The sequence below is a fragment of the Styela clava genome, chromosome 3 (assembly GCF_964204865.1).
Source record: "Styela clava chromosome 3, kaStyClav1.hap1.2, whole genome shotgun sequence".
NCBI classification, from domain to species: domain Eukaryota; kingdom Metazoa; phylum Chordata; class Ascidiacea; order Stolidobranchia; family Styelidae; genus Styela; species Styela clava.
In genome coordinates this window covers 22,409,613-22,481,701 of record NC_135252.1, presented here as the reverse complement: position 1 = coordinate 22,481,701, position 72,089 = coordinate 22,409,613, and the positions used below count along the sequence as shown (strand labels likewise).

The following is a 72,089-nucleotide window of genomic DNA, read 5'->3' as shown; positions in this document are numbered from 1 at the left end:
GTGACACGAGTCAATTTAGTGACATTAGTAAAGTAACAAGTCGAAAATATTTTCTGGGCGGAAACGTATTCCCTTGCCTACAACAACAGTAAACGACAGTATCTGGCGTGCTATCAAGTAATATCTGTCAAGAAAGAATATAATTTGGAGCGAATTTACAAATCAAACACGAGAAAAGATAGATAAATATCACGGTACTTCTCGCGAAGCAAATTTAAACAACTAATGGTTTTAAATATTATATTCCTTGAAATAACGCCATCCATGAAACATAACAATCAGCTGATGAACACGATAAACTCTCGTTTTGTAATATATCTAAACGAAGTAAACTTGCAATAATTTGGACGTCTCTTTAGGGTTTTCTCTGACTGCCGCGCGCGATACCCCGTCAAAAGTTTTTGCGGCTCTTCAGTCTCACAACCTTAGAGCACCCTGACTTAAAATAGTTTTCGTAATCCTGATATAGCAAGTAGTGAGTTGTTAGTCCCGCAGAAACCAAATCAATAGCGTGAGATAGCATTCCACACTAATTAGTAATACTAACATGAATGACAAATTGACGATTCAAATTACATCTGTTTTACTGAACTTTACGCCCTGCACTCTCTCAATAAAATATTCTAAATTTCGATTTATTTCAACATCCGTATTTTCTGTTAAATTATGTTTATATCTTCAATCTCCTCAATAGCCCATGTCTGCAGTAACGTATCTCAAAAATTAGTATTAAGCTATATATAGCCATACATCTCTACATTTTATGAGCAAGGTAAACCCTATCTCTAAAATGGCTTTTTGATTTATAATGAACATTTACAATACGCTGTATTGAATGATATCTAATTTCCTATTTATATTTGTTTAGTCATTAGTCTATATGCAAGAATCTCAGTGCAGATGATGTGTGAATTAATCATGTGTTTTGACAGATGGTGTATTTAATTAAATGGTGCAATAGTGTCCGTCATTTTAAAGAATTTCATAAACAAATATCGCTATCAACTCTTTCAAAGTATATTATGTGAACCGTTAACCCAAATGTCACCCCCAAGTTGCTTTGGCGATTTTATTTTATTTTTGTTACCAACATACCAATCTAATGGGGTACGTGTTAGTCTCTCATTCCAACAAATAGTATTTACTTATAATCCCGAACGTCATTAAAATTCTGCAGCTGCTTAAACTGGACGTTTTAGATCATTTCTCATACAGTTCGATAAAGTTGTATTGAACAAAAAAATGTGATAATTAAACGTAATTGTTGTGTACTTTTCCGCCCACGAATAAGCAGAAATATTTGCACCTCTTATTTCAAGTGTTCTGTAAATAGGTTGAGTGGATTTCTCGAGATTAAAAATAAAAATCAAACTGTGATGAGATGATTTGCAAATACGAAATCATAATAATTTAAAGTTAGTTAATATATATTATGTTTTACGTCATCACTCATGTAATAAACTATCGGGAAATTAATTTTAAATGTTTTTAGTTCTTACCGATACTTTGACAAATACATAAACTTGTGAATTATCAAAAAATACTGTTTAATCTTGTCTAGTATTTATTGGCGAAGCTGGCAAATTTTTTTTATTAAATAATAGATAATAATATTAATAATATGGCTAATTAGATTGGTACAATTTATTTTTTCCACTGGAAAATTTAAATAAACAAATAAATGTTTGTCTTGTTAGTTTTTGATACGCACATTACCCATGGAAATTTGGTTTTGCAAATGTATAAAAAGGTTTTTGCTAGTAAAAAATTGCTAGTTATATATGTGTTAGCTGATGACAGGACTAAAATATCTGAAAATCCCAATGCTGGAGAGTCATGTTTATTACATTTAACAATTTTGTTTCGGAAAGCTTTTCAAATTGAGTAATTGAAGCCTGAACAAAATTTTTCCGAATAATAAACCTGCGCTTTGTTCATGTTTTGTTTGGTCCTTTTTCGCTGGATTACGAAGCGTTCCATCTGGCCCACACGTGTCTGCTGCAATTACGATTATACTTTTTATTGATAAAAAATTCCGTTGAAAATATCGATAAAAATAACGTCATAATGAACCTGATTGTTACATTCTGCTTCTTATTATGATAGAAACGTTTGCCCAGCTGTTGAACTAGTGAATAAACTGTTTTTTATTCATATTGAGTTTTGGCCTCCGGCCTAGCAACCAAGTCTATAATGTGTAACTGGCCCATTCAGAAAAGTAATCGTCCAGATCCACTTTAACGTTCATTCTTATTAAATAAAACATTGAAAACGCCGGTGACGGTGGAAGCCATAACCGGACATCAGTTAGCCAGTCCAGCAGTCCTTTTGCCCTTGATTATCCTTGCATAGGATTCCGTCTTGCGAACCTACGCAGGGTAATCAGAGGTGTGGTGGCGTGATCATTCCTAATGCTTAGCATTGCTTTCAGAGGCAGTCAACCGCGATCACGCATGATCATCAGATGAACCAGTTCGAGAGTATTTGGTTGCATTGGGTACAAATTTGATTCATTGAGGATATATGGCAGAATAGTCTAATTCAGACACGGCGTTGGATTATATGCTACTCGTGGAAATACTACAATAAGAGAAAATGGACTATTCAGCAGCCGTATCCAACCAAGGTACAGTGCAAGAAAATCGCCCACGCTCGGTGATCGCAGAGGTAAGCGACGATCTTGATTTTAATAGTTTCCTAGAAACTCTAAGGATTTCGGCGTCTACCAGAAACTATGTCGAGCACCTCACGGCCCTTTATGAGCAACGACCCAAAGAGTGGGTATTGTCGTTTAAACAACTCGACCCCGATAATGAGAACATTTCAAAGCGCGATGAATTTTTAAAGGATAACATTGAAATACTATCGACACCCCAGGTAAACATACGCTTCCTTCCACCTACAAAGCCCGCAACCAGAATTAGCATCAAAGGCGTGACCGACGAAGTGCGAAAGCAATTAGTCTGGGATTCCCTAATCAAAACAAATTACGGAAAGCTGCGTAATTTAAGTAAACAGTACTACCGTGGAACATCTCTGTATAATGGATATATAGCGGCATGGATTACCGATTTCAACCAGACCCGATTTCCGCCCTTTCTTAATATAAATGGTACGCGTTACAAGACATATCTTCCATCCGAGCTCTATACACCAACTTGCGTAAAGTGTCTCGAAAGGGGTCATACCCAACGAACCTGTACTGCTGTACAAAAATGCCGTTTGTGCCTCAAAGATGGTCACATTAAAAGCAACTGTCCCCAAAATAACAGAGGTAAACAAGAAGCCCTCTCCACTTGGCTGAGAAACAATGTAGTCTCTAAACCGACACAAATCCAAAATGTAACCCCAAAGAAAAATCTCGATACACAAAACGAAACAGTGATAACGCAATCGACACCTACTCCAACTAAAACCACCACGCCCAATAACACCTCGTCCCAAGATATTTCCCCAGAAACGATAGATGTTGAAAGTAAAGAAACAAAAGATTGGTCCCTTAGTCCTGAAACCTACGTTCCACCAAAATATCAGGTCACACCACCCCCAGTAGCTACCAGAAAACTGAAAATTACATCAACAATTGGAAACACTCCATTTCGGCCTCAAAACCTTGGATCTTACACCAAAACGTACATCCCGGAATACGGTCCTCAATCCACCTCATACTCGTCGGTTTTTTTCCGACTTCCCTCTCATCTCCTCCGCGCCGGCATGCTTAGGTACAGAAAACAATGTGCTACCAAACTCAACTACACCTACCATAGCAAGGTCGCCTAACCGAAACAAAAGGGAAAGAGCCGAAACGAAGTCCTCTTCGTCTTCGTCAATCCCTCCGCCAACACCCAAAAAAGGAAAGTAGGCCTAAGGTAGAACTAATAAACAGACTATATACGTTATGAAACTTATCTCTCTAAACATTAACGGGCTCATGTGTCACATAGATGAAATAAAATACACTCTTCTTACCCACAAACCAGAAGTGGCCATTCTCCAAGAGGTCCATAAGGTTAGCCGGGCGAAGGTAGAAAAGTGGGCAAACATGATAGGTTATAAAATATTTTTCAACACCATAGAGCACCCTTCGAACCAAGAAAACTACTATTCCGGAACGGCCGTCATGGTCATTACCACGATTGCGGAACAAGTTACTCAGTATAAAGAAATTATTCGACATCGCGTGTGTAGTTTGGAACTCGAGCATTTTAACAAATCAATCAAGATCATAAACGTATACGGACCCCCTTACACAGGAAAGAAAGTTCAAACAGACTTTTACAAAACTTTGACGCCAATATTAGAATCCGAAGCAAAAAAATTTGATCTTTTCATCCTCGCTGGCGACTTCAATGCCGTCACGGACAAATTAGACGTATTAAACACCAAAAATTTCAGGCTGACAAAAGGAGAAATGATTCTAAAAAACTACATCCAGGAAGCATATCTCGTAGACCCATATTTTGACCACTGCAAAAATCAGCCCCTATACACTATAAAACGTCAAAACCAAGCCCGCCGAATTGATAGGATGTACATTTCCGATAACGCCGAAACTCAAATCAAATCCTTTTCATACCACCGCAATTTAATATCCGACCATATCCTATACCCAATTATTGAAATAAACAAGTACCAAAAAATTAAATGGGGAAAAGGAATTTGGCGAAACAATACGGCCCACTACAAAAACCAGGAATTCACAGAAATGATAAAACACAGTTATAGCAATCTCTGCGAAGAGAGAGAAAGTTTCAGTGACCTATTGGAATGGTGGGATAATGCTAAAACAAAAATCAAAAAAGACGCTATTGCGTACGGAATACGGCAGAGGAAGATCGCTTTAGCGAAACAAAAAAGACTGGAAGAAGAACTAAAAAACTATGCACGCGGTGTCTCCACCTTGTCCCCAGAGGAACTAAATAAAGTGAAAAAAGACCTACAAGACATAACATTCCAACAAAAAGAATTCCAAAAGACCGTCTCAGGGGTCCCAGACGCCGAGTACCACGAGAAGCCTACCAAATACTTCTTTGAAACTATAATAGCACGAGAAAAGCAATGCTCGATACAAAAACTCGAGATAAGCCCTAACGATATAACGGATGACCCACAACGGATTAACAATAAGATCTACGAATTCTACAAGGACCTGTGGGGCACAACATCAACCATAGAGCTAAGTGCACAAGAGGCATACATCCAGCTCATGGCCAATCCCACTCTAAATAGCTCGGATGTGGAAGATTTAGGTAGGGAAATCACAGAATGCGAACTTCTCCAAACCATCAAATCCTTTGGTAATCATAAATCCCCGGGAGTCGATGGCCTGGGTAAGGATTCTATATAACATTTTGGGCAATCATCAAAAACCAATTTCTCCAGATACTAAATAACGTCCTTTTCTTTGGGAAAACGCCTAGTAGTTGGAAGCTCGCTAGGGTCATCCGCATACACAAAAAGGGCAGTACAGCAAACATCAAAAACTGGAGACCGATTTCGAACTTGAACCTTGATTACAAAATACTTGCCAAAATTATCTCTAACCGCCTACGTCACAAATTTGCATCAATAATTCACCCGGCTCAAAAATCCTCCATCCCAAATAGACAGATCTCAGATATTCACAGAAACATAGAAAGCCTAATTAGATACTCCAAAAAAAAACAAATTCCAACATATATCCTGACAGTTGATCAAATGAAAGCGTTTGACATGGTCAATCATATCTTCATTCATAAGCTGCTAGCAAAATCGGGGTTGGAACAAGAACATGTAATCTAATAAAATCCCTGTACTCGGACATTAGAAGTACCATAGAAGTAAACGGAGCTTTCACATCTGAGATCCATATCGTGAGAGGAATCCGCCAAGGATGCCCCCTAAGCATGTTATTATACACTTTAAATATCGAACCAATCGCGAGAGCCGTAACAAAAAATATATACATCAGAGGCATCAAACTCGGGAAAAAGGAAGAAAAAATAGAACAATTCGCCGACGACACTAGCTTAGTAACAACAACACTCTATTCCTTAGAACTCGTCTTTAAAGAATTCGGGATCTTCCAGCAAGCAACCGGCCAAGCCTTGAACATGGAAATATCACAAATTTTATGTATAAATGAAGAGGCAGAACTGCGTTTAAAGGACAATTGGTTAAATAAATACCGACACGACACCGTCAAAATCTTGGGGGTTTATTACGGGAAAGAGGTAAAATACAAAGTGCAAGATGAAAAGATTCGTAAAATTACCCAAATTTTAAACAACACAAAGTCGCGTCATTTAACATGGCGTGGAAAACTTTTGATAATACAATCTCTCGCTCTACCGTTAACACTACTGGAAGCTAAAACAAGAATAATACCAACCCGATACCTTAACAATATTCAGTCCATATTTTTTAAATATCTATGGTATCCTGAATACCTAGAGAGTATCGCTCGGAAAACGTTGCTCCTTCCCGTGAGAAAGGGCGGAATAAGTATGATAGATATTAAACTAAAATCTCATGCATGTCTTTTCCAAAAACTGACCACAATACTTAGCATAAATGCCCCAACCGAATTCTGGCACTTCGAGGCGCTATATACTCTCGGCGCGAGAATAAGAATCTTCGACAAGTCGCTATACAACAACTCGGCACCCCATGCACTCCAAATTGACCAGCACTGGCAGCATATCCTGAATATTGGTTATATTATGGACCTTGGCCAATTCGAAAGGGAAGGAGCAACCTTGCGCTTCCTTTACGATAGGTTGAAAGAGAAGTCTTATGAATTCGACCGAACAGAAATATGTGGATGGCCAAAAATACACTTAGCAGATGACCGACTAAAGCAACACTTTTCAAATGCCGAACGACAAACGTCATATAGGATTAAGAGAGATGGGTACCTCTTTGGCCACAGGAAGTGGAGGTTTGGTATATTACGAAACAACGAAAACTCTCACTTGCTGAAATTGAACTGCAAATTCTGTAGAGAAAACCCGGATACCACTCCCCACATCTTTCTGAGGTGCCCCCAATATCTAAAGCTTCATAACTCAGTTAGCCAAACACTGGAAATTATAACAGGCCACAAATTACCATTAAGTCGGCAACAAATATTCGACAACACTTTTGAAGATAAATACCAACTTGTTGTACTCAAATTTTTCTCTGTACTAAATCTGAAGTCATCCAACTAAAAATTGAATTAGACAGGCAAAATAGATATGGAACCGTCTGCGATATAGAAAGTGTATATCAAAGAGTAATATTAAAATTTACTCATTATATGGACAACGTAATACTTACGCTTGGATCAGCCCAAATATTTGAACTCAGGTCAGACTGGAAAACTCTACTACTTCAGAACAGAGTAGCGACTTAGCCCCCCCCCATAATAACTGCATCCCCGCCCCCCACAAACGGGAGCGTAAAACTGCTAATACCATCACAATCCCTACGGAAATGATGAAAAGGTAGCTTCACGGTGGATGTCATGCTGTGTGCGCGCTACACGTCTTCACACAGTATGTACGGAAGCCAGGGCAGCGGAAGTTGAGCTATCCATGGCATTAACGTAAGCCCTGGGCTAACGTCATGCTATCTGGCAAATAGCATGTACAGAAGCTCGGGGTCGAAGTTTTTACCGTGCAATGCATAGCATATACGGAAGCTCCCAGATATGTATGACGGTCGTGTACCCCGCGACATGACTACGAAGCGTTAGTACCGATGTGACTCGGATATGACGTGTCTTTGAGACACTGATCCGAGCCCAGAAAACTCAGATCCGTAAACACAAAAAAAAAAAACGCCACTGAAAACTTGAGAAAACTTCAATAAAAAACGCGACAATTTTGTTTTCATTGCAATTCAATAATATATTTTCAAATCTAAAAATGATCACTCTAATAAAATATTAAGTATTTACAATATTATTTTTGATTAATTTTTGCTTTTAATGGATATATATGTATACTCGTTTTACATAAGTTAGTCCAACAATTACAATGTATACATGAATTTAATAAAATGAAAAATAATGCAAGAAACGTATTACGAAAAATCAATCGCTGGAATATAGCCAGTTTTGTTATCATCAGCTAGTATTGTCAATATTCTGAAAAATGAAAATGAAAGTAAGCAACGTTAATTTTTTATTATTTAATAATTAAATCTACAATTTCTTGCTATTCAAATATAACATAATATCAAATTTTTAACGGTGAAAATGAAAAATTAGAAAAAATTATAAATGAAGTAAAATAATATTGTAAAATATAAACAAATGAATATGACACCGATATTTTTAATTTTTTAACAGCCTTCTCAATATTATTATTTAAAATAAGATACCAATTGACCATAAGTTTTGTTTTCATATTTGACAGGAAATGAAATATTTTAAAATTTCATGCGCATACGTACTGAATGAGATGATGCAAAACAGTATTCACCAAATTTGTTTTTATTAATTTCTATACAACAATCACGTAATTCGGTGAATGAATTAATTATAATTTTGAAGCACGAAGGCGCTCATGTACCAAGAAAAGCATTTTTCTCGAAATTAATTGATATTTACCCTTCAGGTGACTTCAAATATTCCGAATATTCTCGTACTTTGTTGAAATATGTCTCTAGTTCTGAAGTTTTTTTACGAATAACTCCAATATCAGCGTTCTAAAATAAATTATATTTTGTAACGCGAGATGCACTATTATTTGAAGTGGGTACAAAACTTGAATTGAATTTGTTTACAATACCCGGCAAATCGTAGCAGAAGCGAATGTTAAATTAAATTAAAATTTCCTTTGTTTAAAAGGTTAAACAACTGGCGTATTTGCACATCATAGCGTGTAACAAAAAAATATATAAGATGCCAAATGAGAAATTTAATTTGGAAATTTTCAATATTTATATTCAATTGAAATTTAATTTTAACACTAAAATAAACCCTTTTTTTTCAATTACCTCGTTTGATTTAGCAAAATCAAACACTTCTTTTGATTTTGCCAACAAGCCTCTTCTTTCTCGAGGAGATATAGTTGCTGAATCTGACTCGACAAGTTGATTGACTTTGTAGACTAATTCTTCTAACTTGTTTATAGCACTGTCTTTTTCCTTGGCTGTGTTGTCGCCCACTTTCATTTTTTCCGCTGCAGCAATCTTTGAAACATTTTTCCATTCAGAGTAAGTGAACATTGAGGTATATACCAAAATACATTTTTTACATAGTTTTAGTTTACATCCTTTTGAATATTCATCTTTTGAATGAAACAGATAATATGACAAACTTAGAAACGATATGTAATGTAGGTAAACTAGGTCATGCACTATTCTTCGATAAAAATTTAACTATATCCCAAAAGAAGATTTTTGGGAATTCTTCAAAAATTACATACATACATACATTGAAATATAAAACACAAAAACTAACAAAAATTTGATGATAAATAATATTTTTGCTTTCATTTTACCGAATTTGGTTGAAAATATTATTTTTTGTAGTTACGAATCCTATTTTACTGCCCAAATTACATGTATATTGTATAGACAAATAGCATGTAGTCGATACCGAGGGAATATTTTTCTTCAATTCAAGATTATAAATATAGGTACCATATCATTTATTTCTTTTTCAGCCAGTCTCCTATCATCGTTTGTGATAGTTATATCCTTTGTATTCCCCGAGGCCAAGTCTAAGGCAATGACTTGTAATACACCGGAACTATCAATTGCAAAAACGGACAATATAGGTGCTTCCCCGGCTGGTTTTGGTGAAATTCCGGTCAACAAAAATGAACCAAGTTGGTGATTGTCTTTAACTTTTGGATTTTCACCTTCGAAAACCTTAAAACATTAAAATATGATATTCTCTGGAAGTTACTTGGGTTAAAAAAAAAACGCAAGCACATTTCATAACACGAACAATATTTACAAAATCGTAATACCTAAGCTAAGCTAAGGAAAGTGTCAACTAAGCTAAGCTCATTCTAAGCGTATCAAGTTTACGCCAAATGAATTCCTTCTGTTATGTGAAATTTTCAAAATACATGTTCTTATCTAAAATCTACCAATACGTTCAGTGGCGTATCTGCGTAAAATGGCGCCCATGGCAAACTCAAAAAATGCGCCCCCTTGATAGTTGTTTGACAATTTAAAATGATTATTATTGAATTGAGATACTTGTACGTTATTATTTGAGTGAAAATACGAGGTTTGTTATTCCCAATTTAAAATTATTAAATTAAGTTTATTAAAACTTTTCATGACTAATACTTTTCGCCGTTTTTGCGCCCCTGTTCAAACGGCGCCCATGGCACGAGCCATGGCTGCCACACCCTAGATACGCCACTGAATACGTTATGTTTATTATCTTATGTTTAAAGAAAACAAAAAAATTTCTCGACTTTCTTGAAAATATTTCGAGATTCCAATAAAATTTAAAAAAAAACGAAACAAATCTGTCAATAAAAAAAGGAATCAAATGATGATTAACTAACCCCGAATAGTACCGCAGTTTGATTATCGCTAGCTGTAGAGAACACATTCATTTGCTTGGTTGGTATTTTCGTGTTTTTTGGGATGATAACACTCATATCTGTTCCCCTAACGTCTGTTCCAATAGAAAATGGTATCACATCTTGAAGCCGGAACCGTTCTTGCTAATTAAAAAATATAAAGCAAAATTACCACCATTCACCCATGCAATCACAATTTGTGGTTTTCCGATCGTTAGGCCTTATATAAAATCCAATTTGGCAGGCGTTGTTTCAGAGTCGAAAGTACATTCTCAACTCATGAATTACTATAAACAAACTGACAGATACAACCCTGTTCTTTTGTTCTTTTACAGGAATACACGTTGATTTTCATGCGTACATTCGTTTAATCAATCAATTTGCCTATGAACGCGTAAATGTCTCATAATGTTATTTGATTTATTTAAGCTATGATTGAGTGCCGAATTCTCATTCTTTCCGTCTGTATGCTGATGTAGGTCCCCAGATTTAAGGTCTAAGCAGTGGTTTACAAACGCTATGTGCTTGCGGACACATATGCTTCCCTGAAGTATCCGCGGACCTCCCAAATTTTCAAACTAATAACATAATGAAAGAACATAGCATGTGCTACTCAGACGACATTTAAATTACCTGCCAGTACCCATTTTTCAAATCAAGTTTGCTCCTTGCTTTCGTCTTGATTTGAACAAGTGTAGAAATCTCATGTCCACATAAGTAAGTAGAGACGAAGCGGATAATGATTTTGAATACAACGACGTTATGCACACAACTTCTCGTTTTTGTGCGGTATATTCATGAATATGATATCAAAACTAAATTTTTTGTTTTGCACTACTTTCAAAACTACTGCAAAAAGTGCAGATGTAATGAAAAAAATAAACAATTTTTAATGTGGAATTTAAATTGGGATAATTCGTTTTCGTATTTTTGCTGTTTAGCCATTTTGCTGCTAATGGGATATATGAAAAACTTACAGTATCGGTAGTCTGGCGAGATTGCTGAAATGCGGTCACGGAACTACGGCACAAAGACGTCACCACATAGAAATTCAAACTAATAAACGAATTCCATAAACCACACATTATATTTCAAAAGAAGTAAAAGTGATAGCCTTCTAGCGACAATACCAATATTTTACCACTGGGTATTTTGAAGCAATTGATTCTGTAGTCAAGCAGAAAAGCGATTATTTCACAACAACTAGAAGTAAATGCAAAATGACAACGTTAGCCTACAACGCAAAAAGTAAGGGCTCTTGCCCACTGACATTACATCGGGCCCCCCTAAGGGGTCCGCGAACCATAGTTTGAGAACCACAGGTTCAAATGGCTGGTATGATCTGCTTCAAATTTATTATATGGTTATCCTGTCACCCTACTAATGCGCGATTCATCAAAAGTCCGGACTGATGTTTCGTTTTCATGGCATGATCAAAAATACGCACCGATCGTTGTGAAAAATCCCAATTTTTTCACATTTTGTCGTTATTTTCTGGGCAAATAAATCAAAAATTAATATTTCCGAAACGATACTAATTTTTCCATCGAGCAATATTTTTTCTCGATATTCCATAAACTGACGAGGTTTTATAAATTTTAGGGAATACGTTTCAATTATTAGTTATTAGCTACAGTGTCCCACCCATACAAAAATGCGACGAGACGCGCAGCGCTCAAAATGAACTGGCAGTCCTGGTAAATCGGTACGCTGTCGTTATTCGTTTATGTAATTCTGTAAGAATGAGCATCAGTATGCCGGAGTGCGGGCAACCATCGCCGCCGGTTAAAAGAAATCCCTGAAGAGTGTAATTTGATACAAACTCTGGGATCGTTATAGTTTTTACAACTTACCGTATTGTCTTTACCGGTCCTAATGTTTTCAGCAAGGACCGCTGCACCATAGGCAACAGCTTCATCTGGGTTAATAGTTCTGCTAATTTCTTTGCCGCCAAAGAAATCTTTTAAAAGACTTCTTATTTTGGGAATACGTGTTGATCCCCCAGCAAGTACAATGTCATCGATCTGAATATATTGTAGATTTCACATTGTCGTTCGGGATTCATTATTATATCTTTAGAATATTTTCTATTAACCATAAAAATGAAGTTTCAAAGAATCATAAAAAAATATATTATTGTTTATTTTTAATATTCCAATATCTCAGGCTTAAATTTATTTATAAATAATTTTTGCTTTGTATATATTTGAATTAATTTCTTCGTCTCAAAATGCGTAAAATGTCAGTTAGTTCGTAATTATCATAGTCAGGCTATCCGGAAAAAAGTTCTACACGAATCACTATTACATGCAACATTTAATATTTACCACGTCTTTCTTCATTTTCGCATCAGCAAGTACTTTTTCTACGACGGAAATTGTTTTATCAAAAAAATCGGAGTTTAGTTCCTCAAATTTTGCTCGGGTAATATTGCTTTTAAAATCCAATCCGTTGTATAGACCATCTACCTGTACTCTGAAACGACAATATTTGTCAACACAATTACGACTGTTGTGGATGTTTTCACAATAAGATGATCAAGGTCAATATATATTAAATCCTTATTCGTTTTTTCTTCGAACTATAGATTTTTTTAATTTGTTGAACTGCAATTCATCGTTCACAATCACCAGTTCAACTAGTTCTAGATCATCAGTTATTATAAAGTGTGATTGGCAGAATGTTGAAATTTATTTGAAATTGGAAAAAAATAAATCGAATGAGTTTATATATTATGATACACTTGATCCCAAATTCTATTGTTTTCCGTAATGTTAATATTTTTTTCTATGATCTTTATATATATGATACCACAACTGTTTGCTGTAATTTCATTTCATTTTGTTTGTTTGTTATCAATATTCATATTTCATATTTTTTATTGCGTTTAGAGCAAAAATTAAATTACTTAGCGTTGGTGGACACTGAAAGCTTCATCTTTGCTGGTTCACATGCAACCTTCAACCTGCTGACAGCACGACTATTTTTTGTAATATCAACTTTGTGCTTGGTGTTGAACTCTTCGATGAAATGTTCTAGCAATCTGTTATCAAAATCTCCACCTATTGCAAATACAATTTGTATATGACAACAACTTTTTAAAGTAGTGACAAATAAAATAATATATATTTAAAAAAATGGGCATATCACTTTTATAACAACTGAGATTTTGTTTATTGAAAGTGGCCATTGGGATATGCTGTAAGATAAGATCAGACAGAAAAAAATACTGTTTAAATAAAGATTTCTGAAAGATGCATGTTGTTCAAGTTAATAAGGCACTGCCTAATTAATTAATTTAATAATATGGTAAATATAAGCATTAAGATAGTTAACTAACTATCTAAAAAAAATGGGAAACTTTGTATTCATGAAGTTATATACCTCCGAGATGAGTGTCACCGCCAGTTGCTTTCACGTCAAATATTTGATTCTCAATGGTTACGACGGTTACGTCAAAAGTCCCTCCACCAAGGTCAAAAATGAGCACGTTGCGTTTCTTTTCCAACTGTTTTATTACAAATTTAGTCTGGATTACTCGGCTAACTTTAAATTTTTGATTTAGTATATTTTTTAAAAGATCTAGCTAGATCATCAAAACACATACTTGGAAATTTAATAAACTTTATGATTAACACTTCAGTTGAGCTTCTTATTTTTAACAAATATAAATTATCCTAAGTGACTGAATATTTTAATCTGAAATAAGTTTCAGCCAATTTAGTGATAATATAAAGTAGTAATTTGTTAAAGCAGTGGTTCAAAACCGGGGCCGGTGGCCCCCCAAGAGGGCCCGAATCAGTTAAAGGGGGGGCACGACCCAAGGCTAATAATTGATCATTAGACGACATCGTTTGCATAATTTCCTTCTAAAATTCTCCATTCTGGTACTCACCGCAGTTTCATCACCTAACTAGGTTATTTGCGATCACTTAATGTATTTATTTTCTTGTGCGTGTTTGATCATAATGGAATTTGGAATCCACCAATCAAAATAGTTCGCTGGTAGGTCGCCGAGATAACCTTCGCTATCGCATTATAGACGCAAAATCCCATATGTAAATTCCCAATGCCCAACATACGAAAATGGAACGACAGTTACGTTGACTTTACCAAAGTAACTCGAGTTGACAGAGAATTTGTTCAATGCCTGCATTACTCACATGTAATGAGCAGTGAATCATTACATCCATCTAAACTGCAAAAGTGAAATGGCAAAAATTATACACAGATAAAAAAACGTTGACATCCGTTTCTGCTTGTTCAATCTCTTTGTGAGAATCTGTTTTTTTCTGATCTTGTTAGCATCAAAACCGTCTCAAAGTTGACAGTGACATTCGCCTGGATATATCAAAGACGGTGCCTAATATCAGGAACCTCGTCAGACAATCCCAAACGCAAGATTCCCATTGGTTGTATACTAAAAAGTTTGGCCTTTCATTTCTGTGGTTTGTTTTTGCATTCCATAGAAAGTCGTAAAAACAATACAATCCAACACGTTTAGTTTTTGGAATGACGTACAGGGGGCCATAATAGCGAAAAGTCGCCGGAAGGGGGCCACGAACCATAAAAGGTTGAGAACTACTGTTTTAAAGTTACTAAATTTTGACAACGTGAATAAATATTTACTCAACCAACAGTGGTAAGTATTTGACTTAATTACTATATGAAAAACAACACAAAATATAACGAAACAGCAATGAAAATACTGAAAAAAAATGAACCGTAACGAATTCTATAATGTTTATATCCAATATTTTCTTTTTCTTGTCTTTAGTAAAATGTCATCAACTATTTTTGTTGAATGATTCAGAAATTATTGTTTGTAAATATTACACTTCCACTCCGATTTGTGTCTTATGTAAAGTCGTACTGGGTGGAACTTTTCCTCAAATTTGTGTACCTTACTCAATAAAGTGCTTACCTTTACTTCTAGGCCATAAGCAATTGCTGCCGCAGTTGGCTCATTGATCATTCTCAGAACGTTCAAGCCAGCAATTCTTCCTGCATCTTTTGTGGCTGTTCTCTGAGCGTCGTTAAAGTAGGCAGGAACCGTGATCACGACTTCAGTGATTTGTGTTCCCATGTATGCTTCAGCCGCTTCCTTTAGCTCAGTCAATATCATAGCACTTATTTGTTCTGGGCGGAATAGTTTAGTTTCTTCCTTGAACGTTACCTGGATGTTTGACAATTGTGATAAAGTTTCAATGTGCCCGAAACTAATTTAACCAACGGCATCTTTAATCGCTACACTTAAAAGTACGTATTACCTATTTCTATCTACGCATATAATAAAGCATTGCAATATTTTAAAGACAAATTATGTAAGTATATCGGCCAGGGTCAAATACCTAACCTGTATTTTTGGTTGTCCTCCTACATTAACTACTTTAAAACTCCAACGTTTCATATCATTTTGAACCGAGGGATCGTTGAATTTTCTTCCAATTAAACGTTTTATATCTGTTGAAATTAAAAACAAATTATTACTAAATTTCATATTACCACTGGTCGCATATAAACATTTAGTGGCGTACAGTAACATTATAGCGTGTCCGTTGAAATAGAATTTTTAATTGCTTGAATAGCCGCCGACTACCATAGATGATATATCAGGGATGGGCACGGTTTTTGAACCAGGGGCCAAATATTTTGCCTACCTAAACTGGCGGGCAATGTAAGTGTGACGTAAAAGGTTACATTTGATGAACAATATTTACAGTTACAAAAGGGACAGTGGAAAACAATAAGCCTCGTGTCAAAACTAAATTTGACCGCAATCATACAAGTTTCTTGAGGTATTTTTAGCTAAAACATCAAAATTTGATTTCATTTGGGCTGTGGCAGCATCAGGCGGGCCAGATTAAAGTACCCAACGTGTCGGATTTGGTCCGCGGGCCGTACTTTGCCCATGTCTGTGATATATGTTTAACTAGGAAATAAAGTTTAATTTCAATTAAAATTACGCCAAAATTGTTTTTTCTTTCAAATTCAGTTTTATATTTATTCATTTTTTAGTTTGAAAAAAAATCAATTTTCTAAATTTGTACAACATCATGTTTGTAGACAAAGTTTTTCAGCTTGAAAAAACTTACGATAGAAAACATCCAAGACGCAAGATTCTAAATAGCATATTATAGTAATCGACCTAGTGAATCAATATTAATCAGGTTAAAGTGAAAGAAAGACTTACTATTTTCTTACTAAATTTCTCGTTTATAAGTTACACATTGAAGCAAAACAATTGAAAATTTTATAGGAATGTTATGTTTAAGAAATCATTACGAAATAGTGTGTTTTCGTGATTCATAGAGGCTTCCTCCTTTGCTGCTGCTCCAATCAATCGTTCGGTATCTGTGAATGAAACCCATGACGGAGTCACCCGACTGCCTTGGTCATTCGCTATAATTTCAATCTGTTGAAAAATCGGTATTTATTAATAAATTAGTTACACGTATAAGAATAAGAATAATATAAAGAATAAATAAACATCTGTCAGAAATACCCGTTAATTTGTAGGGTTTTATTCCACCAGCTGTTTCTCTTAGACTTTTAGTGATTTATTAACTGGTGTAATATTAATATAGCTATATGCTACTAATGTGTAAGCAGTTGTGCTCACAGTTGAGTTTAAGTAAGGCTTACTGGCTTGCCATCAGTAAGGTTATAAAATGACCATTGCTTTAAATTTCTATACAACAGAATTTTCCAAACTTCTGTTCGCGATCCCCTGGAGGTCTGCAACGATACGAAAAGGGTCTGATCGATATTTAATGCTTGATTTCAATCAAAAATACATTGCATTTTTTAGTTAAGCATTTCGAGCGAATACCCATTTCTGCAAGAAAAGGCAATTCTGAATTTTTTTTTGGTTTTTGGGACGACCTCCATGTGTGAGGCTGCGTTTTATATTTCATCAATATGATTACCAAATACAGGTTGGCTCGCCGTAGAGTCGGAACTACCACAAAAATCAAAACTAAGATTCACAAATAAAGGTTCGAGGGCAAAACGTTTGGGAAAACAAGCCCTAGGAAGCATAGCCAATCAATTTTCAAGTTGAATAATTTACATGAAGATTTTACGACTATCTACCAACTGGCTGTTTCTCCAAATTTTACAAAATTCTTTTCAACATTATTTATCGACTTTACAGAAGAGATATACTTCACGCGTCAGTTCTTATATATCCATTTAACAATACTAATCAAACCGCATGACCTGTCCCACAATTGGCAATTTTGAAAAATGAAAAATGAGTGATTTTTGAAAACAAAGAATTAATCTTTACAACCTACTGGCCTTCATATCTATATGTCTACTTAAATTTCAAATATAAAAACAATCAAGAATTTAACACATATTCAGAAATATACCCGTTCATTCCTGTAGACAGCCACACAAGAATTGGTCGTTCCAAGATCTATTCCGATTGCAGACATTTTTCAAAAAAATTCATAGGTTTTTTAAAGCCGAAGGCTGTAATGCATATAAATTTGAATGATGCTAACATTATTCATATAAAAAATATACCTTTCTACAAGCCAACTTTTTTTTACTTCAAATATATTTGTTACGCATAAAAATTGCTAAATGCTACGACTTATAAACCTATCACGAAAAGGTTCTTTTCACCTTTTCACCCGACAAGTTTAAACACCTGAAACAATGGTATAAAACCTTTTACACCGAGACAACTACATTAAACTAATATCTGATACTGTGCTGTAACATGAGTAAACATCACATTACTTTACATAAGTACTTTTAAAAACATCCAGTTACTTTACACGCATTGCCGAAATATAGTGACTATTCGCCGTCGAGTAATAAACGACATTTCATAAATGCCATATATTATTCGATCTTTTATAACGTTTCTTAGATGTTGTCTAATTGGAACTCACTTTATATTGGATAACGCTATTAGACATTAAGCATATACGTCTTTCTTATATACATAATCTATTACACATATGCTATACAAAAAGCTAATGTTTAATATTTGGATGATATACTTTCACTTGTTGTTAAATTAACATGTATTCCTGAGAAGCGCAATTGAGAAATAATAAAATGTGTTTGCAAAGGTTTTGACGTTACCAGAGACAACCATACGGGATTTTGAGCACGTTCATTTCTCAAACAACGGGTACTCACAGAGTAAATCGAGCAAAGAGTCTAGCACCCCTTGCATTTTAAACATGCATGACATAAAATTAAAATAGAACCATAAAGCATATCAATAGAAAATATTAGTCTTCAAACAAAAGTTACTGTAGAATGCATGTATGAAAATGTCATATTACAGCCAGTAATCAGTGAGAGTTATGAATTATAACAAAAATCATTTATGTGTGTCATATTGAGTCTATACGGAAACAATAATCAAAAAACAGTGTCATCACGCTTGTAAAAATAAAAATATACAGTTTTTGTGTAATATAAAGGACAGCACCAGATATAAAACTGCGTTGTATGTTTGTCTATTCTACTCTTACAATAGGGTGACGCATCCTTTTCACATTTAAAAGATTTTTACGAAAGATTTTTTTGCCTTTCAACTGATGTTTTTGATACTTGTTTAATTTTTGACTTACACTTGAATTTTTTACTAAATCTTTTTTAATTTATTCAAGATAATCTCTTGAAATTCACAAGACAATTCCTTTTTTTTTGTCAATGAATATTTTAGTTTTTGGGTAGTGTGGTAATGCTATGAACAATTCAATCTTATCCGATTATTTTACACTCAAATCAATTTTTTTAAATAAAATAAAATACAGTAGATTAGGGGGCAACCCATAATAATACTGGATGGCCAGATACAAATAACTGGTTGAAACCGTGGGTCGCACATTTATTTAACACGCCTTTTCTAGTAGTTCCAAAATTTTAATTATATTAATTATTAATCTCATTACAAGCGTTAATCGCTTCGCACAGGTAAGCTGTTAGTGCAATTTATCGTCATGGCCCATGGCGCCTGCAGTAGACAATAAAACTTTGGGTAAACGGCACGCCAATTCTTCTTAAAACCTTTCTAAATTAATATCTTTTTCTCTGGAAAATTGTTAGGTATAAGCATTTTCTATAAGTAAACTGCATGCGACCAAACACATCAGCAACAAAATAATATGCCGAGCTACACAATAGCTTACTTTGAACAAATATTCTATGCTTGCTTCTTTCTGCCTACGCGAACGTCATAAACTTCCGTATCAGACTGAATCACCTCTTGTTCAAAAATACACCCATAACATACACGATCGGATATGGCGAGATATTATTTGGATTTTAATTACTATTATTCACGCGCATTCTCTGCTGGCCAAGGATGTATACACCATCGTACGTATTGTACATACGCGTTTCGAACGTAAATTGATAAATTGGCTTAAAAGAATGCAGAAGTTGAGTGACTTTTAGCTTACGTAAATGTGTTTGTGTCACGGATGACAACGTCTGTCTCTGTAACGTTTTTATAAAGATATTTTATATCACAAAGGGAACAAAGCTCACTTTTAATAGATCAAAAAGTTCGCAGAACGGCGTTCAATTCACAGCCCATGGGTGAAATTAAATAATCTGACTAATTTAGAATCTTCGAGCCGAATACAATATGTGAGCTTAGGTAGTTATAAATTACACAGCACAATCTATTTACCGAGTAAATAAAGATAGATTTTTAAACAGAACGAGTTCATTTTATGTGAAAATTACAATAAAATCTCACTGACCAAGGAGCACGTTTCGCTTTAGTAGAGGTCATTGTTTACATAAATTCCACGGCCGTAATATGTATTGAACGTAGAACCACATACTATAACATTGCCAGAATAATATGACGAAGGATGGTAGTAATAAATTCTATGGTCCTAGAATAATAGGAATTAGATTCGTTAAACGAAATGTGCAACTTGTGTTAATTTTAAGTAGTGATCATAAGATATTAGAAGACAATCAGGTTTCTACTAACAAGGTGCATACTAGACCAAGCCATCAATAAATCACCAAAGTATATTATTGACAACGAGTGGTAATGTAATGTAAGACTGACTCAAACAAAGATACTACTTGATTGTGAATTGTTATGCACAACTGTCTTCAAGTATATCTTATTTACGAATCTGCTGGAATTTTGAAGTTTGCGTCTATTTTAAGTGTATAACAAAAGTCAGTTTGAATGTGCTTCGATTTGTCTACTTCGTGGGTTAGTCAAGCTGCACAACAATGTAATATGACTTGTATAAAAATAGACCCTTCTGTAATAATAGCATCGATAATATTAGTTTTTAAAGAAGCTATGATTGTGCTTATACCTAGCGGGATACATATTTCAGTTTTCAATGAAATAAGATAAATTTTACTGTTAACTTTTGATTGCAAGCTTTCTATTCTATTCGGAAGGCTTCTAGCGTTTGTTTAATTGTCTAGCTTCTGTCCTTGTGAGAATGAAAGGACAATGTGGTAATGATAATGACAATATTGTGCAGAGTCGTAACATCTCTCTTTATCTAGCTATCCAAATTTGTTCAAGGCATGATTGGCATTTTGTGATTCCGTAACTTATTGCTCACTTGAATTAGAGTTTGGAAAGGATGGGCTACAGATAATGAGACGTTTATTCTCATGTCCATACAATGACCACAGCTTAAAAAGTTTTTGATAATTTTTTTGTGAGATTGGTTGCATATGCCTGTTGCACTTTAAATAGCCAAGCATGTACTGAATATATTGGAGACGTTAAGCTCGACCCATGCTAAATAATTTGGTTAACGCTACAACAATATACTGGTTATATTTGATACATGAAACCTATTGAATATTGACTTGACAACAAATAGCTTTACTCAGTCTAAGCCCAAAAGTTATTACTGAATAGTAAGTCATTATACTGGTTTTATGTATACGCGTTCTTCGTTCCGCTAACATCGCCGAAATCGAACCTCAAAACTATGGGAATTAGACATTGACTTCAAAAAAAAAAATAAAGAGCTGAGTAATGTCCTTGACAAACCTTTCCATATAAAATACTTTAGGTATAACGCCACTTCCATCAAATCTAAACAGTAAATTTCAAAGTGAAAAGTTAGTCTTTTTATTGTTTTTCTTATTACTTACCTTCTCCAAACAGAAACGCTCAAACCCTTCAGTCGAATCGAGTTTAGCTTGAATCTTATGCGCAATATGGGATCAAAAGCATGTGTGCAAAATTGAGTATATTTATTGAATATAACCCGGAAATATTACGTAAATTGCAAAGGTTACCAAACCGACTTGTAATTGTGATTTTTCTTGACCGGAAAGCTTTATAACGAAAGCAACATTTAATTGGTTTTCAATTTTTTTGATTTTTGTTGTAGTTTCTCTTTATCTGTATATTATACATTACCATTCAATAAAAGATATGCCGACAATAGGAATAGACTTGGGGACAACAAATTCATGTGTGGCAGCTTTCAGAAATGGAAGGGTAAGTATACCCTAGTTAGAAGCAAAATAGCCATAAATGTTTCAATAACAATAGAATCAAATACGTTTATAAAAATAGGTTGAGACCTGAAACCACGCTGACTATTCCTAGGAAACTTTAATTAATGTTTATAACGTGTTCATAAACGTATATTAATTTTCATGTAGAGACTTTAGATTCCAATCGTTGCTGTGAAATTTTCAAATAGGCATATAGAACAAAACTGAATTATAAAATCTCAGTACATACACATTACTTAGCTTGTCGCATTGAAGCTATTTTTATTTCGTAGGTTGAAATTATTGCCAATGATAGAGGAAATCGCGTAACCCCGTCCTACGTATCGTTTACGATGGATGAAAGACTTGTTGGCGAAGCAGCTAAAGAAGACGTAACCTCAAATTATACGAATACACTTTGCCGTGAGTTTTACCCAAATATCTTGCCTTGAAATAATACACTCACATTAAATAATTGTTGTGAATAATGTAACTATATGCTGTAATAAGAGAAACCATCAACAAATTATAAAAAAAATAGAAGTTTGAACTGACAACACACCGTGTCTGTTCTCGCAATTTCATTATTATAAATTACAATAAAATTTGCATTACAACATGATATTTTATTCCAGAAATCAAGCGTTTGATTGGACGAACCTACGATGATCCTTCGGTTCAAGCTGATACAAAATTATGGGGATTTTCCGTTATTGATGATGACAACAAGCCTAAAATACCGGTATGTCGCATGTTTTCATAAGAGTTTTTATTAGTAATTTTTATATATTTTTGAATTCAATATAACAAGCACAAATTATGCTGTGAATTGGGTTTCTGCAGAACTAACTTCTTATACTCCCTCTAAGTTCCCCTACCGGCAGATCTGACCAAGGTCAAACTTTCTCGAACATACATAGTTCAACCACATATTTAATTGAATTGTCTATATCTGAGAAAGACTGAAGTTGGTCCAACGAAACATTACAGAAATACATATTTGTTCATGGGCAGAAAGACTCGTGAGTCACTTGGAAAAGCTCAAATTGTATGTCGAATTATTGTTTCAGGTAATCCATAGTTACAAAAGTAATATATTCTGCCCTGAACAAATCAGTGCCATGGTTCTGGAAGAAATGAAAAACACAGCTGAGGCATTCTTGGGTGAAACCGTAACTGATGCAGTAATTACAGTCCCTGCATATTTCAATGATGCCCAACGAAAAGCAACTCGTGATGCTGGTGAAATTGCAGGACTCAACGTTATTGGCATGATCAATGAGCCGACTGCGGCTGCTGTGGCTTACGGACTCGATAGACAGGTGATACGAGCTTGACAATGATATATAATAATATCTGAAAAATATTTCGATTATCCAAAGTTTTATATTCGCACCAAATATCGGTACTCCCGTAGTATGGGTACCAGGTTAGGGTTAGACCTCAATTTTATTCCGATTTTTCTCATTTCATTTCTATTGCGAGTTTGATGACAGTCTGTGCTATCCATTAGAATACATCCCCTTCCCATAGTTGTTATTAGTCAACGTTCACGACTTGATGTAAAGTTGGCAAATAAAAATAGTTACCTCTATATTGGTACACATACTTATAGAACGCCCAAAAATCAGTGTACGTTTCATGCTAATAATATTAAGTTTTTGTTCACATTTCATCACACATTCGTATTTCTGGCTGACAGAAATATTATGTGTCACACAACGCGCGTAAACAATAGACAAAATTAATTTATTTATTCTCCTTTTAATGGAGATGGTAACAACGGTTAATTTTTTTATTGGCTAACATGCTTGATATTAGCTAATTAAGATATTATTAACATTTCAATTAGTGTAAAAGTGAACGTAACGTACTCATTTTTGATCTTGGAGGAGGCACTTTTGACGTAACTATCGTGGAAATTAAGGGCCGCAAGTTTTTTGTGAAGGCGACAGGAGGAGACACTCATTTAGGGGGTGAGATAAAGAGATAGTTTAGTTTATATGTCATAATAAAAATTGGTATCTATGATAACGGTAAATATATAGGGTGATCAGACCAAGTGTAGACAAATGTTTATTAAAATATCTACAATATGAATGTAAGGGAGAAAAATTTTTTTTTGCAGAAAATAGCATTATAAAGATAAATAATAGAATTCATTGCTATTTTAAAATAAAATTTGCCTTTGCCTTCCCTACACGCCTCGATCTGATTGGAACTTGACTGAACGAGGTACGCATGGCGTCGTCTGAAATTTGTCCCAACAAGTCATCAATCTATGCCCTAGACTTAGGGAAGTTGTTCTCAATCTGAGTTACGCGCGCCACTAGTGATACGCGGAAGTATTTCAAGTGATACGAGAGCACCTTCGAATTATTGCAACAATTACCTTTTGTATTTGCTAAACTGCGTTCATAGCGCTTCCACTCCTTGTCTTTAGATATCGCCCTAGCCCGTTACTGTCTACTTATAACGAAAGGGCATGTTTTTGCCATTTTGCGCGTTGCGTCACAATAAATCATATCATAACCACTAAATTATTCGAAACCTTGTAAGAATACACTTTGATCAGTACCGGTACTAGCCGCCACCTTATTTGTCGATTTATTAATGCAGACGCACTGTGACGTAACACGCAAACACGGCGAAACATGCCCGTTCCGTTTTTGGTGGACAGCAACGGGCAAGGGCGATCTCTAAAGACAAGGATTGGTAGCGCTATTAACGCTGTCCAGCGAATACAAAAGTTAATTGTTGCAATATTTCAAAGCTGCTTGCGTACCACTAGTTGTGTGTGTACCTCAGATTGAAAACAACTCCTCTAGAGCTTAGATTGATGACATGTTGGGACAAAATTCGGAAAAAACCCTGCGTGCCTCGTGCAGTCAAGTTCCAAACAGAACGAGGCGTGTAGTAAAGGCAAAGACAAATTTTATCGAAAAATAGCAAAGAATTCTATTATTTATCTTTATAATGCTATTTTCTGAAAAATAATTTTTTCTTTTTCACATTTTATATTGTAGATATTTTAATAAACATTTGTCTACACTTGGTCTGATCACCCTGTATAAACTGAGGTCAAGCTATATATTTACCTGTTTATTTATATATACATTTTATTTGTTATTCGGCCCAATTCAGGTGAGGACTTTGATAACAAACTAGTAGAACATTTCATTTCTGAGTTCAAACAGCAACACGGTGAAAATATATCCGATAATAAAAGAGCATTGAACAGGCTTCGAGTAGTGTGCGAAGAAGCAAAAAGAAAATTGTCTTCATCAACCCAGGCTAAGTAAATTCAAATTTTACATCACCATTTCCGGTCTTGTTTCGGAAAATGAGTCAATGTGTGGAAACGAAATACATCAGCATCATAGCGTACAATTTACTATTCGCACGCTTGATGTAATCTTATTAAATATCTGGCATACAAACTGACATCAGCTATTTTGTTTAAAAAATGAGTAGTTTTACTACAAAGACCAGGTAATCATATACAAAATATTGCCGATCTTATATTTGTTTAACCTAGTTGATAGAAGGTTAAATATCTGCATATCTTTAATTGATTTTAATTCAAAATACGTTGTACTCTTCGACGTAAATTAGTTTGATTAAAATAAGTTCTACTTTGAAAGCAAATATGCCTACGATTTGGAAAAAGCACAAAATGTACTTATTTAAAATGTTGTATACTTGATAATATTGAAAACTTGTTATATTTTATTTGTCCAGGGTTCAAGTCGATGCATTGCAAGGCGGATATGATTTGCGCAGCGGAATTTCTCGAGCAAAATTTGAAAACCTGAATTTCGACTACTTTAAAAGAACTCTTGATACTGTGAAGAATACTCTTACTGATTCCGGGATCGAGAAAGAGAATGTAAGTTAAAAAAAAAGCTTATGGGAAATTTGAACAGGAAATTTAACCTTCTGTACAATCTACCTTTTTATAGGTTTCTCTGTCACCAATACCATCTATTGAATACGATAAAAATTTATTGAAATATTTTTATTTGTTATTAGTTTGACATAAATTACTTTACAACTACCCAAAAAATTGACTCATCAGAAGTAAATAGAATATTACTTCACAGAACTCTATTGTTTCGTTTTTCAATTTTTATCCTGGCTACCTGACTTCCGTTATCTGAAACTTATATTGATATATACTGTTACAAGTGACAACGTTCAGGTATTTTGAATATTGATCTTGAAGCTAATATTTAGCAACCTTTATCTTAATTATCAGAATCTGCTAATACAATTTCATGAACAGTATGTAAAGCAGGGGTCGGCAACCTACGGCGATCCGGCCCGCGAATTAATATAAGCCCCGCGACTCTGAATTATAGTGACAAAACAGCTGTTTTGAAGATTATATTCTTGACGTAACAAAATTTATTGTGAGACACTTGTGTATAGACTAAATTATATTATTTCTAATAAGTTTAAAATTCACAATTACTTGATGTTTAATGAGCCTATAATTGTATTATAAATAGACAAATGGCAACAAAGCGCAAAAAACTTGATGCTAAGTTTAAAGGTTTTAATGGCGCCAAAGATATTCAAATGGAATGTTTTTAAATGCAATGCAATGAAGAAATAAATCTATATTCTATTCGAGAAATGTATCATTGTCCGATTTTTATAATAACAAGTATTATCCGTTCGGTCTTCAACTTTCAAAAATTTCTGCGGTCCACCAATGACTTGCAACCTTTACTTTTGGCCCGCAAGCGACAAAAGGTTGCCGACCCCTGATGTAAAGTTTTAATTATTCAGTTTTTATATTTGCTTGTATACCTATTTTCTATTCCCTTGATATAGATAATTTTAATTGGAAATTTGAAATCCTCAATATTGATTTGAATATTTTACATATCTTTTCGTATTGTATTATTTATAAAACTCGTGTTTTAGATTGATGACGTTGTACTCGTGGGGGGTTCAACAAGAATACCAAAAATCAGAGAAATGCTAGAAAAGTTTTTTGACTACATGGAACTTAAAAGAACGATCAACCCTGACGAGGCAGTTGCTTATGGTGCCGCAGCATATGCGTTTTCGCTTGTTACAGGAAAGGACACTGTTGTACGTATCAGGCGATATACATAATAGCCTAAAACAAAGAAGTTACGTTGTATGTATTAACGTAGCTCAGCTGGATAGATGTTAACAGTAAAATGTTTCCGAAATAAAGAATAATCTCTACCATGAATATGTAATTGACGTGTCACTGACAGACAAATAAAGCAGCAACAGTTGTCAAAAGCCAAAAATACTACTGCGTAGTTTTAACAGACTATTAAATTTGCGTATAACATTGTCATCTTTTTTATTTTAAAATTTACTTAACTTTAATGTAAGAAAATTATCAATAAATTGTACTAAATATTATTTTTGTAAATTTATTTACCTCAGATGGAAGAATTTGTTCTTCAAGATGTAATTCCGCTTTCAATCGGAATAGAAAATAAGAGTCGCGAAATGGGTGTCATTATTCCACGTAACACGACGATTCCTACCAAAAAGTGGAACAATCGGCAAACCCTTAAAGACAATCAAGAAAAAATGATACTAAAGGTCTTTTTAGGAATTTTAAAAATGACTTGGTCTATATTACTTGAATTTTATAGTTTCCTAATTAAACATGTATTGTGTTTTAGATATTCGAAGGTGAGCGAGCTTTAACAAAAGAAAATCACTTTCTGGGTGCATTTACTATATCGGGGATTCCACCCGCACCAAGGAAAGAAGGGAAAGTCAGAGTACTTTTTGAGATTAACGCAAGCGGGATTCTTCATGTCAAAGCGATTGAGAAGATCACCGGAAATTCAAGTGAAATAACGATTGCAAGAGACAAAGGACGATTGAGTGAAAGAGAGATAAAGCAAATGGTAAATTATGTAAAACTCTATTTATTTTATACATACAAATGCTTTTTTTCCCCAAAGCATGTTTTTTCAAACATTTCACTAATCTATACCGACTAATATTTATTCAAAAAATTTAGATAAGCTATATTCCCTAATGCTACAGTTCCAATAATCCAGAAAAAAAAACTATTCAACCACGAAAAAAAAAAATATTTTTCAAGTTATTTTAAAAAAAAATTCATTATAAAGTTCATTTAAAAAAAGGTTTATAACAGAGATGGTCAACAGCCATTTATTTAGTGTAGCCTCCACTCATATTTTACACCATAATTTCAAGTGTCCACCAAAATATTAAATGAATAAAATTTTGTTATATGATAAATAAATATTTGTTTGTGTACATGAAAAAACTAATTTTTGTGTGTGGACCAGCTAAATGTCGGCTATATGGTCGACCGACATTTAATTGTGCTAACCCCTGATTTATAATACAAATGAATGTCTAGCAACCGAGAGTTGTATTCTATTAATTGCAATATCTAGTTCCAACCATATATTGCAAATAACCTTATATACTAGAGCCGATGAAAATAATTAGAAAAGTAGGCCACTGCTTAAACATTGACCTCAAGCAAGAAAATATCATATTAAGGTACGAGAAGCAGAGAAGTTTAGACAAAAAGACGAAGAATTGAAACAGCGAAGTAAGGCAATGAATGCTCTTGAAGATTTTGCATACAGTGTCAAAGACAAAATGAGCCAAAAATATCTCACAACACGCCAAAAAGAATCTTTGATGAGCAAAGTAACTGAAATTCTACATTGGTTGGATATAAACAAGGTAGATGTGCGCCTTATTTATATTGTATTACAAATCAAAACATCATTTGCCTTCAATTTACTAAAATTATTGCAAACAAAATGGAACTATTAATCGTTTTGTAAATATGTTGTTGTTGTTTTTAGTATTCTTAGACAGTAGGAAAATAGTATCGGAAAGGGTTGTTATCGTAAATGCGCTGGTAATCATAATGGACAAACTAACTCGTAATTTGGATTTCATGTTATTTTTATTTATTTAATATTAAGGCATAACAGATAAAAGAACTAAATGTAAAATACTTCACATAATTGGGTTGCGTGAACTGATTACACAAACAGTGGCGCAAACGGTATTGTTTTGTTTTATTTATTCCAAGTATGCGAAGCAATGATTTAATATTTTTTTTTCGTTGTGAGGACTGTGAAAAATTTAAATCTCTGACAAGAAATTACTGTAGCCATTTGTCCGAATATTTAGTGGAATTATCATTTTCCAGAAGGAACCTGTGGAAATGTCCCATTTAGAAGCAAAGAAAAAAGAATTGGAGCAACTATGGAATGATTAGTTGAATAAATGATCTTCTAGGTTTAATGATGATTTGTCAGCTCTTCAACGACAAGTTTGAAACAAATGAATTTCAATTACTACATAAGAATGATAATTTGCTATATGAACAAACTATAAATTGTTGTAAAAACAGTTTTTATAAAAACAATTTTTATATAAACTGCAGAATGTGTCACTATTTCTTATATATAGTTATATAAATTTTGTTTGAATATTCAAAGAAAATATCAAAATTCGTTGTTTTATTTATTTAAGTTTTTCACTGATTCTTTGGCTTCAAATACAATGTTCTCTTGATGAAACATTTAACTGTAAGTAAATTTAGCATTTGTTGCAATCCCTCGCAAATTTTTATATCAAACTGTATCGTTCCTAGTCTTTTAAGTCATACCCTAAAATAATATCTAGTATTTGTATTTCATCCTAATGTTGTGTTGCTTTATGCATTAGTTCTTTGCTGGTATAAAGTCGTGATGACTTCTGATATTAGGTTACACAAAGTGGAGAACTTGAAGATATTTCATTGCATATTTTCCAGTTGATATAAACTAATATTTCTAACAGTGTCGGTATTCAAGCGTTGTTTATTGACTCATGTGCTTTATATTGTTTGCCTATATTGTGGCCTACTGCTTACCCATCAGTGAATTGTAAAATACATCAACCAGTTTGCGTCATACATTTCTGACTGAGTATGAATTCAGAAAATAGAAATAGGCTATCATATAAGATTCTGACAAGAAGCGGTCCATATATGTGCTTGTTACAGCAATTGGTATCAGTTTACGAGGACTCACTTAATTATTGTGTGTCAATGTCCTGCTTCTGATGAATATTCATCTTTCCCAATTAGTTAAAATATTTGCTTCAGATTGCACAATTCAGGGAGCTACGAGTTAGTTGATATATATGTTTTAATTCAACACCATGTCATGTAAGATTGATGTCTTTGTGGAAAATAAACAGAAAAGTTTTCCAAAAACGATCAGCAGGAAAATAGAATAATTGTAGCAGATTCAATAAAATACTGATATACACATTTTGTCATAAAAATTCTCTAGACAAAAATATGTTACAAATGGTTTAGTTCATTACTTTATTGCATAATTGTGTAAGAAGTTTTGAAGGACATTTGTTGACAATAGTAAGTCCCAATTGCCAAAATGCCAATTAAAATATTCGGAGGCGAAAATTTTAAATACATTTAGGTTACTATGCACGGTTTTGCTTATACAATACTTCAATCAATTGGGGGAAACCACGAAATTTTTTGAAAAAATGCAATAAAGTTATTGGGCTTGTCTATGTTTAACTATTTCACGGATTTTTCCAATTTAAATAGTTTGTAATAGTCCCTAAATAAAATAATTAGTATTAGTTGCAATACTCGCAAAGTTTTATATTGAATTCTATATTTCGCGTATTTTAGTCCAACATCTAAATCTGAATTCAATATGCTTTTGCTGGTATAAAGTCCTGTTGAGGTCGAATATTGGATAACTCTTACAAAGTAGACTTACTTTTCTGTAATGTTATATTGTTTTCGGGTGAAAGAGACTGATATTTATATTAATAGTGTCACTATTGCGTTTGTTGCGTATGTATACCGAAATCTGAAAATAGAAAATAGTTTTAGATCACGCACTGCTGAGAATTTGGCAACAACAGTATGCTGACAGGAAGCGCTTGGGGAGAGCTGAATCTGATGACCGTATGGTCGTATCGTTCCTCCAAGTCTATACCAAAAAACTTTACCTATGTTATTGTATATATTTTTATTGTTGCTTTTACATTATTTTTTCTGGTTGACGAAAAATAAATCTCTCTCTCTCTCTTTATATATGTTTTTCGTTTGGAAACTAGTTTGAACATCAGGTTACAAGGATTAAAATAGGTCTTTGGTGTTCATACTCTTTGGTGTGTAGTGTTACTGAATGAGTGTATATCGACGTTTTGCGTCAGATGAATAATTACATGGAGCGTAAATGACGTGATATTGTCTCAGAAACAATATATCACACAAGGAGAGACGATAAATTATTTTATTTTTATATCAAGATGTGCTTACATAGAAATTCCACGGAGCTGAAATAACATGCTATTACACATATGACCTGGCCTATTGAAAATTGTGACAACAATGACATGAAGGTCATTTTATTCCCATCAATGACATGAATGTAGTTTTATTAAGACTCAGAAACAGAAAGGTTTCAGGAATCGGTTACTAATTGGAAATTTAAATAGCTAGCTCTATCTATTTAAATACTAATGTATACAATGTAATAAATGAATAATAAATTACCTAAATAATGACCTAAATTGATTTTAGTTAGCTACGCTATTGCATGTGCAGTTATCCACAACTTTTATTTATTTCAAACCTAATCCTTGGTATAGCAAATTTTTAAAAGCATGGGTTGTTGAAAGTCCCCATGTCCATAAAATTGTTTCTCCAAAGTAAGTTTTGAGGATGAAAAGGTTTGTTTTTTGCAAAATATGGTATTTATAGTTATGAAACTTTTTTGAGAACCCACTGAAATATAATAATAATTTATAAATATGTATTAATTAACTCTATAAATATTGTCTCATATTGGCATATATACATTTGGCTCATAATTTAATTCAAATTAATTACGTAAGATATATTTTATGTGAAATATGAGCTTAGTAGCTTTCAGATTTTACTGTGTTTAAATGGCAGTATTAGACCTTTCGTCATATTGTTTAATGTTTTAGTCGTGTTTGCCTATGGAATATTTGTTACCAGGCAAACTCATTCAAGCAAACATTCCAGCAACTAGCGTGTGTGTACTGGTATAAGAAATACCTTTTAATACCTAGCCTTATACAAATTGCTCCATGGTGTTTATGAGATAGCAAAGCTATAACTGTCACTGGCTGCGAAAGCTACAAAGATATCATCGGATTTCATTGAAGCTCTATATATATAACAGTTAAAGCGAACTATCAAACAATGTGGATTATACTGTCTGAATAGAAGCAAAACTTTAATATAGTAAAACATCAATATATGTAATAAAGCGTGATAGTTTTCAGAAACTTGAACTGTATATAAACGACCACGGCCATTTTGAACAAAGTTATAAAAAGAAGCATGCAATTTATCGTAGTAGATAATTATTATTACACGTCTATTGAACATGAGCCTCAAAATTAACCTGCTGCAAAGATTCAATAAACCGGTTTACATTGAAATATAAACTGCAAAAGGTAAATAAAAACTTTGAATGGCCAACTGTACTCATTTTGCAGATTTTAAATTAACGGTATTAAAAAGGTAACATGCCAACAATAGGAATCGACTTGGGAACAACAAACTCGTGTGTGGCAACATATAGAAATGGAAGGGTAAGAATATTTATATATTTGATATTGTTTTGAAAAAAATGTCAATCGATTTAAAGCAATTGCACACAATGTTAATCTCATATTATTTATATTTACTGGGAACATAGTTCTGTGATTTAGATTCATTCTTTACCATATTTATCCAAGTTCTGAGGCAAAACGAATTAGGTAAATCATCCGTGAAATAGGATATGGCTAAAATATGACAAAATATCACACCTATAATACTTTAGAATAAATCTCATGTCGAGTTCCAAGATGAAATGTTAATTACTTTTAAACAGGTTGAAATTATCGCCAATGATCGCGGAAATCGCGTAACTCCGTCATATGTATCGTTTAATGACGAAGAAAGACTTGTTGGCGAAGCTGCCAAAGACGAGGCAACCTCAAATTGTGAGAATACACTATGCGGTAAGTATAACTTTGACATTACCTTTTGACATTACCTTTCAAATATACATCTACATTTACGGAATGCATCGAAATTTAGTTGAATAAAGCGCTAGGTTCTCCAAAGCTCAACTGCTTCTATTTCAATTTGAATCAGAATGCGGATAACATGTCCAAATTTAAAGAGTCTTGAGTAATTGCACAAATAAGTATATTTCATACGACACTTATTTGCGTCTTTTGTCGGAACAAGGACCTATATTAGCGGTTACTGATATCTCAACAATGTTATAAAAATTTGTTTTTAATCAAAAGCTTTTCAGCTCGGTATTGCCTAAGTCAGAGTTCCCCAATCTTTTTGGGCCGCGGACCCCTGTTTGGGTATATTAAATTTTACGGAACCTCATCCTATACCAATTTATGTGCGTAACCAAGATGAAAGGATAATGTTCCATTTGGATTCAGAACACCACAATAGAAACGAAATTAATGTGACGGATCATTTCGTGACAAGCAAACTCGTAGGCCCAACTCTACGACAACGAACTAATTTGCAACAACGGGGCTCAGATGACCTTGACAAAGTCGCACAAGTTCTCGACTGGTGATAACTCAATAACGCATACCATCAATTATTACCGACGATGTAGCTCTATGACAGAGATCTACCTCAAAGACGCTGAAAGCAATGATCGTCTACATTTACAACTTCGCAACAATTACCATTTGCGATATAACTTGTGAATTTATCTCGTTTATGAAGGTCTATGTAACAGTGGATATACGTTAAATGCAGTAGTGGGATTCAGCCGGTTCGCACCGGTTCTATAGAACCGTCTCATGGAATTTTATTAGATCAGCAAACCTGTTGGCATTACTGAAAAAAACATGTCTTTTTATAACAGAATTGGCTGAAAGATATGATATTTGTGTGATGGAACCGACTGAAAAAAAAAAATTGAATTCCACCACTGGTTAAATGTATATATTTCAGACTCTTGATATCGCTGCGGACCCCCTGTGTAGTCGCCACGGACCCCAGTTTGGAAAACCCTGGCTTAAACAATTCATCACACTCTGGGTGAGATGGGGGCGTGAAATTCTAATCAGAGATGTATAATCTGACAAAATACTTTTATTCCGCACGACCCGTGTTATAACAAATGAAATTATTAATTTTTCTAACAGAAATAAAGCGATTGATTGGTCGAACATATGATGATCCTATTGTCCAATCTGATATGCAGTTATGGGGATTCGACGTTATTAATGACGATAACAAGCCTAAGATACCGGTGAGAGAAGTTAAAGATGTTGTGCTGTTTCATAGTACCATACATAGATAAATCAACATAAATACTTTGAAATAAGGTGGTTTTACGTGAGATCACTGCCAAAATATATTATTCAATTTATCGATGAATGTATATTAAAAAATTTAGCATTAGAAATCTGTTAACATAATAAATATTACTGTTTGTTTTAGGTCGTATATACCAATAAAAGAATGATATTCTGCCCTGAGCAAATAAGTGCTATCGTATTAGAGGAAATGAAAATCACAGCTGAGGCATTCTTGGATGAAACCGTAACCGATGCAGTAATTACAGTCCCTGCGTATTTCAATGATGCCCAACGAAAAGCAACTCGCGATGCGGGAAAAATAGCAGGTCTCAATGTTATTGGCATGATCAATGAGCCAACAGCTGCCGCTGTAGCTTATGGACTGGATAGACAGGTGATACGAGCTTGACAATGATATATAATAATATCTGCAGACGCATTTGTAGCGTAGCACGCAAAACGCCGAAACATGCCCGTTCCGTTTTTGTGGAAAGCAACGGGCGAGGGCGATCTCTAAAGACAAAGATTGGTGAAGCTATAAACGCTTTTCAGCAAATACAAAATTTAATTAGTGCAATAATTCAAAGCTGCTTGCGTACCACTAGTGGTGCGCATACCTCAGGTTGAGAATAACTGCTCTAAAGCACAGATTGTTGACTTGTTGTGACAAAATTTCAGAAGAAACCATACTCGCGCAATAAGCGCCGTTTAGCGAATACAAAAGTTAATTGTTGCAATAATTCGAAGCTGCTTTCGTACCACTTGAAAAGCTCCCGTGTATAATTAGGGATGCGCGTAACTCGTGTTGAGCACAACTGCTCTAAAGTCCAAGGTATAGATTGATGACTTGTTGGGACAAAATTCCACAAGAAACCATACGAGCCTCGCCCAGTCAAGTTTCAATCAGATCGAGACGTGTATGGAGGCAAAAAAAGGATATATCGAAAAATAACAAATAATTCTAATATTTATCTTAATACTGCTATTGAAGATCAAATTTTTTCTAATAGGTTGGAATAAACATTTTTAAAAAATATAAATATGTTCTCATTACTCGTAAATACGATGATGTTTGTAATAATAAAGTTTTATTTAAATACTAAATTCGTTCAAATGAAGATAATAATTATTTGTTAACGTTTACTTCATATAGAGCAAAGAAGAGCGGAACGTACTTATTTTTGATCTTGGCGGTGGAACATTCGACGTTACCATCGTGAAAATTACCGATCGTCAGTTTTATGTTAAAGCAACGGGAGGAGACACCCATTTGGGAGGTGAAATATAAATATACATAAAAATTATGGCATGTAGTAACGTTTATTAACAGTACGCAAATATGTATGAACTTAAAAAAGAAAATTTTACGGGAAAATTGAAGTCGACATTCAGCAATGCTCTTCATTCAATATAACGTGAGCATGAATCTAACCACAGTAAACAAATTCCCTTTCCAATACCCTTTCATATAGATAGAATATTTAGAATTTATAAATTGGATTCATATTTATATTGCAATATCATATCACCTTGTAGTATATATAGAAAATTAAAAATTTGGGAAATGCACACATTTTGCTGTCGCCATGTAGCAAACTTCCGAATTAATTTATCGAAGGAGCCAATCAATTTCTTCGTTTTTTTTTGAACGATTACACGAACTGATCTGTACTACAAATACATAATATTTTTTATTGGTATCTTACACAGGGGAAGACTTTGACAACAAGCTTGTGAACCACTTTATTGAGGAGTTGAAGCAGCAACACAATAAAGATATATCCAAAAATAAGAAAGCAATTAATCGTTTGCGATTAGCTTGCGAAGATGCAAAACGAAAGTTGTCCTCTTCTACAAAAGCAAAGTGAATCAATTTTTTAACATTCAATTCAATTTATAAGATTGACATATTTTGGAGCGTTTAGTTTATTTATTGTGCAATTCTCAAACTTGTCATGTAAAAAAATTAATTGATGGAATCGAATTAAAAAACGAAGTTTTGAAAAATTGATCAAAGTTAATAAAATTTATTATTTTTCAGAGTACAAGTGGACGCTTTACACGATGGGATTGATTTTCGTAGCAATATCACCAGAGCAAGATTTGAGGACATCAATCACGGCTATTTCAAACGCATTCTTGAAACTGTTAAAAAAACGCTTAAAGACTCGGGCCTGATAAAGGAAGATGTGAGTAGATTAACGTATCCAGAGACTAATATTTCTTTAATTTGTTTCATGTAAAGTGAAAAGGGCATATTTTATGCATTGTCGCAAAGTATGTTTAAACGAATTATGATTTTGTGCTCCAACACGGTATAAAATTGACAGTGTTAAATTTACGATCCCAACTTGAACGTTTGAAACAAGTATGCTATAATAATTGACTCGAGTAATAAATAATAAAACACTTGAAAATAATTGTGTCGTGTATCTTGACACTGGCTAATAATTAATTTAATGTAATCTCAGTCAGGGTATTTCTATTATATGGCTAATATTTAGAATCTACTATATTTTTTCAATCTTGTTTTTTTCAAAGTAATGAATTACCTGAATAATAACATTTTATTGTGATGTCATTTCTTTTTTGCAAAACACAAGTAAAGAATTCAATAGCTTCTAAACGTCTAGATTGATGAAGTTGTTCTTGTCGGTGGTTCGACAAGAGTTCCGAAGATTCGAGAAATGCTTGAAAAGTTTTTCGACTATATGGAACTCAAAAAAACTATTAATCCTGACGAAGCAGTTGCCCATGGCGCTGCAGCGTATGCTGAGTTTATTTCAAACAACAATGATCATAATGTAAGTATTGTTAAACTTTGAAATTTCAAAGATAAATGTATTTCTGAATCATAATATTTTATTTATAATAAACTCAACAAATAACCTTGAATATAATTATCAATATATATTTCCCGTATATTTCGAACAAATTTCTTTAATGTATATCTAACATAACGCACCTAAAAAACATCGACAACAATTTGGCGAAATCGAAAAATAATCCTAATGTTATAAAGCGTAAAGCGTCACTATAATCTAACATTTGAAAGCGCTTAGACACGGAAAACCTATACTCGATTGAAGATGCTCGTCGACGTTCTAAAGCTCATAGCCGAAATTGAAAGCCTGGAAATATTTATATATTACTTTGGCTTCGATATAGGCAAAATGTCCGATAGTCACATGTTTGATTACGGGTGAAGAAAAATAGCAACCCGCAACGTTCAGCATCCTTATGGTAACACGCCGCCGTTAATACATTATTGTATAAAATAATTTACGATTAGTCGCATAAAAGCTCAGTTAAAAATTGTTCTTGCTCCGACGTTGAAATAACGTAAGGTAAAAGTTTTTAAAAAATATCGCGAGATCTCTAATATTTTAGTCAGATTCCTCAAAAGACCTCTTCAATAAAATTTGATAATAGTAATTTTAAAATAAACAAGGTAACCTTATTATTCTATGATCTCCAAAATTTGCCGTAATCGTCCAAATTATAACTTTAAATTTAATTTTTAGCTAAAAGATTTTGTTCTGGAAGACGTCACACCTCTTTCAATTGGAATTGAGATTTTGGGTCGAGATATGCAAGTTGTTATACCCCGAAATACAAAAACTCCTACAAGAAGATGGCATGATGTTCGCACTGCGCATCCTGAACAAACAGAAATGGGAGTTCGAGTGAGTTTCTCATAAGTTTAAATAAGACATCGTCGGGGAGCTTGATAAAATTTAACGTTCTTTAACTTTGCATTCTACAAATTTTGGACAAGTAGATAATTCCGATCAAAAAGAAATCTAAATAAAAACAGAATAAAATGAAAGAAAAATACGATATTTTCATTTCACAGAGATTGAGCGTCACCCTAAACTTAGTAAACACCGTTGCCTAACTTTTTTAGGCAATATTGACATGCTTCAATTACAAAAAAAGAAACCAATGAACAACCTGCGTCAAATATATTTATGTATATAAATTTTAGACAATCGCCTATTGAAGTATTATGATACAGACTAATTTACTTACTTTGGACTTCAAATTAGACTTAAATGAATAAAACAGGGGTGGGCAACCCCTGGCACGCGTGCCAAACTTGGCACGCGGGCCCATTTATTCGGCACGCGAGCGAGGCCTCAGAAACGAGATCATTCTCTTCCAGATGAAAAGTTAAGTTCTTAACAATCCGTTATTCATTCAAACTCGTTTTGTCTTTTCATGACATATGGCTAGAAAGAAATATATTATGACGTAACAACTGAGTGAGCTCTCGACAAATTTTGTCGAGAAGAACACTCCTTTCATTTGGCTACATTGTTACGTATCCTACATCGTCTGTGCCACACCTTTTCTTCATTTCTGATTGAATTATGAAGTTGTACAGCTTATGTTGGTTAGAGTTACTTGCTAACTTACTATTATAAATTTATTTCAAAAGAAATACAAGCGATTAGGGAAGGAATACAAGAGAGAAGTGCAGAAAACGAAATATTGCGTGATTGGGATGCCATTCCCGAGAATTTTTCATGTCTTAAAAACATTGCAACTGCATTACTCTACATGTTTTCATCTACATATGCTCTCTGTTCTCAGTTATGATCAGCGCCGGATTAACCATTAATAAACGATATAAGCACGTGCTTAGGGCACCAAGCAAAGAGGGGCACCACAGTAATTTTAAAGCAAAATTTTACAGTTTATCTGTGTTCATTAAAATATTACAAGTTCACCAGACGACTCAAACTTCAAAATATCCACTCATTTTTTGTCTTAAAGTATCATATTAACCTTCTTTATTTAAAATAAACACTGAAATTTTTTTTGGACACGAAATGGCCTATGAGTCGTTTTCTTAATGTGTTGTTGTTTTTTCTTTCTAGTATTCTCCTTGTTGCTGCATTTTTGTTTTAAAAAAAATTCATTTCTCTTCAACAATTGGACCAATGAACTGTTTACACTATGTGGCGGTTCCACGATCGCATTTCAACGATCTAGTTCTAGTGGTCAGCGAAGTCAGGAGTATTTTGATAAGATAGACCAGGGTGGTCAAAACCCTGACATGCTGATACATTCCGTGCGGCGCACTCCTCACCGAACAATTTTAGCGTATATTTGTATCTAATGGGGGAAAGGTTTTTGAGTTTTTTTAGCTATTCCAACTGGGGTTGGGATTTCGAGATTCAAACCCTCTTTCTAACGCCTTGTGCCTTTATTTTAGTAAAAACACTCCTCTGTTTTGGGCGTCGGCCATGTGACAGTAGTGACGAAACGCAGAGCCGACTTAACGCCGCGCAATCCAGTTTTTGTTTTAGCTAGGTCCCGAAATACCAACTTAGACGGATTTGGTTGGTATTTGACAATGGCATTAAGCTTTCTCACGCTGCAAGTGTTTGAATTACTCAATATAACAATTCGTAATAAAATGTGTGTCTCAAGAAAGGTGATATAAGAAAAAATAAACGGAAACGTATTTCCTTGCCCATCACACAGTGTCTGGATTGATTTCAAGTAATATCTGTCACGAAAGAATGTAATTTGAAGCCATATTAAACGCGAGATGCGCAAAATACAACGATAATTCTCGGGAATTAACTTTGAAATAACTGAAGGCTTTATATATCTTTTTTAATTAAAAGAACGCCATCCATGCAACGTAATAATAGTCTGATTAGAACGTTAAACTCTCGTTGTTTAATGAATTTAAAGTAAGTAAACTCGCGATATTTCGATCACTTTTGGATTTTCTCCGACTTGCGGCCCGCGAGACCTCCTCAAAAGTTTTTGCGTTCCTTCAACCTAGCAACTTTGAACCACCCTGAGGTATACTACTAGGTACCGGTAAAATTCCAAACTACAGTTGTGGCTTGTATCCTTTGGTATTTTGATTGACGATTCGATTCACGTGGAGACTGGAGGTATGAATCTTTATTGTCACACTTCCTCAGGATTAGAGCTCAACCGATATATCGTCCCGATATTGCGTGTTTGCCGATATATTATATCGGCAGTAAAAGGCCGATTTATATATAGGCTATATATAACAGTTAAAAAATCTAAAAATAGTCGTAAAAATTTTTTTACTGTTGGGTGTGATAATTTTATTGCATAATACACTTATGTGGTTTATTGTTTTTATAGTTAAATTGCACATGAGGGGGCACCAAAATCTTCAGTGATTAGCGCACCAAAGGGGCTTAATCCGCCCCTGGTTATGACCTTTTAAGTCTCTTAACAGGAGTAGCCTGAAAGATGAAACTAGTAGTTCGTGTATTTCTTTGAAACTTAAAAAATATAAACCCAATGTAAAATCTCTATCAGCGGTAATGTAGCAGCAGTAGTCTCACGGATATATAATAAGAAAATAATTAAATTTATTTGTCGGACTGATATTTTCCCGAATAGTGAATCCTTTTTGCTTTGAAAGTAGCAAAGCATTGTTTTTAATTTCGGTCGGCACGCGGAAGAATTTTGTGGTCAAATTTAGCCGATTTTGGCACGCGAGACTAGAAAGGTTGCCCACCCCTGGAATATAACTAGGAAGACAACACGTTTTTACTATTTGTATAACTGTACAGTTATAGGCAGGGATTACATGCCGTCCTTATTTCTAAGTATTGTCCTTATTTTTGACTTAATTTTGGCTTGCTTCTTATTTTTGGCTTGCGTGTCCTTATTTTGTTTTATTTGGACTTCATAAAGGGGGCTTTGTGTTGTTTGTCTTATCGCTAAAACTTTATTGTGGCATCATAAAAGCACCACAATCTTATTTGGAACACAAAGGGGCAAGGCACAGATACGCATAAAGCATTGTTAGTGTGGGGATCGTTAGGTTTTATCGTGGTGGTGGTTATTTTAGGTTAAATTTAAAAATGAGCAAACGTAAGAACGTTTTTCGTGATGAGTACGGGAAATAATTCAGAGTTAAACGAAGCTTGGAGGGTGATTGCACCGCACACTGGGACGTCTGTGATTGTGACATTAACCTACAGGTCATAGGATAGCCAGTTATTTCTGCTTATAATGTAGAAATTTTTCCAGTTGTCCTTATTTTGGGTTCCAGATTGATGGAATCCCTGGTTATAGATAATCTGTAACCCAATTATTTTGAAGGGCAATATGAAATTTCAGTGCATGATCATAATCTTTATAACGTATTTTTATGGAAGTTGTTTTATATTCGGTATTTTCAAATTGGCCAGATTTTTTTCACATCATGTACAACACATCATTTCAAAATTTATTGCATGTCATTTGCATTCAAATTTGACGATATCTGATTGGCACGAATAAACAAAATAAAATGAATGATAACAACTTAAATCGATAACACAACAATTTGATGATGGTTCATCGTTCCACCAAGTAGTATTATGATTAAATCTTGCCGTTCGTTTGATTCGTATTAGAATATTAAGAAACTATATCGCCATTGAGCACTTTCAATCATTTTAAGATATTTGAAGGAGAGCGTGCGCTGACGAAGGATAACCATTTCTTGGGAGAATTCACACTCTCCGGTATCCCTGTTGCACCACGTGGCCAAGGCGAGGCTGATATTTGTTTAGACATTAACTCGAGTGGCGTTCTTCATGTTTTTGCGGTAGAAAAGATCACGGGAAAATCAAGCGAACTGAAAATTGACATGGGAAAGGGAAGATTGCTTCCAAACGAGATAAAAAGAATGGTCAGCATACATTCAAAATTTCGCTTTTGCTTTTTAAGTTAATGATCTCTTACGATTTTATGTAAGATTATAAAGTATATATAATAATATATGTCTTTAGAAAATTATGAAACAAAATTTGAATTGAAAATCGCCTACTAAAGTATTTTGTACAACATTGAACTATCAAGTGAATTCCAAGAAAGAATAATTCAAAATTATAAAAAATCTGTATTTATATTGCTAATCATCTACATATTCATTAATATAGGCAAGTTTATTTTTTCCATCTAGTAAAAATACATACGAAACTTTAAATATATAACTCTATATTGCTTTTAATTTTTAGATATTCACATTCCAACCTATGTTATATATATATATAAATATATCATACAAATACGTATCAAATACAAATTAAACTATACACGATTCTACAAAACCTACTGCATGTTTATACCTAGATTAGGGAAGCAGAGGTGTTTAGAACAAATGATGAAGAGTTGAAGAAACGCAGTAAAGCGATGAACTTGCTTGAGGACCTTGCATACAACATTAAAGAAAAAATTGGTAAAAGCAAAACCTCAAAGCTCAAAAGCGAATCCATGATGGGCCAAGTTACTGAAATGTTGCGGTGGCTGGACATAAACCAGGTATTTTTTACAACAATATAATTATTATAGAATTTAATACTTGGTAAGGCAATGCTATTTCTTTTTCACTTTGAATAAAAAATCTCAGAAATGAAAATTGAAACTTACCCATGCAAACGTGTTAGGAGTGCGTAAGCTCTATTTATGAAAATTTAAAACAAAAATATGCACATGTTTGCAATGATGTTAGAATTGATGTGCATACTATGTTAGCATTGATATATCGTTGTTAATACAATATGTTGTATTAATAGAAATTGCATATTTTTTTGAATTTCAGAAAGAACCTGTCGAAATGTCAGTTTTGGATAAAAAGAAGGAAGAATTAGAAAAAATCTGTGATCAATTGTCAAAGAACTAAACGAATTAATTTTTATTTTTTTCTCAACATTTTTATATAACAGAAATAGTAAAAGTTTTCAAAAATACAGAATGAATACAATTATATACACCTATATGTTTATTTTTAGTTTTTTGAGATTTTGCATTATAGATGATATACATTCAAAAATCAACTATTATGCTAAACTACGACGAGATGTACATTTAAAATTACATAATAAATTTATTTTTCTATAAATCAGAATAGCTTTGTGAAAATATCGACTTTTCATTAATTATATATTTTACTTATAGAATCAGAACTTTGAAGTTGTGTTTGTTTCATAAGACAAAGATAGTGTTGATAATATTGATTAAATGAGATATATAAGATATTCCATCGTTATTTTACAATGCTGTATAATGAATAATTTCATGTGAAGTTAATTTGAAGATTCAAATTTAATTAGATGTTATTTTTTCTTAAATCTGCAAATTAGTTTTGAAAAGTAAAAATTACAGAAATATGTTTAAATGAGGTATGAGATTACCCAACCATTGATGATTTATTCAAATGAAACTTTTATTTTCGAATTTTGAATTGTGACAGTATATACTGTGTTTGAGGTAAATCGAATTGAAAGGTACCTAAGGCAATTCTTAGTAGTATTATTATAATGTATAGTGTCAGATTCGAATTGTATCACATAACTAGAAAATTTAATTTCGGTAAATAATCACTTCACATAAAAAATTCAACGTCAAATTTTTGCAACATATGCTTTTTAGACAGTTGCAGTTTTAGGTAACTGTTGAAATGAGAAATTTGAAAAAATTTTACTAAAAAAAAGAATGTTTTTCAGAAAGATACTAACATCAAAAAACAAAAAAAATCATTATTTCAAAATTAAATATTGGTGACAGGCTACATCTTCTTTTGAAAATTGACATTTATTCATTCATTTCGGTTTGCTTTTTTTGCCGTGAAAATAGTAAACTTGTTGTGAGCTCCGGTATTAATAAAAATGCAAATCTGTCATACAATCAAGTTATACAAGCTAGACTATGATTATTTATTTGAAAAAGTATCCTCTATAATGTATATATCTTGCTATTTTCGGTCTCGTGGTCATTTAATGCGCATAGAATAAGTAACCAGTTTCGTGCGACATTCAAATACTTAGCCAGTGTTCTAATCTTGGGCACCGTCTTGCGGAACAGACGATTCTTCAAATGCTTCGTTTCCTTACTACGGAGAGTGAACAACAAGTTGAAACTTAATGAAATTTGGGGAATCTCGTCTTAATATATCGCCATGAATTGCCATCTAACCTATATATATAAAATAAATTAAATTGTAATTTCTAATACATTATAAGTCTCCGACGCCTGCCTTCAAATAGAAGATGAAGACGCGTATCCACTGTGGGAATGTACAGCACCGAAATGAAGAGTCCAAAAAAGTGTATTTTCCATCAAAATTGTTCAATCGCGCGAAGAAAATTAGTTTTAAACTGGACAACGAAACTTATAGTAGAGAACAAAATAATTATGTTAAAATACTCACTACTAAATACTCTTTACTGACAAAATTTGTGAGTTTATTTCAATCCTAGATTCAAATAAATTCCACACCCTTCCGACAGAAAAATTCTTTCAACTCATAAATCGTGAATATCACTTTTGAACAATTAGACAGATTCTTTATTCCAAAACGGCTTGTATTTATATTAAATTTGACACATATTTTTTTTATCTTTGCATTTTATGTACAATATCGCCGTTTTGAGCCAATAAAACCTTTCTGTAGTTTTTACCTAAAATAAAATATAATGAAGAACACCTGTCTTGACAAAAGAGCCAGCTACTTATTATTTTGGGGCGGCCTCATGGCTTAGCGGTGAAAGCGTTAGACTTAAATGTGTTGACATCGCATTTTACACACTCCAGTGTCTGATTTACAGGGATTTGTACGAAGTGAAAGATTCGGTATAAACGGCAGTGGGGGGGGGGGGGGGGGTATTTCACGTTTTGTTTTTAGTAGTCTTTTTATTTAAGTAAAAGCTAAAATTACGTGTATAGTTAATTTCAGTTGAATCAGTATTTCGCATAGAATTACGCAAGATAAATTTATGATAATTTTGTTATAATAAATTTTTAAAATGGGAAATATATCACTAATATCGTTTTTCTGGAGCCTTTGCATTGTAAAATTAGATTAATTTACTCATTTACTGAAATGAGACATTTGCTCATGTACTACGATCTGCTTGGTTAAATTTTTTACTGTCATCCGCCGCCGCACATTGTTGGAATTAACAAATACAGGAACAGCAGACTAAAGTTGATGTGAATATTAAGTTATGTAATAAAATCTCTAAAAAATGAACAAATAAGAAGACCTAGAAATTGCGCATGATTTTATCGTAATAGACCGGGTATCGGGCTTAGCCAAGCCGTACAAATGTAATGAGAGAGGAGTCAAAGTTATCTTGTCAAACAGCCGATATTAAATTTTCTTGTCCAATCAACATTGTCAAAACAACCCTCTGAAGCAGCGTTTTTTTTTAACTTTGGTTTATGATGGAACCCTTCTGGTTTACCAATGTATTCACCGAATCTTACATTGCGCCAACTGTAACAAAATTTTACTAAAATCAACCTTGCGACCTTCTTATCTTGTAGTTTATAAGGCTATTAGTAACGTCAAAAACCTGAATACAGTTCTTTGTTATGGAAAATATTCACAGGTCATTATCCTCATACTGTGGATATTTATGTTACAAGTGGGTATTAAGCTTTGGCAGCTTCATTTTTTCGTTACTAAGTGTAGTAAACGATATAGCATAGTACAAAATAAACTACAACATAAGTCCATATACGTGAAACAAATATCTGGCTGATACCATGCATGCTCTGCTAACCGGGTGAGAGGCCGCGGTTCGCTATATGATTAAGCAGTCTGTTTCCCAATCGGTATAAATGTGTAAATCCTATCCTATCCTAGTGGTTTGAGGTCATCGTTGACCACTGAAGTGAACACAATGTAAAAATCGCCTTTTGAGCGGTATGGAAAGGAATAAATACACTGCGGATGCATATAGAACTTCGAATCTTGCTAATGATGCCTTTGGAGCAGCGATCGCAGCCTGTGGTTCCGTAGAGTTTTGTTTTTTATCATTTCTGAAAAAAATCCTCTTTACAAACAAGGGCTTGCTTTAAATCAATTCATTTTTGTATATTTTGTATTTTATTTTGTTTTTTAAATACACCTATTAACGCCGTGGAACTACGTCAAAGCCTAGTACTTTCAAAGCAATTTGATAAAGGGCAACCTTCGTCGTTAGCCTGACATCATAACAGGGATTAGGATATTGACACTTTTTTCTTAAAATACAGGCATTATTACGGTTAAAACAGTTAGGTGAATTTAATTAGCATACCGGTACTTCGTTTTAAGGTTTAAAGAGAGAGTTTTTCAAAGTTATATATACAAATACCGATAAATACAATAAAGTCGAACAAAATAATTTAACAGATGAAATAAAAAAGCAAGGTACGTCTAGGCGACCAGTAACATACCAAGCAGTCGCCGTTTCAAACGACGATTTCATTTCCATTTCAATAGCCAGCTCCTTCGGATACCGATAAAGTTACAATATGTTATAATGTTACATATGCTATATATTAATTTGAACGATAAAATGAGATGATAACCCATCGCATTTGATCAAAAATATACAAAACAAAACAAAAACAAGCACTGTTTCTACGCCCCTGGTACAACCTGACAAGAACATATCGAGTCGTCGTTGATTACTGCGATAATTATCCAGAGCAATTTCTAGAACATTCGGTCCTACGGTCTTCATTGAAACCAGGCGTGTAACAAATCTGTCTTTGAGAATGGGTGAGATTTGGCATTTAAAAATTATTTTAAAGTTTTCAAAAAGTACAATTCAAAGTCTATGTAGCGCTGAAAGAACACGACGTCGAAGAATAGCCCAACTAAACTGATAAGGCATTTGACGGAAACAATCCGAAATGGATATTGCAATTTATATTCATTCTGAGTTCTTCGTCATTTCTCCATCCTGTTGCACATAAAAGTCCAACCACGAGCCTTAAGTCAAAGCATATACATCTTAATTTCAATCCAGTTTGTTTGCACCGCATCGGTTCGCTACAACTCCCGATTTATAATTATTTATAAAAGTTTCACACTGCAACGATAAAAAGCCATAACTCTAAAAACTTTGACTGCGATTGACTAAATTTACTTCACCAATCAAATCTTTGCCATGTAAATTCATCAGGAGAATGATATTTCGATCAACGACAGAAAATGAAGCAATAATAGCGGTCTTACTGAAATGCAAATGGAATATTGAGTTTCTATGATTAATAAAAAGAATCAAAAAAAGAACAAGAACAAAAAAAATATATCGGGTGAATTATCGGGCACCGTTGACAATTTTTAAGAAATAGCTACTCAACCATTAACGAGTGTTAAAAACTTCGAATCGATTTGGTAATTAGTTAGTTTCGGAAAACTGCCTGGTTCACATTGCTTTGAGAAATTTTTTTTAAAATTCATATGCATTTCAAGTCATTATTAAAATTAAAATTTTAAATTCATTATAAAATCGATCAAATAAGGATTGAAAAACTTTCCCCATCAATAATTTATAAATTTATTCGATGTATTTTCTGCAATGAGTTTAATATGCATTGTCGTTTAAAACTTAAACAGATAAAATTTAAACTGGATGTTTTATATCATTTCTCACAGAGTTCTATAAAGTTATATTAAATCACTAAATGTGATATTAAAACGTAATTGTTGTGTACTTTTGTGCCCTCGAATCATCAGTAATGTTTGCACATCTTATCTTAATTGTTATGTAAATATATAGAAGTGGATTTCTCGACATCAGTATAATAAATCAAACTGTGAAGTATTTACAAATACTACGAATAGAACGAGTTACTGTAATACTATGCTGACCACAATAACGGTTCTCGGATTAAGTCAATTTATTTAGTCTGTGACGTCATTCTGAAAAAACTACAATGTTTTTACTAATTCTTTAATATTCTATTTATTATTCAAATAATGATATCATATTTTAGAGATATAAATTTTAATGTAATTGGTTTATAAGTACTTGAATTAAAAATACATTTACAACATACCTACATAATTATGCTGTAGAAATCAATTTCGACTTATTTATCAATCACCTATTCTTTCATACAAGTTTTTCCAAATAAAGTAGACGCTGGTTACTAATGGCGTGCTATTCCTGGATATAACTTTTCCTTACATTATATATCAGAAAAATGAGGTTAGAAAATAAATAGTGAGTTTTATATCAATATTACGCTGTGAAAAGGTTAATTTATGAGGATTATTTGAAAGAATGGAACAAGGTTCCCACTGTTTGCTGATGGAATATAAATCATTATGAGTTTCTTTCGATTTCAATGTTGTTTTTACTACCATCAGTTCAATAAATATTTACAAAAAGACAAGCCCATTCAAAATTTGCCATATCGGTGCTTATACAAAAGGAATTAAAATCCCCTTTTTTTGAGAATTTCAATAGTTTTAATAATTTAAACAACATCGCATTTAAATATGATTTATCATCTTTTGGAGTATGTCTATCAGATCGACGGTGATAACTAATAACACAAAACACAACAAGAAATTTCTTTCTACAATTCTTTCTACATAACTATACGTACTTATTTTCAATATTATTAGTCGTGAATTCTATCCGCTTTAGGTAATAATTACAAAATTGTTGCCAGTGCTATTAATTGATTTTAAAATGATATTACTTACATTTACCTACAAAACCAGGTCTAATTTGAAAAATAATAGAATAGATATTCTCATGATAAAAACTTAAGAGTTCCAAAACATGAAATGTATATTTTTATAAACCTTTAAAACGCGTTTTGCTTATCGTAAAATTTATCAGATTCCAATTCCGAACGAACTTTAAATAAAGCATTTTGGCAATGAACAGTGCAGCTGTTTTGTGTGTCACAAACAATTCACTTCAACTGGAAAAATTAAAATTCGTAAATATATCTCCGTATTTTTGGTTTTGATATCCACTTTCCCATAGCAACATGAATTTTAAAAATGTATAAAATGCGTGTTATATACGTAATACTATATCTGGTGCCAGGACTGAATTAGGTGATAATTCTAATTCTGAAAAGTCGTGGTTGTTACATTTTACCCGCATCTTATATAGGGCTTATGAATTTCAATAATTGCAGCCTACAACATTTTTTTACAATTTATAAAATCAGATATTGTTTACTATTTGTTGGATCTTTGTCGTTGTCACATCCAACAATGCTTTAATGAAACAATCATTTACAATAAACGTATCTCTAATACCGACAATAAAAGCTTTGGAAAAACGTGACAAAGCCGTTTTCAGTGTAATTAATAACTTTATTTTTACAACCAAATAATCACTCAAATGAAATATTACATATTTACAACATTATTTTTGTTTTTGTTTTTAATATATCTTGCATCCTACATAAGCTCATCTAACTATTACAATTCATACATAGATGTATTCAATTGAAGAAAAATGAAAGAAACGAATCACGAAAAATCAGTTGCTGGAAGATAGCCAGTTTTGCTCTCATCAGCCAGTATTTTCAATATTCTGAAAAATAAATTACAGGTTTACACACTAGCAATAGGTAAATCTATAATTTCTTGCGGCTTAAATGTAACATAATATCAAGTTTATATTTAATAAAAGGCGCTCCCAAAGTATATACACCAAGATGGCGCACAACCTGAACTCTAAACTGGTACACATACTATGTTCAGGCTGTGCGCCATCTTGGTACACATACTTCGGGAGATCCTAATAAAATTAGAAAATTAGGAAAATTCAATATCAATTAAAATAATATAATAGAAAATAAAAAATATATAAGAGAGTAATCATCCATTTTTTAACCTGTTTCATTATTAACTATTTCAAATTAGACTGATGCAGTACGTACTGAATGAGCTGATTCAAAATAGTATTCAAAAAAAAATTCAAGTTTTTTAACGAATTTCACACAAAAAACATTCACAAAATGCGATTGAAGAATCGATTTAAAACACGAGGGTGATCATGTATCAACAAACTTCTTTTTGCTAGTAAATTAAATGATACTTACCCCTCAGGTGACTTTAAATATTCAGAGTATTCGCGAACTTTGTTGAAATAGGCTTCCAGTTCTGAGGTTTTCTGACGAATACTTTTGATATCGGCACTCTAAAATAAATGTGTTTTGTAATCTTTATAGTAGGTACAAGTCTTGCATTTGATCAATTTGCACGTAATTGGAGCTGGAACGTATGTAGAAATGAGTGTTTAAATTAAATTGAAATTTGCACATGAAATTTGCAAGGATTTGCACATAGCGTCTATAGGATTCTTTGTAAAAAGCCGCCGCCAATAATGCAAAAATGTGATATTTGATAAAATCATCATCATAACGTTTTGAGATAACGATTTATTATTTATCCAGTCTGGGTTACGGTTAGGAATAATTTGCAAATTTGAATTACCAGTGCAATCTACATTCGATTCCTCCCCCTAATCCAAACCCTAACTGGATAATTTCTAGTTTTCTCATTTTAAGCGTTGGCGTGGGTGCTGTTTTTGGCGGGGGATTTGTACAAAATATCCAAAGAATAGAAGATGCAAAATGCAAAATTAAAATTTCATTACAACAGCAAAATTCATTTTTTTAAATTAATATTAAAAAAATTTATATTTATGGTTTACGAAAATTGTGATTTAAGAATAAAGTTCCTTGTATCAAAATGTTTTTCAACTACCTCATTGGATTTGGCAAAATCAAACACTTCTTTTGACTTTGCCAACAAGCCTTTCTTTTCCCGAGGAGATATAGTTGCTGAATCCGACTCGACAAGTTGATTGACTTTGTAGACTAATTCTTCTAACTTGTTTATAGCATTGTATTTTTCCTTGGCTGTGTTGTCGCCCACTTTCATTGTTTCAGCTGCAGCAATCTGAATTTAAATTTAAAACGTTTTGTTGGAGTTATATTGCTAATAACTTTAGACCAACCTGTGCAGCATTTGCAAGAATTCTAAGTAATTATAATATTTTTAGATCACACTTTTTCATTTTTGTTGATAATTTGTTGCGTGTAATAGATAATTTATCATATATTATAAAAAAAAAAATTAGAAAGAGTAAGTAAGACTATTGCTCGTTAAAATCCAACTATGTCTTAAACAGAGACTTTTAAAAAATACGTTAAAAATTAACCAACTTTACATTCCGTAAAAAGTTTTACTGTTTGCACTTGTATTTGAAAACAATACCATTTGTTAAATTATCGACATTGAATTGTAAAAGCTTTGAGTAATGCATATCTTCATTTATATTATCAATTTCAGAGTATAAGTTTAAATTTTTTACTTGGAGTTTGCCGAATCCGGTTTTCCTAATTTTGTGTCTGCTGTTTTCAATCTTATTTTACTATCAAAATATTCCCTATAAGGTGTGTACAGAAGTAAAATATAGATAGTAACGAGGGGTATATTTTCGCGTGATAAATTTATTTATATATATATTAGTACCATATCATCGATTTCTTTTTCAGCCAGTCTCCTTTCATCATTTGTAATAGTGATGTCATTTGCATTTCCCGATGCCAAGTCTAATGCAACGACCTTTAACACACCGGAACCATCAATTCCGAACACGGACAAGATATTTGCTTCCCCGGCTGGTTTAGGTGAAATTCCGGTCAACAAAAATGAACCAAGTAGGTGATTGTCTTTAACTTTTGAATTTTCACCTTCGAAGACCTAAATGCGTGGAATTTTTATGTATCTAATTATGCGGAAGTTTACTGAGTGTATTAAATATATTAATCACAGTTCCAACGCGTCCCATATAAACAGTGATATAGGAAAAAAAATATCGATATTGAATTACTAAGAAATATTTTCAACAATCTTCAACCAACGTAAACCGAGAAAATAAATCAGCGTATGGTCTTGCGTCAATAGGCATTTGAAAATCGTTGGTTTACGTCAATGAATTTTACTAGACTCGGAAGATTTTGTCCGCGTCTGACTCAACTTGCTTATGGTAAAGTCTTGTTTTACTCCGAATTATTGTGTGTACTCACAAATTATAATAAAAAAAAAAAGAATTCGAAATTTCATAAATGTGAATCAAATTTTAAAATTTTGATAAAACGCCAGATTTCAAATTAATAAACTATCTTTCCTTAAACAAAATACCAATACATTATATTAAGCTCCGGGAGCATGAAAAAATTCGGCAAAATTGCCATGTCAGCAATTTCTTTCAGGTTTTTTTTTAAGATATGAATGCTTCTTCGAACTTTTTAAGTCGAACAAATTAGTCAGTAATTTTGAATCCCATCTGGCATTGAAATGTAAAACCTAACTATAAACAAACCTCGAATCTTGCGGAAGTTTGATTGTCACTGAATGTAGAAAAAACACTCATCTCTTTCGTTGGTATTTTAGTGTTTCGTGGTATAATGACGCACATGTCTGTTCCTCTAACACATGTTCCAATCGAAAATGGTATTACATCTTGGAGCTTGAATCGCTCTTGCTGCATAACAAATATAAAGTAAAATGATAATTGTTCACCGTATAAATATACCCTATTACGTGATGAACGTTGAACTTGTTTAAATCGACAGAAAGTGCTTTTGATTCTATTTTACATTTGCAACTCTTTAATCAATTTCAATGACCAAAATGTAAAACATTTACTTCAGAAAAGAAATGGATATTGTCTGTCAATATGATAATTTATTAGTTTGATAAATGAACACAAATTTGTTACAAATTAATATATTTTCATTAGTTTCCCCATGAAAAATTTCACATAACTTCACACCAAGACGATAATAAATTCCTTTTTTTTTCTGCATCAAACACGTTTTTCAATTATTTCTTCGATTGGAAAAGCTTTATTTAAAGTAAAGCATCACTTTTCATAGTTATGTACATAGGAGTTGAAAATCAAACTACATACCGTTTTGTCTTTACCGGTCCTGATGTTTTCAGCCAACACCGCCGCACCATAAGCAACAGCTTCATCTGGGTTAATATTTCTGCTAATTTCTTTGCCGTTAAAGAAATCCGTCAAAAGACTTCTAATTTTTGGAATACGTGTTGATCCCCCAGCAAGTACAATATCATCGATCTGAATATATAATATGATGTAGTATTCACACAGTTTCTTGTTATTATATTTTCAGAAACTTTTCTATCAAACTCTTGAAATTTAAAATGAAATATTATTATTGTTTATTTTTATTATTCTGATGAATCGTCCTTATATTTGTTTATAAATAAATTTTTGCTTTGTGTATATTTAGATTAATTGCTTTGTCTCAAAATGCGTAAAATGTAAGCCAGTTCGTAATTAGCATAGTCAGGCTACCTGGAAAATGAATCAACACGAATCACTATAATATGCACTATTTTCTTATTTACCTCGTCTTTCTTCATCTTTGCATCAGCAATTACATTTTCTACGACGGAAATTGTACCATCAAAAAAATCGGCGTTCAGTTCTTCAAATTTTGCTCGGGTGATATTGCTCTTAAAATCCAATCCGTTGTATAGACCATCTACTTGTACTCTGAAACGACAATGTTTGTCAACACCATTATGTCTTTTTTCAATCCCCTCACGAAAAGTAAGATCAAGGTCGATATATGTTACAAATTCTTATTCGTTTGTACTTAACCTATTGATACTTTAACCGGTAATTCACCTTTCAACTAGTTCACAATCATCAAATATTGTGAAATATGCTGCCAGAAGATTGAAGTTTATTTAAAATTGGAAAAATTGAATCGAATATTCTTTATATATGTTGGTAAATCCTATTAAATATCCACTATTTGCCTTAATGTTACACTAATGTTGTTTGTTTGTTATTATTATTTATATGCAAAATTTTTTTATTTCGATTAAGGCACAAAAATGTATTACGTAGCATGGGTGGACACTGAAAGCTTTTTCTTTGCTGGTTCACATGCAAACTTCAACCTGCTGACAGCACGGTTATTTTTTGTAATGTCAACTTTGTGCTTAGTGTTGAACTCCTTGATGAAATGTTCAAGCATTCTGTTATCGAAATCACCACCTATAAATAATAAAATTTGTACATGACACATAGTCACAAAATGAACAAATTTATTCAAGAGAATAACTTAAACTTCCATTTAGATCAGGGGTGACGAACCTATTTGCTATCGCGGGCCATTTTATCAGTCAACCTGAATAAGCGGTCCACCCAACTTTTCAGTCATACCATGATTCCTGTTAATTTTTATCAACAAAACCGAACAACTTCACCCATACAGCCAAAGGTATTAAATGGTATATCGTAGCATAAATTTAAAAAAAGAATATTCGATGAATTTTTATCTTAGTGCGATTTGGGAAACTTTTTTACTTTACTAAGCGCTTAATATTAGGACGAACCGACGATTTGGAAACTCACAACTGCATATTGAGATTTCCGTCTGTCAGTCTTGACCTGTATCGATTAAGTTCGGTCACGAGTGTCGTCATCTCACTCAACCGCACGCTCCGCTAGGCTCGGGTGTTCAGTAAGGCTGGGCATTTTTGAATACCTGATGTTATCAGAATCGAATCGAATATTTTTTTCGAATCGAATCGAATCTCGAATACTTAGGAGATATATAATTGTATGTAATTTTCTTTTTGTATTTGGTCCTCCAGACACATAAATTACTAGAAACGTAAAATACATCACTCAGACAGATTGCTGAGCGTTCACACACAATAAAAAACACGTTTTCATCAATAACTCACTACAGAAAAGAGTCATATGTAAGAATTGCGTTGAAAGAATATGACTTCAATAAAAAAAATTGAGAAATTTACCTCGACAATTGGCGGAAGGAAAAAAACAAGATGGCGGCGATTCGAAATTTTGCTCTGTACCGATTCGAATAATTTACTATTCGATTCGAAATGCCCAGCCCTAGTGTTCAGGTCCGAATTTCCGTTAGAATAGCGCCGCATTTTTTTAATCGAATTATTGGTCGACTACCTAGTTGTCACTTTACAATCAATTTTTATTGTAGTAAAAATAAATTGTAGCTCTTGAAATTTTATCGCAGATCTAGAGATTTTTCTAACGTTGATATCTTGAAAATAATCTGGGGTGGTATCATTGTGATAAAGCGGAGTCAGTGATGCAATAACAGATCACATGTGTATAATTCGTAACATAGCAAAAATACAAATCAAAACTAGATAACTTGACAAGTCTTTTGTGCCATGGATTGCCGTGATAATTTGAAGTAAAGTTCTCATTTTGTTGACGAAACCGCAGGTTACATTTAACACACAATTAAATAGGTAAAACAAGGCATTATGAATTGACTCGTATTGGTCGTCAATCATTATCGGATAAAAATGCCGGCTCTTTTAGCGTGTGGCGTGATCGCGGCAACTGTCTCAAAAGCTGTTATGTGGATAGTTAGAGGCGATGAATATGAATTTTTGAATCCTAGCTATTACCCAATGTAAAGTATGTCCAATCAATTATTGATGGTACCAAAATAAGATATACAGTCTGATATTTTCTCGTAGATTTTCGGATCTTTCTCACAGCGATATCGTGAAAACCGATATCTCGCAACAGGGAGATACCATGAGCACAACTAAATTAATATTACAAGACACTGAAATGCTCGTATCGGTCGTGGATCGAATACTTAACATAAAAACAAAAAACATTTTCCATCGAAAAGGTGGTCTCTTTTTACAAGTGGCCTGCCTAATTGCGTCGACTGTTGCATGGAAATTTCCGGAATTCATCCGATTTAGCCACCCTCCCCTTTCGGTAATTCTGGCTGCGCCATTGAACGTATTTCATTCTATACATCTTATCGAACCTTCCTATATAACATTTCGTGTCTGGTTAATTTGCAAAATTCTAATTAATAATGCCTCAGCGTCATTTATTTTATTTTTTATTGTTATATATCATAAGCACTACGCAATGAATGCATTTCTTGCAGAGCAAATAATATTGACACTTTACATAAATATAAGATATAAGTTAGTACATTTATCATCAAACACACAGCCCAAATATGGATTGCAAAATTATGCACCACATGAGGGTTTTTCGTGTACTGTTACAAGTGGTTGCAATGGAGGCGACCTACTTCACAGAGGATAATGCTTGTTGTTGAAGTTAATGAGGCACTGATTTTTTCATTAATTTCATAATTTGTTAAAAAACGCATTTAGATAGTTAACCAACTATCTGTATAGATCAGAAACTTTGGATACGATACATACCTCCAAGATGAGTGTCACCGCCAGTTGCTTTTACATCAAATACTTGATTTTCAATTGCAACGATGGTTACGTCAAAAGTCCCTCCACCAAGGTCAAAAATGAGCACGTTACGTTTCTTTTCAATCTGTTTTATTAAAAATTTGTTCTGAATTACTTGGCTAACTTTGAACATGCTTTTAATTTATTTTGTTTAGCTTCCGGTATTAAAAGCTTTAGATTTAATCTGGTTCCTAAAATGGGGGTAATTACCCCCAAAGGGTAATTTGATATTTAGTGGGGTAATTCAGACGTTACTTTTCTTAACAATTTCTCATGTTATCCCCGTCCTTCGTGCTGATGGACCAGAGGTAAAAACAGTACCACTTTCCCAACTGAGATTAAATTTGCACTGAAAAATTTATTTTTTTGAAAGGGGTAATTGAACTTTTGGCAATTCGTTACAGGGGTAAAGATATTGAAAAAAAATTGTAGTCTAGAACATGAAAACGCATAAATTGGTGCTACTTTAGCGTAAGGTCTACAACTTGAGGGATAGTACAGCGTTGAACCTCACGCTAATGTGGCACCCATAAATTGATATGTAATAAACTTTATAATTAACACTCTAGCTAAGCTTCCTATTTTTATCTAATTTAAAGTACCCTGGGTATCGTGGCTAAATAATTTAAACTGGGAAAAGTTGCCGTCAATATTGTGAAAATATACTTTGAAGTTAGGAAATTTTGAACATTATCAAATATTTACGCAAAAAAGTAAGTAGCAAGTAATTAACTTAATTACTATATAAAACCATACGAATTATGCCGGCAATGAAAACAGCAATGAAAATACTGAAAAATTAAAATATATGTTTATCGGTCTGTTCAAATCCGATAAGTACATAGTTACGAGTTCATGCAAGATGTCATAAACAATTTATTTTTAATGATTCAGAATTTTCGTTCATAAATATTACACTTATATATGTTCCTCAACTCAAATTTGTGTTTTATGACAAAGAATATTTGGTAGAAGTTTCAATTTTAAAAGTGTAGATTTCGGGTTGCATTAAATTGCTTACCTTTACTTCTAAGCCATAGGCAATTGCGGCTGCAGTCGGTTCATTTATCATTCTTAGAACGTTCAAGCCAGCAATTCTTCCTGCATCTCTTGTGGCTGTTCTCTGAGCGTCGTTAAAGTAGGCAGGTACAGTGATCACGGCGTCGCTGATTTGTGTTCCTATGTATACTTCAGCCACTTCCTTTAGCTCAGTCAATATCATAGCACTTATTTCTTCCGGACGAAATAGCTTAGTTTCTTCTTTGAATGTTACCTGTGCGTTTGACAATTGTGGTCATTTTTTCAATGTGCCCAAAACTCATTTGAACTATAGTAGGCTTAATCGCCAAACTAAAAGTATATATTACCTATTTCTATCTATGCATATGATAATGCATTGCAGTAATTTGAAAATCAGAGTCAAATATCTAACCTGTATTTTTGGCTGTCCTCCTACATCAACTACTTTAAAAGACCAATGTTTCATATCATGTTGAACGGAGGGATCGTTGAATTTTCTTCCAATTAAACGTTTGATATCTGTTGGAATTAAAACAAATATTTGAACACTAATTTTCGATTCGTACAGTAACATTATAGCGTGTTCTTTAATATGCAAATTTTGATGGCTCAAATATCTGCCGACTACCATATCTGATGTATGTTTACCTTAACAATGAAATATGACTCGAATTAAAATTATGTCAAAATTGTTTTTTTATTTTAAACAATGTTTTCTATTTAAAGTCAACTTTCAATTTTAAATCTTTGTTTTGTAAAAAATTATTTCAAAAGTATCAAAGTATTTGCATATCAGGTTGCAAGAACTTTTTGACGATTCTGATGGCAAATTATAGTAATCGACATAGAGAAACAATATTTATCAGGAGAAATAGAAAGACTTACTATTTTGTTCATAAAAGATTATGAAATAACAAATTCAACATTCCCATATAAAAATTTCACATGTAAGCGAAAATAATTGTAAATTTCATATTAAAATTAACAAATCATTACGGAACAGTGTGTTTTCGTGATTCATCGACGCTTCCTCCTTGGCTGTTGCTCCAATCAATCGCTCTGTATCCGTGAATGAAACCCATGACGGAGTCACGCGACTCCCTTGGTCATTTGCTATGATTTCAATCTGTTAAAAATATTTGGTATTTAATAAATTAGTTACACGTATCAGAGAATAAGAAAATACCAAACATGACAAGAATACCATTTAATTTGTAGGGTTATATTCACCAACTGTTTCTCCGAAACGTTCAGTATTGGGCTAACTGGGTTACGGATGAGCATTATTTTTTTTATCATTCAAGTGTCATCTAAGCTCACAGTAGGTTAGCGTGATTTCAACGCTAAAAGGTTACTATGAAAATTTTCCGTTTATCTGCCAACTAGCTGTTTCTCCGAAGTAGTTGAGATTTTTCAAAACTGATCTCGACGGTATTTTCCGACTATTTTAAAGCAAGAATATACCTTACGCGTCAGTGATTGTAAATCTACAGCATTTCTAAATAAGTGACCGGTACCCTCTTGCAAACTTGTATTCAGAAATATTGAAAACGTAAGAAATAATTTTTAAAAACAAAGACTAACCATTGAATCAAAAAATATTACTGTCCCCTATTCTTATATGTTTATTTAAATTCGAAATTAATTTGGAATTGAGCACAAATTCACAAATACCCGTTCATTCCTGTAGACAGCCACACAAGAATTGGTAGTTCCAAGATCTATTCCGATCGCAGACATTGTTCAAGAAATTATTCATATAGTTTTTTCAAAACCGAATGCTGTATGAGTGTAATGCATGTAAATGTAAATGATCATGGCATTCTCCATATAGATGATATAACTTCCAACAAGCCAAGAAAAATTAGTTTAGAGCTATTTGTTACGCATATATGCACACTGATCTTTATATCCCGTGAAACATTCAACTCACGAATAATGTATTTTAAGAAATTTTGTAGTTTCTGATAAGAGCATGAACCCGAATACAACTGACACTACTTTGAACTAATAGCTGATGATTTGATAGCCAAAATCGCATTGCTTTACACAGCTACTTTTAAAAATGTTGGGTTACTTTTTGTGTATTTCCAATGTTTACCATCAAGTAATAAACGATATTTTACGAATTGCAATATAATATTTGATCATATTTAACGATGTTGACTAATTGGACACGGAGTGGACATATTGCTCATTTTGTTAATATGTTGTTGTTGATGGTCTTTGAATTTTTCTTTCTATATAGTTTTAAAAAATTGCTTTTCTCATCAACTGTAGGATCAATTGTATTAAAATTACCAGTGTTTCAAGATTTCCCCTAAAAGCCTATTACTTTTATTTATTTCTAAAATTTCTGTGGGCCTTCGTTTCTTGTGTGCGATGACGTCATCAAAATTCAAAATTGTGCTCCTCGCGACGGTTCCGCATTCGCGTTAGCGATCTTGTGGTCCGGCGATATCGTGAACACTGCGAGTACCTCTAGGCTAGTATGACAGACTATATGCCCGTGTCCATATATTTTAGTATCGCTCTCTTGTTTTATTGAATACCGCTATTAGATATCATGCTATACGTCTTTCTTACATAACCTGATAGGTATACCTATGTTTTACACAAAGGAAAAGTTTGATACTTCCATGATAAACTTTCAATTGTTGTTTTAAAATGTTCATAGTAAGCGTAATCAAAAATTGACAAATTGATAAGCACTGGTATTTAACAAGACTGTTTTGTTTTTGCGTCAATAAATATTCTAGCTTTTGGTATTTTAGAAATTTTATAAACGATCTTATCCAATCACTTTACACTCATTGCAAGTTACACTTAAAATCAATTATTTAAATAATATCATATACAGCAGAGAGTAAGACTTAATGTTAACAATATATTTTTAAAAAGTCTGACATGTTACTCGTCTTTCAAATTAATATCTTTCCGAATTAATATCTTTTTTCTCGGGAAAAAGCTTTCAGGAACCAAAAACTGTCTGTCTATAACTTAAAAGAGTTTTCTGTAACTGCAAGCGATCAACTCACCAGCAACAAAATAATATGCCGAGCTACACAATAGGTTAACTTGAACGAATATTTGATGCTTGCTTTTACCTACGCGAACGTCACATACTTCTGTAAAACACTGAATCGCTTTTTATTCAAAAATATACCCACAACATACACGATCTGGCATGATGAGATGAAATTTTGATTTTTATTGGTTTTATTCACGCTCGATCAATGCTGGCCAATGATGTATACAATCGTTATATACTACGCACATACGCGTTTCGAACGTAAATTGATAATACTGTTTGGCAGAATGCAGAAGTGTTGTACCTATTGAATTTAAATTAAAATGATTTATAGCCTACGCGAATGTGTTTGTGTCACGGATGACATCTTCTGTCTCTGTAGGGCTTCTACAAAGATATTTTATTTCACAAAGCAAACAAAGCGTAACTTTAAACTGATAAACAGTTCGCAGAACAGCACAGCCCATGCTTGAAAATAGATAAGACGACTTATGTAGAATCTTCAAGCCGAATACAATATGTAAGGTTAAGTAGTTCTTAAATTATATAGCACATTCTATTTACATAGTTAATAAATATAAAATTATAAACAGAACGAGCCCATTCATGAACACTGGTCAATGGATCCTTCCAGGCAAAGCAACACGTCTGGCTCCAGTGTAACTCGTTGTTGACATATAAATTTCACATCCGTTAGATATGTTAAATGTACATGCGAGTAGGACATAAGCAAACAAAGTTTTACTGATGAAACAATTTATCCACGCTCATGCGTGGAAATAGATAATCTGACTAAGGCAGAATCTTCGGACTGGTATAAAAGTACAAATACACTTTGCAGGGTAAGATAGTTCTAAATTAAAGCGCATTCTATTTACAGAGTAAATAAAAATAAAATTTCAAACAAAACAATGGACACTGGTCAAAATTACAATAGTTCTTTTTATTGTAACTAGTATTAGAAATTGAGTAATTAAAATGTGATGTGGTATTTGAGGTAATTTTAAGTACTTTAACAAAAGCATCGATCATAAGACGAGAAAATTAATACAATGACAACTGAATAATTTTCTGCTACAAAGGTTTGTAGTATAAGCCAGCTTAGGCTAAATCATCGAAGTATATTATTGACAATGTGTGTTTCTGGAAAACAGATTTTACCAAGGATTTTTAAAAGTATTACGTGATTGGGAATTCCTATGTACAACTGTCTCAATACTATCTCATTTTTGAATCTGCCAAAACTTTACTTTAATTTATTTTAGTTTAAATCTGTATTAAAGTGTAGAATCGAAGTTTTGTTTCCATTTGCTATATTTCGTCTACCTTGTTGTTTATTCGAACTGAACTACTAGGCAACAGAATTAGTATAATAATAGTTCTTGTGGGAATAAAAGTATTTTGATAATGAATATATGAAACTCCGTCTCCAAATTGTTGGTACCATATTTGACTATCAAAGCTAAATTAAAACACACATAAAGATAAAGCAAAATTATCTCTAATATATACAGATATATTTAACAAAACATAAGATTTAAGGTTACCTATCTTTGATCCTTAAGTACCAGGAAATACTTTGAGCTATAATTAATGCACGCAAAATAAAGCAACAATTATTATAGTTTTAGCTATGACTATTATAGACAAATAAGTGTAGAATCGAAGATTTGTTTCCATTTGCTATATTTCGTCTACCTTGTTGTTTATTCGAACTGAACTACTGGGCAACAGAATTAGTATAATAATAGTTCTTGTGGGAATAAAAGTATTGATAATAATATTTCGTTGACGTTAGAAGCTAATCAGTTTCACTTATACAAAGCTGAATATATATACTAGATTTTATCTTCTAGTGAGCAATATTTTGGGATATTATAATTGTATTCATATAACTAGTGTTTGCAAGATCGTAACAGTTTTCGACAGAATGCTTCATGGAGATTTTAAATGCGTTTTCCTTCATAATTTCAAATAAAAATATTGAAAATGTCCAGCCGATTGTTTTATTGTGTGACTTTTGTCTTTGCAATAATAGATGAAATTTTGACAATATTGGGGAGAGTTATATTATCGCTTGTTATCTAGCTATCCAAATTTGCTCAAGAAATGATTGGTATTTTGTGATTCCGTATATAATTGCTTCGAACAAAAGTTTGGCAAGAATGGGCTACAGATAATGAGACGATCACTCACTTGTCCGTACAATGACAACTGCTAGAAAAGTTTTTGATTCTTCTACTGGTGTTATTGGTTTCATATCCCTGGATTTCCTTAAATTGCCAAGCATGTAGTCAATTTATTGGATACGTTAAGCTCGACCCATGCTAAATAATTTAGTTAGCGCAACAACGATTTATTGGTTATATTTAATACATAAAACATATTAAATATTGACTTGACAACAAATAGCTTTACTCAGTCTAAGCCCAAAACGTATTAGTGAATAGTAAGTCATTTCACTGGTTTTATTTATAAGTGTTATCGTTCCGCTGAAATCGACAAAATAGAACCTCGAAACCTTAAGAATATATTTAATATTGACGTCGGAAAACCAAAAAAAAACTTAAAAGGTAATGTTGGTGAAAAACGTTTTTATATAAAATACATTTAGGTATAAAAAGCACGAATAATAATAAACCTACATAATATTAAACCTGGAAGTCACGTCCTAATGGAATTTTGGAAATCACGTCTTAATATATCTCCACAAATTGCCACCTATATAGTCTCCGACGTCTGTCTGTAAATACAATAAAAGATAAGTATTAATTTACAACATCAAGATGAGTAAGCCGAAAGAGTGTATTTACGAACAAAATTTTTAATTCTTTCAATCACGACAAAAATTGGTTTAAACTGGACAACGTTACTCCTAGTAGAAAACAGAAAGAATACGTTTAAAGACTCTCTTCCTAATACTAAGTGCTGTCAAAAATTGTAAGTTGACTTTAATCCTCGATCCAAATAAATTACAAAACTTTCTGACAAAGTAATTCTTTCAACTCATAACTTTCAACTTCAATTTACTTTTGAGCAATTCTATTAAATTTTTTAGTCCGAAACAGCTTGTATTGAATATAAATTAGACATATATTTTTATCTTTGAATTTTATGTACAGTGTTGCCGTTTTGAACCAATAAAGCTTTTCTGTATTTTCACCTGTATAATAAAGAATACCTGTCTTGATAAAGATGCTGTTTAAAAATTATTATTTTGGGCGACGCGAATGCTTAGCGGGGAAAGCGTTAGTACTACCGTAAATCTGTTGACATGGTTGACATTTTACATATATCAGTGGCAACGCAAAATGAGGACACTTTATTTAGGAAATGAATGTGGTACCAAGGTAATCTTTTCGCTTTTTGATATTTAAAAGCCTGAGTATTTTTACCTAAAAAAAACGTTAATTCTAATTGTTAGCAATGCCTAACATTCTTGAAATTTAAATTTATCTCCTAATTTGTATTTTTGTTTATTATGTTTTTATTTCTGATTACGTGTCCCAATAACCGGAGTCGTTATGCACGTATGCAAAGACGAGTCTGAAAGAAGGCCATTGTAGGCCATTCTGGGCCATTCTGAGCGGCACAATGTAGGATGCAGCAGATAAGAGCCGTAGCTTTTGCGTTATTGCACTTTTTTTTTCGATGTGATTATTTTGATTAAAAACTGACAATACGTGAATGAACTTATGTAATTGATTGCGATGATAATTAGTTATCAACGGCTGTCTGCCTTTTTTCCGCCAAATATTCGACTGGTTATTGCGTGGTTTACCGCAATATTGCAAACATTTCACTCTTTCAGAAATTGACCAACTTGTGAGCGAGTCAAATCGTATGAATAAATTGGCAACAAATTGGCAATCCTGCGAACTAGAAAAACAAACAGACAATCCTGGCAAACTGGCATCTTGGGTTACGCTAGGCGTTCTTTCGAAGTTGATATACCCGCGCGGCAGAATATGCCATTTATATTAAGACTCATTTTTTTAATATACATTGCGTTTATTGATTATTAAAGATTAATTTGGTTGTGATAATGAATATATGAAACTCCGTCTCAAAATTGTTGGTACCATATTTGACTATCAAAGCTAAATTAAAACACACATATAGATAAAGCAAAATTGTCTCTAATATATACAGATATCTTTAACAAAACATAAGATTTAAGGTTACCTATCTTTGATCATTAAGTACCAGGAAATACTTTGAGCTATAATTAATGCACGCAAAATAAAGCATCAATTATTATAGATTTAGCTATGACTATTATAGACAAATATTTTGCCACTTTCTTGGCCTTCGCAAGTTTTCATTTGATCAAGTTAAATTTAATTACATGTTAAATCTTGTGATATAAAAAAAGTGTCCCTAAAAAGCAGAATTTTTTTCCGATTTATAAATTATTTGGTGAATTTGTGTCTGACATCGGATATTCAATGATTTTGGCCACAAGTGCAAAATCAAGTCATTAGTGGCGTGTGTACCGCTATTCTATATAAAGTTTTAACTACACTATTCGATAAAGTGAGCCAGCGAACACAATTTGAGAGTTAACAACATTGTGGGTCCTAGCCATGAGTCGTAAAAGAAATAAGTGAAAATAATAGCCTTCTAGAGAAAAAAATCAATCTTCAACCACTGAAAATTTTAAAGCAATTGGTCCAGTATTCGAAGAGAAAAGCGATTTTTATGATATTGACGAAGAGAAATAACAGTAACAAAAACATAATATTGAAACGATCGTTATGTATACTGACATGTCCAATAATTCTAGACTCAACAAAATCGAAATTTATCATTAGTGAAGTTATTGATTATCAGGTGTTGCCAAATAATAACTGAACTAACTGTTGTGTTTCATATGTAATAATTATATAATGATATTAATAAATCAAAATAATTTTTTTTTACAATCAACTAAGTATTATTTAAAAAACTTCAACATGCTTTGTTGCAAATTTGGTGATGATATGCATAAACAAAAACATTAGTTGTACAGGTATGAGAATATGAAGAACATATGGCACATAAGAAATGAGTTACGAAACGTCATATTGGGCCCATCCGCCTTTGCCTAATCCATAGGTTTCATAAGTGTCTTGCAACTGCTTTCGTTTTGTTTGTATGTCATCTAGAGATTGTTTCTAAAAATATGAGGCATAAGTAACAGCTGTAGAAATGCTACAATATTATGTGTCATTCAGTAATCAGTAATCTATTATTTCATCAATGTTTACAATACGTAAGGTACAACATATACGGCGTAAAATAAAATAAGGATAGCATTCACATGGCGAACAGAGACGCCAAAAAGCAGTATTGGTTATCGAGCAGCGACACCTAGATGCGGTCTAACACAACCTTAAAAAAGATACAAAGCTTAGATTAGATAAGAATGTATAATCATTTGTAAAGTCAATGCTAAGAACTCACGTAATATTATACTCGTATATTAATATTATCAAATTTTGGTGAAATAAAATGAATAATTTTGAGCAATCTCCCGCTACTACTATGATTTTAAAATATCGAATCTAACAATATAAAAAAAAATACATATGTCATTCTAAAACCTTAAACATAACAAATTCGAATGACGGAAATTGTCATTTTTAAAACCATACCTTTTTTTGCGTCGATCCAGTTAATAACAAGAGTGCACTCTCCGTATAAGTGATATCTGGAGTTGAAAGAAAAGATTTTTTATTTGCATTTTCAACTCTTTCTTAATGTCTTCCGCATATGATATAAGATCAGCTCTGGCATCCGCGATCTGTTTGACACAATTTGTCAAATTATATTTGCAAAACAAATTTAATTAAAAATGCTATAGGTGAGACATAACATAGACAACATCCATGTTGCATAGATAAACATAGTTGTCAATCAGAATTTGACTTTAATCAAATATAATAACCCATATTTGTAGGAACAACCATCTCAATATACTCGTATGCGTCTGATACCCACATAAAAACGATTGTTTACAAAATCAGACCTAACTACATATAATAGACAAGTCATAATTCTTGCCGTGCCATGAGAAAAAAAAATTTATATTAATAAATAGTTTTATATTTTCGAAGTTATAGTAGATCAAATGCACATGTTACCGGCATTTAAAAAATTCGGAAATTCAGGTTTTTTTTGACTTGAAAAAAAATCATGTAAATGTAAAACTCTTTAAAAATTTTGTTGAGTAAATTTTTATTTTATAATTTTACACAATAATACAAAGCTATTTTATTACATACTGATTTATTTTTCCCTGCCTTAGATTCCGAGGAATGAAGCCTGCCTGAATTCGGCCTACTTGTTTCGTGCAGTGTCTGAAACTCTATTTGACTTTGCATATGAGAATCCCTTGGAGTTGAATGACATTCATCCCCACGTGGTGTCTTTTGTGAGTATAATAAAATAAGTGCTATTAAAATTCAGAAGTGTGAATATTAAAGAAAGTACTTTACTTAATGAGTTTAATATATATTTATTTTCCATATTACAATTTTTTTATTTAGTCTGATCAGTTACCTCAGCGTTTTGTCGAGGATTTACCAAAGTGTTTTATTCTAAAACTAGTTGTAAGTCATTTTGGTGATTTTGCAGCAGAATAAAATGAAATACAGAAACTATCAGCTCAGCATGAAGGAAATCAAATCTCTTATTCATGCTTTTCGGCAATCAAAGTTTGTCTCAATACGCAAATCATAAACAGTCTGATCTTGTGTATGAGGTTCTATCGTCATTTAAATCAAATGAAGGAATAGAACAGTGTTTCTTAACTTTTGTGAGACTGCTGAACACCTACGCTATTCCGCAAGCACCTGTCAAACTCCAAGTTTTTGAACTAAGAACGCAAACTGAAATTATTAAGGGTTAGTCGATTTTGTACATATTTATAGAAAATTTGACTGTCTTCAATTGATAGAATATGAATTCGTTGCCTTACCGTTGAGCATAGGTTGTTTATTCGGATTAAATTTAAAGGGCATGCTTTGTCAAGAGAGTATCAATCGCCGAAAGAACACCTGGTTGCGCCATTGGTTGTAACAGAATAAATTGCAACAAACAGTAAACTTTATTCAATCATTAGATTCATTAGTGACACTTCTGCTGCTTGCCTACGCTCAAAAATAGTATTCGTATCGATTGCGCCTCCTGTTTGAATAAAAACACGATCTGAGCAATTTATTGAGTGTGATTCTCATAACCCAGTGCGCCTAATGGTCTGTAAAATACAGTGTATAAAATTTTATGTTATTTTAAATTCTACATCGAAGGTCAATAGCGCCAACTAGGCAAAATTATGGAGCTGTAATGCTGCTTATAATACTCATCCGGTAAAATAATTGTTTCGTTTAGCTAGCGTTCCTTATATACTTGTTTTATTTAGTGAGCTTTTTTTTATTATAGAACTAGTGTTAATGAAAAAATATATATATAAATTATTTCCAAGAGTTTCAATGCAACAAATAGAAAAATAATATTCATAAAATATCGAAGCCTATATGAGGGTAGTTTGCGAGAAAATATAAGAGTTACATAATTTCACCACATTTTTAAAGTAAGTTATTGTCGTTAAGTGCTATTAAAATTTAGGAGTGTGAATATTAAAGAAAGTACTTTCTTTAATGAGTTTGATATATATTTATTTTCTAGATGCTAGATTTTTTTATTTATTCTAATCAGTTACCTCAGCTTTTTGTCGAAGATTTACCAAAGTGTTTTATTCTAAAACTAGTTGTGAGTCATTTAGTCGATTTTGTACAAATTTATAGAAAATTTGACCGTCTTCAATTGATAGAATATAAATTCGTTGCCTTACCGTTCAGCATAGGTTGTTTATTCGGATTAAATTTGAAGTGCATGCTTTGTCCAGAGAATATCAACCGCCGAAAGAACCCCTGGTTGCGCCATTGGTGGTAACAGAATAAATTCCACCAAAAATAAACTTTATTCAATCATTAGATTTATTAGTGACACTTCTGCTGCTGTTTTTCGTTGACCAAGAGATACGTGACTTCGTTTCAGAATGAGCAATTCTTATGTCATTTTGCATTGGAGTCACGTTCAGTTGAGCAGGTGAAGCCATACTGCACATAGTCATCAGACCAAGTTCTTTTCTTGGATGACATATGTTACGAGAAAGACTCCCCGAATTGCAAAGAGTTGTTGGAGAAAAGAAACTTTAAACCACTCTAAAAATTGCAAACTTAGATACCAATCCCAGGGGATACCAATCCAGATCCCAGCGATAAACAAAAGCCAAATCGAGACATAAAAAAAGCCAGAGAAAACCAACAATTTCACCAAGTACAATAGCCCCATGATTTGTCAGATTTTAGGCCTGGACACAATACTGACGTAGAGCAAAAAGTTTATTTAGTGATCGACACAAATGTCTTTTCCCATTGAAAGTTGTATTTTCGGTTGCTATCATGGCGATTTCCACTTCAGTGGGATGAAGGGTTTAAAGTAAAAAGAATTAATTGAATGGCAGCACCAGAATCTACATCCAGCACAATACAGTCAAGCTGACATACATATGAAACAGTTTAGAAAAATCGAAAACCCAAATAAAAAGAAATATCAAGCGGGCAGCATTATTTCACCATTTGATATATATATACAATACAGAATGCCGCTTCAGTATTTGATATACCTACATGTTTCTACTTAAACTTGTGATATATATACCTCAAAAAATTCACTTTATATTGTACTATACTATTGGAGTATTTTAAATTTTGAAAGCATCAACTTTATTAAAAAACTATCTAACCACGTGTCGCTTACAGGTGGACTACAGATAGCTAATTCAGTAATTTTAGCGTAGTTAATCACATCATTTGTGAGAACTATTTTGGATCGGCCTATCCCAAATGGCTAATCTGTTTCATAATTTGGGATTATGGCTAAATTAAATGTATTTTGGGGAGTCAATAGTATTCCATAGTGGTCTGCATGTAAACAAAATTGGTTCACATGCAAAATGTTTGAGTTTAAATTATCCATGCTTGATCCGAGTGTTCTTAACCACGTAGCAGCTGCAACTATTTCCTATTGGGTATGGTAAACTATGGTTAAGCATTAATTCAATTAACAAGCAAATCGATGCTCAGAGAATTCGGAATGCAAAGTATAGCTAAGTACCGTTAATGGGCTATTGTTACACACTGAATAGGTTACACACCAAACGGAAATTCTGACGCCAAACGTGTGTGAAAAAAAGCCAAAATTGGCGGTAAAAAAAGCCAATATGGCAACCCTGATACCAATTAGAGATGTACCGATACCACTTTTTTCGCCGATACCGATACCGATCCGATACCAGTTAAAAACGACGATACCGATACCGATACGCCGATACTACAAAAAGGCCGATACTATCGATATTCCGATACCGATACTATGTAATTATTACTTAATTAGGTGTGCTGTGTAGGGCAGACGGGTTAAAACAATGGTCTTTGAGCGTTGTTCATAGCACACATTATTTCAGATCGAAAAAGAGATCTAACACATAATATGAAATTGATGTTTGGCATCCAGATGCTTTAACTGATTAAGATACACGCTAGTAATTTCGGTGTTCAATTAGAAAAATCCTGAGCCGGGATGTCCAATTCGAATTTATTGTTAATATCGCGACTTTCGAATATCGTTATTTATGTTTAAAAGAATATCGCCCACACATTCTAGCGCCGCCGTCCTACGTTCAAATTAAAAGCATTTTACAAATATTTTATTTTGTGGTTAATCGTAATCATCGCTGCAATAAAACAAAGCCAACATGAAAGAACATCAATCAGCACCGACAAGAAGAAGGCCTGCCCATAACCGTCGAGGAGTTTTACAATTGCTATCATTTATTTTGAGACAATCTAGTCTAACTCTAGGCGGTCATGTCAAAATATCTATAAATAAATTGTGTAGTTAAACAAAATTAAAATTAATACCTGCGTAGACTGATAATTGTGTCGGAATTTAGTTTATCGATGTCGACGGACTAAAATGCTAATAAATGATAGTCGTAATTGACGACAAACAGTCAGAATTTATATCCATGCCAAAAGTGCATGTGCCGTTATTCAGGACCCCAATTTCACTGTATGATTTAAAACTGAGCGCCTACTTGCTTTTTGTTATGTGCTGTGTTGATATATTTCTTCATAATTACTATATAATATCAAAAGTGTCAATATAAAAATTTGACAGCAAAAATAGCCAAATTAGTTAAGCTAGTTTGGCTGATGAATAGCTAAAAACAGGTGAATCCTATTCACTCGCGGGGATGGGGACAAGTATGGCTCATAGCTCACGATCTCTCCAGACAAAAAATAAATTGAAAAGTAGTATTCCAACTTATCTTTTAAAACATTCTGGACCAAATCAAAAAGGTAAATATATCAGAAATATCGGCCTTAATCTAACCGATACCCGATACCGATACATCGGTACATCTCTAATACCAATACGCCGTGTCGAAATGATAATTGTCATGTCACAATGGCGTCGGCGGTAAGTGCTGGGATGGGCATTTTTGATTATTACGTGTTTTCAGAATCGAATCGAATATTTATTTCGAATGGGAGATATGTAATTGAATGCGTCTTTTTTATTGAAATTGGGCCTGTCAACAAATGAAATACTGAAAACAGAATAAATCATTAAGACTAATTGCGGAGCGTTCACACACAATAACTAAACAGTTATTTATGATTACATCACCACAGAAAATAGTCATATGTCAGAATCGCATTGAAAAATATGGCTACAATACAACAACAAAAAATGGGTAATTCACCTCGAACATTGGCGGAAAGTTAAACACATTTAATTTTTAACATTTAACACGGCGATTTAAAATTAAGAATAATTTACAATTCCGTTCTGGAAATTATTTTTCAGCGAAATTTTACCGTGGCCTAATTTTTCATTCATTTATGTGCACTTTGTTCTATATTCAACTTGTTTGGAAAAATGAGCTACGTTTTATTAGTAAGTTATAAATAGAACATGTCGTTTAGGCAAAAATTTAGGTTCAAAACCCCGAGGTTTGTAATAACAACCTTAGATACTTGGAAGTCAGAAAGCATCTAAAAATGAGGGCATACGGATCCATCCAAGCTAGGACGTCTCCCATCGACATCTTTTATAAAACATTTATCTGCGCAATACCACACATAAATAAGGTTAAGGTTAAGAAACACTGGAATAGAAAATAACTCCGTTACACTTGTACATGCATATAACATTCAGAAAGTAAAATTGTAATTTTTGTAAAAAATTATATAATAAACATATTATTCCTTACCAATGGCAGTCAGTAGTTTTTTTTTTATCACATGCCGAAAGTACATAAAGGACAAACATAATTGAAAAAAAATAAATAAATAAATAAATAAATAAAATACCTTTCATTCTGAATGGACCGCGACAGTCCAGGGACGGTTATCGAGCAGCGTCACCTATGAGGGAGTGAATCTAACAATGAATCATACTGAGAAAAAGTCAAACATAGCAATACTGGCAAAAGCCCAACTTTGAGACC

General features: G+C 33.1%; 4 protein-coding genes across 4 annotated transcripts; 2 read left to right on the top strand and 2 right to left on the bottom strand.

The window, feature by feature from the left end:
• Positions 1-7,850: 7,850 nt before the first annotated feature.
• LOC120341968 (heat shock cognate 71 kDa protein-like) lies at positions 7,851-18,015 on the bottom strand. The gene is made up of 13 exons (XM_078111085.1): positions 17,891-18,015; positions 16,800-16,929; positions 15,871-15,977; positions 15,439-15,690; positions 13,899-14,022; positions 13,423-13,576; positions 12,842-12,989; positions 12,368-12,538; positions 10,497-10,658; positions 9,613-9,843; positions 8,965-9,159; positions 8,576-8,673; positions 7,851-8,110 (listed from the first exon to the last, which is right to left on the bottom strand). Exons 1-13 carry the CDS (start codon positions 17,954-17,956, stop codon positions 8,047-8,049), a joined length of 1,902 nt encoding a protein of 633 aa, XP_077967211.1. The 5' UTR covers positions 17,957-18,015; the 3' UTR covers positions 7,851-8,046.
• A 3,869-nt stretch (positions 18,016-21,884) lies between these two features.
• LOC120341970 (heat shock cognate 71 kDa protein-like) lies at positions 21,885-30,167 on the top strand. Its single transcript, XM_039410590.2, has 12 exons — positions 21,885-21,990; positions 22,283-22,412; positions 22,625-22,731; positions 23,060-23,311; positions 23,842-23,965; positions 25,134-25,287; positions 25,731-25,878; positions 26,922-27,092; positions 27,423-27,584; positions 27,668-27,898; positions 28,530-28,718; positions 29,197-30,167. The coding sequence occupies exons 1-12, from the start codon at positions 21,925-21,927 to the stop codon at positions 29,263-29,265; spliced, it is 1,803 nt and encodes a 600-aa protein (XP_039266524.2). The 5' UTR covers positions 21,885-21,924; the 3' UTR covers positions 29,266-30,167.
• Positions 30,168-32,576: 2,409 nt separating this feature from the next.
• On the top strand, positions 32,577-43,121 carry LOC120343069 (heat shock cognate 71 kDa protein-like). The gene is made up of 12 exons (XM_078110334.1): positions 32,577-32,642; positions 32,927-33,056; positions 34,224-34,330; positions 34,522-34,773; positions 35,533-35,656; positions 36,090-36,243; positions 36,421-36,568; positions 37,013-37,183; positions 37,904-38,065; positions 41,836-42,066; positions 42,510-42,698; positions 42,979-43,121. Exons 1-12 carry the CDS (start codon positions 32,577-32,579, stop codon positions 43,057-43,059), a joined length of 1,815 nt encoding a protein of 604 aa, XP_077966460.1. The 3' UTR covers positions 43,060-43,121.
• A 6,355-nt stretch (positions 43,122-49,476) lies between these two features.
• On the bottom strand, positions 49,477-59,309 carry LOC120342969 (heat shock cognate 71 kDa protein-like). The gene is made up of 13 exons (XM_039412028.2): positions 59,167-59,309; positions 58,489-58,618; positions 57,905-58,011; positions 57,494-57,745; positions 56,434-56,557; positions 54,082-54,235; positions 53,578-53,725; positions 53,114-53,284; positions 52,523-52,684; positions 51,670-51,900; positions 50,899-51,093; positions 50,232-50,329; positions 49,477-49,720 (listed from the first exon to the last, which is right to left on the bottom strand). The coding sequence occupies exons 1-13, from the start codon at positions 59,230-59,232 to the stop codon at positions 49,657-49,659; spliced, it is 1,902 nt and encodes a 633-aa protein (XP_039267962.2). The 5' UTR covers positions 59,233-59,309; the 3' UTR covers positions 49,477-49,656.
• Between the last annotated feature and the right edge of the window lie 12,780 nt (positions 59,310-72,089).

Bases quoted from the DNA above. Each gene is read 5' to 3' on its own strand.
- LOC120341968 (XM_078111085.1), bottom strand. From the start codon at position 17,956: ATGTCTGCAATCGGAATAGATCTTGGAACGACCAATTCTTGTGTGGCT. The intron at 10,659-12,367 runs GTAAGTTGTAAA...TTTTTTAATTAG, and splicing joins GGACCGGTAAAGACAATACG to CAAGAACGGTTCCGGCTTCA. The intron at 8,111-8,575 runs GTAAATATCAAT...TTCATTTTTCAG, and splicing joins TATTTGAAGTCACCTGAAGG to AATATTGACAATACTAGCTG.
- LOC120341970 (XM_039410590.2), top strand. From the start codon at position 21,925: ATGCCGACAATAGGAATAGACTTGGGGACAACAAATTCATGTGTGGCA. The intron at 25,288-25,730 runs GTAAATTCAAAT...TTATTTGTCCAG, and splicing joins TCTTCATCAACCCAGGCTAA to GGTTCAAGTCGATGCATTGC. The intron at 27,093-27,422 runs GTACGTATCAGG...TATTTACCTCAG, and splicing joins TTACAGGAAAGGACACTGTT to ATGGAAGAATTTGTTCTTCA.
- LOC120343069 (XM_078110334.1), top strand. From the start codon at position 32,577: ATGCCAACAATAGGAATCGACTTGGGAACAACAAACTCGTGTGTGGCA. The intron at 33,057-34,223 runs GTAAGTATAACT...TTTTTCTAACAG, and splicing joins TTGTGAGAATACACTATGCG to AAATAAAGCGATTGATTGGT. The intron at 37,184-37,903 runs GTAAGTATTGTT...TTTAATTTTTAG, and splicing joins CAAACAACAATGATCATAAT to CTAAAAGATTTTGTTCTGGA.
- LOC120342969 (XM_039412028.2), bottom strand. From the start codon at position 59,232: ATGTCTGCGATCGGAATAGATCTTGGAACTACCAATTCTTGTGTGGCT. The intron at 53,285-53,577 runs GTAAATAAGAAA...TTATATATTCAG, and splicing joins CAAAGATGAAGAAAGACGAG to ATCGATGATATTGTACTTGC. The intron at 50,330-50,898 runs GTAGTTGAAAAA...CATTTATTTTAG, and splicing joins ATTTTGCCAAATCCAATGAG to AGTGCCGATATCAAAAGTAT.